This window comes from Solea senegalensis, linkage group LG15, assembly GCF_019176455.1.
Source record: "Solea senegalensis isolate Sse05_10M linkage group LG15, IFAPA_SoseM_1, whole genome shotgun sequence".
In the NCBI taxonomy this organism is placed as follows: Eukaryota; Metazoa; Chordata; class Actinopteri; order Pleuronectiformes; family Soleidae; genus Solea; species Solea senegalensis.
The window spans coordinates 2059659-2120979 of NC_058035.1; the positions used below are offsets into that span (position 1 = coordinate 2059659).

At 40.7% G+C, this 61321-nt stretch overlaps 5 protein-coding genes and 1 long non-coding RNA gene across 6 annotated transcripts; 2 read left to right on the top strand and 4 right to left on the bottom strand.

The window, feature by feature from the left end:
- Positions 1–16039: 16039 nt before the first annotated feature.
- LOC122782313 lies at positions 16040–17457 on the bottom strand. Its single transcript, XR_006361907.1, has 3 exons — positions 17244–17457; positions 16929–17082; positions 16040–16292 (listed from the first exon to the last, which is right to left on the bottom strand). It is a non-coding gene; the product is annotated as an uncharacterized LOC122782313 (long non-coding RNA).
- Positions 17458–21065: 3608 nt separating this feature from the next.
- Positions 21066–22838, top strand: LOC122782310 (fin bud initiation factor-like). The gene has a single exon (XM_044046650.1). It carries the CDS (start codon positions 21531–21533, stop codon positions 22155–22157), a length of 627 nt encoding a protein of 208 aa, XP_043902585.1. The 5' UTR covers positions 21066–21530; the 3' UTR covers positions 22158–22838.
- A 1500-nt stretch (positions 22839–24338) lies between these two features.
- lg15h2orf76 (linkage group 15 C2orf76 homolog) lies at positions 24339–27084 on the bottom strand. The gene is made up of 5 exons (XM_044046652.1): positions 26803–27084; positions 26672–26722; positions 26177–26214; positions 24799–24880; positions 24339–24725 (listed from the first exon to the last, which is right to left on the bottom strand). Exons 1-5 carry the CDS (start codon positions 27041–27043, stop codon positions 24649–24651), a joined length of 489 nt encoding a protein of 162 aa, XP_043902587.1. The 5' UTR covers positions 27044–27084; the 3' UTR covers positions 24339–24648.
- A 1338-nt stretch (positions 27085–28422) lies between these two features.
- On the bottom strand, positions 28423–33278 carry aprt (adenine phosphoribosyltransferase). Its single transcript, XM_044046651.1, has 5 exons — positions 33145–33278; positions 32032–32135; positions 31101–31234; positions 30645–30723; positions 28423–28880 (listed from the first exon to the last, which is right to left on the bottom strand). The coding sequence occupies exons 1-5, from the start codon at positions 33243–33245 to the stop codon at positions 28741–28743; spliced, it is 558 nt and encodes a 185-aa protein (XP_043902586.1). The 5' UTR covers positions 33246–33278; the 3' UTR covers positions 28423–28740.
- A 160-nt stretch (positions 33279–33438) lies between these two features.
- LOC122782309 (transmembrane 9 superfamily member 2-like) lies at positions 33439–51926 on the bottom strand. Its single transcript, XM_044046649.1, has 17 exons — positions 51605–51926; positions 44897–44964; positions 44644–44737; positions 43101–43228; positions 41471–41600; positions 41020–41144; positions 40808–40919; positions 40270–40349; positions 40024–40132; positions 39230–39362; positions 38868–38987; positions 37971–38028; positions 36971–37130; positions 36545–36696; positions 35957–36068; positions 35247–35418; positions 33439–35053 (listed from the first exon to the last, which is right to left on the bottom strand). Exons 1-17 carry the CDS (start codon positions 51752–51754, stop codon positions 34986–34988), a joined length of 1971 nt encoding a protein of 656 aa, XP_043902584.1. The 5' UTR covers positions 51755–51926; the 3' UTR covers positions 33439–34985.
- Positions 51927–60156: 8230 nt separating this feature from the next.
- LOC122782287 (ubiquitin-conjugating enzyme E2 G1-like) lies at positions 60157–60663 on the top strand. The gene has a single exon (XM_044046584.1). It carries the CDS (start codon positions 60157–60159, stop codon positions 60661–60663), a length of 507 nt encoding a protein of 168 aa, XP_043902519.1.
- The last annotated feature ends 658 nt before the right edge of the window (positions 60664–61321 follow it).

The window sequence follows — 61321 nt, forward strand, 5'->3', positions numbered from 1 at the left end:
TTAACACGACCGTGGAGGCAGTGAAGTGAAGTGAAGCTTGGGTTTCTCCCTGTGTTTGAGCTCTAGGAAAAGAAGAAGAGGAGACGCTGATTATTTTAAGAGACAACGGTGACATCCATCAAATTAGAAAGCAGCCAAAACAATCAAATAATGCACCGGGTAAATGATGTCATACTGCAAAATCTACGGCTCGCTGTCCGGGCGCGGGGCCAATTCACGGCGAGAGAGAAAACGGCGAGAAGGGCTTCGAACGACAGCGAGTCATCGATACACGACAGCGACTGGGTTTTCTTTGAGGGAGGGGGTGAATTTGAATTCATTTCTTTATTTATTTACTTTAGAGAAGAGGAGAAGTGAAGCGTTGGCTGGCTGCCACTCATCTGGGCACCTTCTCTAAGCAGGGCAGAAAATCAAACACGCCAGGAAAAAAGAATTAAAGGAAAGAGAGAGACAGAAAGAAAGAAAGAAAGAAGGAGGAAAAATGATTTTTTTTTGATTTTTTCTTCTTCTTCTTATAAATAGCTCGGGCTTGCCAGAAGGCAGAGGAAATGAGAGCAAGTGAGCGCTGGAAAAGAAGGACTTGAGATTGACACGGGGCTTAAAATGGAGAGGGGGCGGAAAAAGAAGGGGACCCACTGCGCGAAAAACGTCTCCAACCAAAGCAGGGATTAGTGTTCCAACCTCCTCCACGGCCAAGATCCGCCAGCACAACTAATCACCTTCACAGCTCCTCTCTCCCTCCTTTCATCCCCCTCTTCTCCTTCTTCTCCTTCTCCTTCTCCTTCCCCTCCGCTCTCCCCTGCTCTTTAAAGTATCATCTCGCTCCTCTCATCATCATTATGGCTAAAATTAAAGCAGAGTGTGTTCTGCCAAGCACGATTAGCCGGCGCAGCCTCACAGCGTGCACTTATAGGTGCTTTCTTTGAGTATGTTTTTCTTTTCCTTCCTTCCTTTCTTTCTTTCTTGTCTTTTTCAAGAAAAATGTAAGTCACCAGTCTGCTGCACAGATGCAAGGTACATTAAAGGACGCGGGGAAAACACGGTGACCTTTTTGACCCCCAACAACACACACACACACACCTTCTCCTTAAATTTGAACTTCAACGATTAATCAATTAATCGAGCAATTATTCAGATTTTATATAGGAAATAAAAGCATTTTCTTTCATTTCATCCTCTTAAGCATGAATATCTATAATCATCATTATAATAATAGTGAAAATAAGAATATGATGGTAAACTTTATTGACGTAGTACAATGTCTCAAATAAGGTCAAATTCACCTAAGTAGTAAAACTGAGGCGCTCGACGTAAAAGTAAACGCGTGTAAATAAAAAACAGCAAAGGCGATAAAACTCGTAAAAACTAGAGTGGAGTGAGAATAATCTCTGTGTCAATAAACTCAGTAGTTTTAGTTTCTCAAAAGTAAACAAGTCACATGAGGGCGACGACATTTCTGAGGCTAGTGAAGCAGATTATGATTTTTACGTAGACCGTTTTTATCCGTTTTACGTACAAAACGTCGATTCGATCGATTAGTTAAGAATCAACAGATTATGGGATTAATAAAAAAGTGATTGTTGATTGTCGACCTTCACATATTTCACTTATTTAAAAAAACAGCAAAAATGAAGGACGTTGTGGTTTCTTTTGTCACTATTTTCCGCATTTTCGCGACAAACCAAGTAATCGATTAATTGAGAAAGTGAATAAAAACTTTATTAACTTTTTTTCACGATTTTCTGCATTGTATGGATAAAACAACAAAACGATAACTTGTTAATCGTCAGATTATGAGAATAATCATGAACTGCAGTCGGACAAGTTTATATCAAAAGTTTCACCTTTTTTATTTAAAAAAACAGAAAAACTGAAAACAGATGATGTTTTGACTTTCGTCGCCATTTTCTGCTTTTTACAGACAAAGCGAGAAATGATGGTAATAGTCATTATTTTGCTCACTAAGGTGAAAACAGAGGGTGTTTTAACTCCTTTTGTTAAACAACCAACATCAACTATTTTTACTTATCAATTTTTCTTTTCCTCTTTGACTTCTCCACAACACGATTGAATTGAGAAAAATCCAGACGGATTAACGCGTTTTGTAAATAATTTAATTTTCTTTTTCTTTGAACATCTTTAGATTCTCTTTAAGACTCGAGACATTCGGGAAATGTCACCACGACTGTGATCTTTTTTTTCTGATGAATTACAAAACACATTAATCAATTATGAAAATATTATGATGTAATTATAGTTTAATGTGTTGGCTTCTCTCTCTCTCTCTCTCTCTCTCTCGCACTCTTTTGTCTTAAATCAGTCGATCGATCAGATCAATGACAGCAGTGGATTACGGCAATTTCAAGCCAAATTCCACAAGTTAATCTTCGCGATTCATCTTCTCACCCTTTCATTTCCTCTCTCCCGTCCCCGTCCGTCCTGACAAGGCTCCTCACAAAGATGGCAGCAGAACGACGGGGCATAAACGTAAACAAGTCAAATTGATCACACAGAAGATGAAGCCTGAGGGGGAGGAGGGTGAGGAGGGGTGACGACGGGCAGCAGCAATTAAGCTCCTTTCTCTCCCTTCTTTCTCTCTTCTTTTTTTCTTCCTGAGCTCAATCTGTCTTTTCGTCTTGTGTAAGAAGACGGAGGTGGTGACGGTGGAGGTGTTTGGGTGAGGGAGGGGGAGGGGGGGTGAAAGAAAAAGAGCCACTTCATAAGCAGATGCCTGGCGTACGACTGCAGGCGGGGGAGCGTGCGAATTCATTCTCCTCCGCCGTAAACACACGGCGACGCCTCTGTATACGTTCAGGCGCAAAAAAACCAACAAAAAAAAACGTAATTAGTCAGAGAAGCAAACGTTTGCATATTCTGTGCACAAATAATGTGCGACAAAAACACAAAGAGAGAGCAAGTGTGTGTGTGTGTGTGGAGAGAATTCTCTCTCTCTCTCTTGAATATTCATTTTTTACAGAAATAACGGTTTGCTGATGAGGCCGAGGCGTGTGATAATCAATTAGCTAAATGTTCGACAGAAACCCTGGCAAACGTCGACAGAGAGAAATAAAGAGGGAGGGGTTTAAAAAGAAAGGCTGAAATAATAAAGAAATATGCAAATGTGAAGTGAAATGACGAGTTCTGAATATCTAAAACCACATTAGCCCGGATATAATCTCACAAAGAATGAAATAAGAGAGGAAGCAGGATGTGGATTTATAATCTATTTGAGTGCAGTGAGTGTTTAAAGTGGTTTTTATAGTAAGGAAGCGCTTGTTTTACGTACAGTTAAGCTAAAGCACCTACTGTTGCCGCGGCAATGTGCCTGTCAGGGTGATTTTAGGCTATTTTCTTTTGTTACTATGAAAAACTAAGGACTGCTGTTGACCTCTGACCTCTGTTTTTTCTTAGGACTCTGCATTGACTCCCATTCATTGGTACAGACTACACAAGACCTATAATCGGACCCTTGTTTCGCACTAATTTTAACCACAAGTCAAATCTTAGTCCTAAACTTAACCAGTTCTTCAGAATTGAGGTCTTCCCTCCTCATTAGGACCAGGTTTTGGTCTCCATGAGGCCTACTGGTCCTGACATCCTGAAGGTCAGTGTTTGTGACAAGAATACACACACATGTTAGTACAGTTCTCTAAAGGCTGGGTCATATTTTCTGAATACGTTCGTAGAACGTAAAATTGTAAAATCTTTTTCTGTGTCGCGGTTAAACCCACACACGCTTCCAGATCGAGTCCATGCTCGTTATATCGCTGTGTTTGCCGATGTCTGTCACTTTAAAGCTTTAAAGTGACTACATGTACAAATTATTGATTATTTTCTCTAATGAATTATTTGAACGTCAACAACACAGATCACATTTTCTACCAGAAGCTTCAGGCCACGCTTTTGGAAGTTCTTTTATCCAACCAAGAGTCTGTCATGACCTCTGACCTTTCTGTTAGAGAAGCTCAGGTCTGCCACGCCCCCTTACACACACACACACACACACCAGGATCAGTGCTGTAACCTGATTTAAAAAAAATAAAAAGTCACTTGTCAGGCAAAACTATCACACCCAACTGAAAGGGGGCGTTTGTGTGCTTACAGCAGCAGAGCACAGGTGGGCGGAAACAAGAAGCATTCTTTCCGAAAGACTTCCAAGCAACCTGGTTTCCTGCACAGTAGAATTTTGCTTCCGTTTGTCACTTCCTGTGTGCAGCGCGGGAATGTCACCGGGCAACATGTGATCGATTGTCGACCCCCCCGCGTCAAATTTTTGTTGAATTGTCGGCGTGCTTTTTTTGTTTTTCTTTTAAAGCAGTAGCGCGGAGGGTGGAAAATATTCAACATTGTACTGCTAAATGTTAGGCTCAAATACATGGCTGTAATGTCCAATATTCATCAACACCAAAGCAGTGACCAACAACTAAACAGTCACGCTGATCTTATCACATATAAAACCAAACTGCAGTGAGAGTAAAATAGATGATAGAGATGCGCGGATGAGCTGTAATGTCATTCACACCCACACACAAATGTTTTTTTCAACAATTAATACCCATACCCGCCAGCCACCCGAACATCATTCATTGTAGTAGCAGTCTGCTAAACATAATATGCTGTTGTGGAACAGCTGTGCAGATCCTCTAGGTCAACTCAACCTATGTTAACCTATGTATTATTTATTTATCATCATCATCATCATCTACCGCTTTATCCTCCACCAGAGGGTCGCGGGGGGTGCTGTGTCAATCTCAGCTACATCATGTGTTTGGACTGTGGGAGGAAGCCGGAGAACACGGGGAGAACATGCAAATTCCATGCAGAAAGGCCCTTGTTCCAACCGGGGTTCGAACGTGGGTCTTCTCGCTGCAAGGCAAGAGTGCTCACCACTACGCCACCGTCCTTGGAATATTTGATTATATTGAGGAGTTACATACTACTGCTTTAAGTTTATATTGAGGTGTTACGTACTAGTGCTTTAAGTTTATGTCGAGGAGTTACGTACTACTACTTTAAGATTATATTGACGAGTTAATGACTAGCAAGCTTTGGGTGCTTATGTGTCAAGGAGTTACGCACTTTCACTACTTTAAGTTTATATTGACGGAAATAATGCATCATCACTGCTTTTAAGATTGTATTGAGAGTTACCGCATCACTACTCTTTAAGTTTATATTACCCAGTTACTTCTATCACCGTTTCAAGATTATATTGAGGTGTGTTACGCATCAGTGTTTTAAGTTTATGTCGAGGAGTTACGACTACTACTTTAAGTTTATATTGACGAAGCTACGCATCGCTACTTTAAGTTTATATTGACGAAGTTACGCACTACCGCTTTAAGATTATATTGAGGAGTTAATGCGATTCTCACCGCTTTTAAGATTATATTGAGGAGTTACGTACTACTGCTTTAAGATTATATTGAGGAGTTACGTACTACTGCTTTAAGCTTATATTGAGGAGTTACACAATTCTATTTTAAGATTATATTAAGGAGTTACGTACTACTCCTTTAAGATTATGTTGAGGAGTTACATAATACTATTTTAAGATCATATTGAGGAGTTACGTACTACTGTTTTAAGTTTATATTGAGGTGTTACGTACTACCGCTTTAAGTTTATATTGAGACGTTACGTAATACTACTTTAAGATTATATTGAGGAGTTACGTACTAATGTTTTAAGTTTATATTGAGGTGTTACGTACTACCGCTTTAAGTTTATATTGAGACGTTACGTAATACTACTTTAAGATTATATTGAGGAGTTACGTACTAATGTTTTAAGATTATATTGAGGAGTTACGTACTACAGCTTTAAGCTTATATTGAGGTGTTATGTGCTACTGTTTTATGATTATATTGAGGAGTTACGTACTAGCAGTTACGTAACTGCTTGAAAATTTGACTGAATTGGGAAGACTGGATTATTGATTTTTAGATCAGATTATTCTCTGACAGTCAAAGTCATTTCCTGTGAAACTGCACTGGTCTAATTGTACAACATGTCCAAACTAATTGAATTGTTCCACAGCGCGATTATATCGCGCTTTACAGTCGCACACGAAACCAATTACTGTACATGTAATTAGGCCTCGTGTCCATTAGTAACCAGTAACAAATACCAGGATTAACCACGAGGAAATGGTCAGAGCAATAAATAAAATTAAAAATACATTTTCTTCTTCTGGATTTTCCTCTGTCACAGCAGGACTCGTCGCCCTCTACTGGACAGAGCAGGACTTTTCTGTTGGGAAACAAAGACGCAGTTCTCAGACGAGGATAAAGAGAATTAAGGTATGTTTTCTGAGGAGGGTTAAAGGGACAGTGCCTAACTTGCTCTGTGGTTGTGTGTGTGTGGATGTTGGCACAGCGGGGGTTGAGTGGGTGAAACATCTGTCATCCTGTCATCACTGCTGTTACATCAAACTATAAATGGGCCATTTTTTTTGTTGTCTTTTTTAACTCCACTATAGCAGTGGCTATGCTAATGCTATTACCTTACATAATTATATGAACTTAGACTTCCTTAGTTTCCTCCTCAATCCAACCAGGAGTTAAGTATATTTCAAATGAACACTAGGGGGCAACATTGTAGTAGTGGGGAAATACAAAAATGACACATGCACCATTTTCGATTAACTTATTTATTCTCATTTACTTAAATAATTTAGTATTATTATACCTATATATGAACTATTGTTTTTATTAATGTTTTTTTTCTTTCAAAGGGAAATAAACCAATAATAAAAACTTAAACCACTTTTATTTTATTTTTTCATTTTTTTGCAGCCATAACCCACATGGAGCTCTTGAGTGGGAAAGTGGGATTTTCACCAGGGGGCGACTCTGCTGGTAGTAAAAAGAAAGTACTAAGTCTCCTCTTTTCTTTTTCTTCTAATTCTGTAAATTCTGTGACTCATCAAACGCCCAGAGGAGCATCCACACATTTAAAACAGTGTTTTCAGCTGCAGGTCAGTCACTTTTTATTAAAAATTCAATATTATATCAAACATTGAGGTGTAAAGTTCACATTAAGTTCAGCGCTCTACATGTTTTTATTTTGTCCACGCATGAAAATTGAAAATCTCTTTGTGTACGACTGATTTTTACTGTGACACAAATAAGACAGAATAGGAATTTGGTGAGGTTGCCCAGAGTTTCCAAAACTGGACTCCAAATTTAAACGCGCTGTGACAAATGGGATTTATTCTTAAAATGCAGGCAAAATAAAATAAAATGAAATGAAAAAAGATACAGATAGACAGACAGACAGCAGCATTTTCAAACACCAGGACAGTGTGGATGGAATTTCTGCGTTTTTGACAAATAAAAAAAAATATCTTGACTCAGCATCACTGAGATTTTCTCTCCCGTGGCACCGTGTTTTTTTTGCCATGTTTTTGGGAAGCTGTGGCGTCGGGGACGCTTTTATTGTGAAAAAAACCCCACAACAAACTTCCACCACACACACACACTTTCCCACTGCCTTTGTGTGTGTGTGTGTGTGTGTGTGCGTGTGTGACAACTTGGCTGCTTTGCAGGAGCTGAGCTTTGAACTGTGGACTGACAGCATGAGTGGGGGGAGACGGAGTGAGTGGGGAGAGGAGGGAGAGAAGGGAGAGAGAGTTCCAGACGCAAATGTAAATTATTGTTCCTCACACTTTTAACCCACAGCAGCTCCAAAACACCACCTCCTCTTTCTCACTGTGGACACTGATGAGCTCCTGTGGAAGGAAACAGTGGTTGTTCCAGTAAAGAGTAGAAGTATCTGTAGAAGTGCTGCTGATGGTGGGTGGGGGGGCAGAATTCTGACATGATGTTGCCCTCTTCTGGCAGGCGTGTGCAACTGCAGCTCACCTCCAGCAACTCACAGCCCATGTTTTTGAGAGCTGAGATGATTATTATGATTATTAATCAATTACTAAATTAATTGTCAATTGAGTATCAAAATTAAAACAGGTTTTTTGATTTTTTTGTGAATATTTTCATATATTTTTGTCCCACATAACAACAAGATAAAGTTAGTTTGGAGACGGACAGATTGACATTTTACAACATATTATGAAACAAACAACCAGACAATGATCTACAGATGAATCAGAGTATTGTTTTAATTATTTTATGCAAATTTGAGACATAGGGATTGACTCCAAATGCTTGACATCTGTTCAAAAGTTCAAATTATGTCACAGTGTCACTAAAGAGTCATAGATTTGTATTTGTTTATAAACTGAGGTTTTTAATATATAAGTTAAAATCAAGTGAACTCAGTTTGACCCTGTTTGTTTGTAAAGAATATAAACTTTAAACCTTAAACCTTTACTAATACTAATTAGTCTAATTACGACATTTGCAGTACAGTAATATTGTACAAATGCACATGATATTTACGTATTAACGATGTCTTCAGTTGAGAATATTTAAAAACTCTGAAGAAATGAGTTTTGATTCCAAACTGTCGTCACAACTCAAAAACACCGGCTTTCAGTTGATGCACAAATGTTTCTGTGTGTGTATTTTCATGCTTTTGTCGTTTTGTGAGATTTAATTTTCTGTGTTATCTTTGTTTTCTTTGAGCACACTTTAAAAGTGCTATATATAAATAACTATTAATAATAGTAATAGTATTTTTTTAGGATCATGTGACTCACTCAAGGCCATTCACACACTTTAAAACTAAGAATTATTGCTCAGACCAAGATTATAATATCACACAACAAGTTTTGCTACAGATAATGATATTTTTGGATGGATAATTATGTAAATGGGACAAATCCTAGCATTAAAGTAAAGCTGAATGATTCATTGATCAGTAAACTAAATACTAAATTAATCGCCAGCTATCTTTATAATGGATTTGAGTGTTTTAAAGCAAGTTTTCTGGTCTTAAATGTGAAGATTTTCCGATTTCTTTGTGTTCAAAACACGTTTGAGATCAACCTTTTTCCCACATTTTCTGACAAACAAGTCGTTGATGAATCGTGAAAATAACCGTTAGATGAAAATAATCGACATACGTCAGCGGCTCGTCACGTTCACTTTCTGAGTAGGAAAACAAATGACGCTGACGGTGTTTTGGGTTGACGACTGAGACTGAGACGCGTCTCCTGCTGCTGCTGCTGCAGCTCGCTGTCGTCAGGCAAAGCTCCCGAGTCATTTCCCCTCGCTGCATCATCCTCCTCCTCCTCCTCCTCCTGTGAATCAATAGCTCTCTGTCGCAGCATATCATTAGACATAAGTATTATAATTACTTGTGTTATTAATTTTGCCTTAATACCGGGGATAATATGATATGTAATTCCACCCTGTTGAGGGAAAGGAAAATTAGATGATCACAAATGCATCTCTTATGAAAATCAATATTGAAATGGATATTCCAATAATGCCAAACCACTGCACACTGGCCCACACACACACACACACACAGATACTGCCAACCTTATACATGTATATATATTTTTATTTTTTTTCCCCTCATGCATATAAACCAATCATTTTCTGCTCTCATCTGGAAAAATAAAAATATATATATAAATATGTGTGACATATTTCACACGGGCGCTCTCTGCATACGAGGCAAAACAATATGGATTTGTGTTGCCTCGCAAACAATTTTAATAAAAAGCCATCGATCGGGGATGGAGTGGTTAGCCAGTGGGCGCAGAGCACCAGACCCCCGGTGGGTCCGGATCGTTAATGTCCTCGAACTGCCGGCTCCACTGGTGCAACATATGTTCAATAAGGTTCTGGCACCGCTCTGGAGCTCCGGGGGCGTTTGATTCTGATACAGTCGCGTTCCTAAAAAAAGCTGCTGTGACGGAAACAACGGGACACATGTGTATGACATATGTATGTGAATACATGACACGCGTGGTTTCAGAGGACGGTTTCTACCACGTCTACGACTCAAACCGGTGAATTTACTGATTAAAAATGTAGAAATAAACCAGATTATTTGTGTAACGCTGACTATACTTCCAATTCCGTGCTTCCTGTTCTTTAATACCCCTTTATTGGTCACCAATGCCAATAGCCGGATCACCAAATCAGCAATTTTCCAACAATTTCTTTCTTTTCTTGATTATCGATTATATAATCATCATCTTTCACTGTTTTATTTTGATGACTGTGTGATTTTTTTTGCCTCTGTTTCCACCTTTGAACAGTTTTACATCAGCGAGAACGAGACAAATGTTTTCACGTTGTTGAAAAGATTATGATGATGATGAAATAATCAAAAAAAGAAAAGAGGGAAATCAGTAGTTTGGTATCTAAATGTGAATTTACAGCAAAATATTCCACAACGTCATTGGTAGTTAAGTTTTATACCAGCAGAGAACCAGTAAAAAACAAAAGCGCTAAATCCGTGCCGCGTAAAATATCTGTTTCTAAACAAACAGCTCATGTGGCCACTCGGGTGTGTAGGTGCAAACAGGAAGTGGATTTAAGTTCAGTTCACTTTAGGTCTTCTGATGGTACAAAAAGAATGAAAAACAACAATAAACGTAGACGCATAACGCACAACCAACATTTTACGTACAACGAGTACAAGTAGTAAAACAGCTGTGGTGTAAAATACAGGAAGGGTTTGCAGTGTTTTCAAACTTCTCCGTTTTCTGGACACGAAAATGTCTTTTTTAAAGAAAAAATAGAGAAGTTTGGATGTTACCGAAGTTAATGAGCAGAAAAAACAAATGTGAAGCGAGGTTTGGTGTCCGTGTTAAGAAGGCAGTGGAGTTAGCTTAGCAGAGGCTAATCAAACACTCACACAATGCTTGTTTGTTTATTTAACTTAAGTTATACTATCTGACTTTGCTGCGACTTTATCGTACGTGAAGGAAATAGATGTCACGCGTTCTCTGAAACATTACACGTAACCCAAACGTTAGAAAACAACGACGTCACCACTGCCGTATCCAGCGGTGACAACGTTCATCCTGATCTGTTCAAATATCATGTCAACTTGTTTTAAAAGAGACTGAACCACGTTACATTTAAATTGACGCCAAATCCGGATCAAACTTAGTTTTGACAGAGACATGATTTTGTTTTGTTTTTTTTACAGTTTTGCTGTTTATAAGATAAGGATTTCTTTAAAATTTGATCCCTTTTCTGTGACATCATGAATGAGTAGATGCTGAGCAATATCCAGTTATGATTTATAATCGACATGTTTTTGTTGTTTGTCGAGATTTACAAATGAAAACTAACAGTTAAGCAAAAGCGACACACACACTGTCAGGTGTGACATCAACACACACACACACACACACATACGTCCTCTTGACAGAACAAAGAAATATATATGTATATATATATGTATATATATATGTATATATGTATATATATATATACATATATATATATATATACAGAAGTGTAAAAAAAACACCTCACAGTGTGCAGCCACAGAATCTATGTCGCCGCAGCAGCACAAACGCGCGCTTATAACATTTTCTGCAGTGTAGGTATCAAAGCCCTGGCACAGTGTTACACTTTTAATTACCTGCTGCTTTTATTCTCGTGCTTATGATTTCAATTCCTCTCTGGCAAACGCCGCTGTAATGATATTCAAAATGCCTGCTGGCTTCTTCTGCGACTGTGAGAAAAAAGTGTGTGAATATCCCTGAGTTTATGGGCTTATTTGTCCTGCAGTCACTTTGTAAAATCTTTATTCTGCCGAACATATCTTTTTTCTTTCTTTCTTTCTTTCTTTCTTTTTTTGTATACATATATATATATATATATATATATATATGCAGGCATGCACTTGGAAGGAATAACCCAATAATAAAGATGTAGGGGTGTGTGTACTTGTGGGGGATCAATGCAGGCCATATTAGGCTGCACTACTGAGACCGACTTCAATAATAAAAGAATTGATCCTTTAAAAGTGAAGCTTATTCTGGGCATGGTAACGAAGGAGGACGGTCCATTCCAATACTGGCCGGGACCAGATGGAGAATCACACACACACACACACACACATGCTGAAAGTTCACATTGTATTTCAAAACCCATATGAGATTCAATCACACAATTACTGAGGGATTCTTGTTGGAATACATGCATTATGGAGGAGCATGTCCAATAATAACAGAGCATATGGTATAACATATTCAACTGGCTCTGCATCAGCTTTTTCTCTCTCTCTATCTCTATCTCACTCTCCAAGTGCTAAAGTTGGTGAGAAAAAAAGAAAGAAAAGAAAAGTGTGTTGAGAAGAGACAGTAGTTAAAAGAGGTGGCACTTTATTATTATTATCATCATTATTATTATTATTATTATTATTGTTATTCATGGGATTAACAATAGTGACACTTTCTCTGTTGTTTTTAGTTAAATAATAAAGTGATAGTTCAGGGTTTTTTTAAACCTTTTAACACCTTAGCTTCAAAATGTCTGGCTGGACTTTTAGACTTATTTTAACCATAGAAGGGCCAGAAAATTGTCCATTTCTCCAGAATAACTTTCAATATCTGGCAAAGTGTTTCACTTGGAATAAAACACTGTAGTTGTACACGGACACCAGATTTTGCGTCTGAAATTTAAAATTTGAACAGTATAAAACATGATTTGCTGGCTTTCTGCAACAGCGCAAGTGAAATTACAGTAATATCCACACGTTGGCGTTGATGCACGACTTAGCTTTCAGAAACTACTGGAATTATTCCAACGGCACAAACCACTGCGTAATTGCACTAATTCATAGTGCGCTTGGATCGCAAACGTGTCGCCTGTTAAAGGGTTTTAAAGTGTGACCGTATGAGGTCGACACATAAACTGTACGGTACGGTTTGGAACGGTCCTGGGTCAGGTTTACATTTTGACTCAGAACAGTAGGAGTGTACTCTCCTGCACCTTTTTTAAAAATCAACAGGAACTTTGGTTTCCTGTTAGGAAAGGTTGACGAACAGCAAGGTAAAGTAGTAAACATATTCTTAAGGAATCATAGTCTTAATCTGACTTTTGGTGAGTGGCTAAAATCAGTTTGATCCCCACTGACGGCCACGTTTCAACAGGGGTTTGTGTCTCAGTTTGGGGGCGGTACTTTTGTGGGATTAATGGTAGACATGTCATCAACGCCTTTGGCTTCAGTCCAATCTGCTTTTAATCTGCGGTTGTTATCAAAATACCTAGAGCAGCGTCGTCCATTAGTCACCATCGGACACATCAGATCCCGCAACCGCCGTCTCTGCACGCCGCAGATGACGCTAACATAAGCACCTGCGGTAATCAAGCGCTCGGGTTGGGGGGGTGGATAGAACAAGCACACTTCACCGTGTGCCTAACAAGCGCACTTCACACACTAATCAGCTCGAGTGGACACGTATTGCGTCCACATCCGTGTGTTTGGATTTTCGAGCCGTGGCTGAGAAAATGATCCAGATAGTATCAATAAGCTATAAGGTTATCAAAGTATGTGGAGATATAGTGTAGAGGGGGAGGACGATTCCTGCGGTGACTATTGATAAAAAATGAAGTGCCGGATGCAAAGTGAGGGTCTGAAGTAATCTACACACACACACACACACACACACAGACACACAAAGGTTTGTGTAGGTATCCTCCTTCAAGGCAAGTCAAGTCGTTTCATTTATACAGCCCAACATCACAAACACAGTTAGCCTCTAAGGGCTTTATTTACACTCTGTACAGTAAAGTACTTCCTCCATCTTTATACTCTCACATCAAGTGAGGAAAAACTCCATTTAACAGGAGATAAAAACCTGGTCTCTCACTCACAATGGACAGATGTACAAAGAATATAAATCACAGAAATGTAAAATATAGGAGAGCAGGAATTATAACAGAAACAAATAGACTTCCATTCATTTAAAACAGCCTAAATAAAGTGAATAAAGAGCAAATACAAGAAAACAATCCACAGCTCTACGTGAAAAGAGATTTTCTAGATTACGTACAACGTAAATTTCATCATCTGCTCCTCTTCTGTGTGAGATTTATCTGCCTCCCATAAATACGTAATCGTCAAAATGCATAAACGGAAATTAACTTAAAGGGTTAACGTTATGTTAAAATCTGTTAAAAACACTGAACACATAATCTGGTAATAACACACACACACACACACCTGCGGTTGTAAGAAAAATCCATGAACTCTTGTCATAAAAAGCAGTGAAGTCTGTAATCCACAGCTAAGACTTCACACCTATAGTATCCCCGTATACAGTATCTACACACACACACACACACACACACACAAGGTAAAACAAATCTGTCAGTTTAGAAGCTATAATGTAAATTCAGGGAGAGAATCAGCATAAACATGAGCATAAACACAGTCAAACTCCTCGTCTCAGACACGCTGCACTGTTACAATAAAGTCAACACAAATACATACAACACTAGTTAATATTTCACATTTTACAACACAGGATTCTTTTGCTGCTGTGCGTTTAAGTTACGAATATGAACCACATGAATTATTATTATATTACATTAAAATTAATAGTAAATTAGTTCATTAGAGATTTCATTACTGCTGTGGTGTTTTTTAATGTGTATTGTTATTATATTGTGCAAATAAATGTGAATACATGCAAATTATAAAGAAAACATACACAAGTACAGTGAGGGCTATAGAAAGAAAATATCCCTATTTTGTGAGTACTATGCATTACTTTTCAAAAGAAAAGGAAAATATAGCGTGTCAAACCAGCTAGCTGAGCTAATCATGGCATAATAATGCATTGATAGCTAGCTAGCTAGACTTCACAAGTCTGGTAATGTGATGGTTAATGTTAGCATTTAGCATGGTTGATAGATTGATAGATAGATAGATAGATAGATAGATAGATAGATAGATAGATAGACAGACAGACAGACAGATGTATCTAAGATGCTAGCATTTTAGATATGTTCGCTACCCAGCGAGCTAATCTGAATATAATGAGTAAGGACAAATGGAAAGAAAGAAAGAAAGAAAGAAAGAAAGAAACAGGGCATTTATAATGTAATGTGTGTTCTTTTATAACATACACATGCACATTTTTGCTCCATAAAAATATAAAAGATGATAATTTTTCAAAAAAAACAACAAAATCTGACCCCAAACAAATAGAAATAAGGTTATAGCTGTATAGTGGCTAAATTGCCCACTATCTAGCCAGGAACCATGTCCTTTTATAATCTGGATTAACTGTGCAGTAATACAAAGATTATATATATTAAAATGTGCTTAAAAATTTAGCACAAACCATAAATGAATGTGTCTCCAACACATTTTCGCTGTCAAGTATTTTATCTTTCAGATACATGCAAAAAAAAACACACACAGAAGAAATAGAACAAGAGGGACATCGGGTGAGGAGAGAGAGAGAGAGGGAGAGAGACATAGAGGGAGAGGGAGAGTGAGGGAGCAGGACCCACACGGTGAAGTTCCAGCCAATTGCGTTCCAGAGAAGTGACCACGGCCAGTGATAAACAAAGCATCATAGATCATTCCTCCCTCAAACGGAGCCCAGCACTGGAGGCAGAGGACGGTCAGAGAGGGAGAGACAGAGGAGGAGAGGGAGGGATGGAGAGAAGCAGCAGAAGACGACAGAAAGAAAGCTCACCACCTTTATGCATCTGCCCCTTCTTCCATCCTCTGCTGCTATATTTTCATGCCCTCCTTTTTTTGTTTTTTTGTCATTTGCAAACCGGAGCGCCGTGAAAACTGCGACAGAAAAGAGGGATGGAAGAAAGAGAACTGCTGCTGCTTCTTTCTTTCTCTCTTTCTTTCTCTTTCTCCCATCACTGCCACTATGCAGATAAAAGCTAAAACACCCCCAAATAAAAAATCCTTCATCCTTCTCAACTGTTCCCATGTTCATACAGGAGGAGTAAGAGAGCACTTACCCACACGAGAGTCAGTGTTCACTCTCAACAAACTCAGATAATTCCAGCAGAGGAGGAGAGAGAGGAGCAGAGCAGCTTGTGCTGCCTCTTTTGTTTGTGAGAAGCAGGTGGATGACAAAAACATCAATCTCTGCAGGCACACTGAAAGAAAGAAAGAAAGAAAGAAAGAAAGAAAGAGAGGGATAATAATAAAAAAAAAGTTTAGGAGTGCTCTAACCCAGCTACATTTACTTATGTAAAATACATAAGTAAACAAATAATTGTGCAAGGAGGGTGAGATCTAGCACTTCTCTCAGCATTTTTTGTCAATTTTTAATATGTTACATTATGAGCCATGCAAAGGAAAATTTGAAGGGAAAGGTAGGATGGAAGGAAGAAAAGAATGAGATGGTACAAGAAGGAGCTGAGAAGGAGGAAAGACTGGAGAAGGAAACAAGGAGAGAATGAGTCGAGGAGACAAGATAAGAACCAAGATTGTAATGCAACGTAATGGACACAAACCGTGTTTACACTCCATAGAAATAATTTGAAGAAGACAGTTTGAAATCGAGTTTGAGCTGCCTAAGTGTTCAGACTTGATTTGGATTGCATTTCAAACCACCTCCAAATGTGGTGTGAATTAAAAAACGAACAAACATGTCAAATCAAGTCTATTTTTTACTGTTCAGACATTTAAAAAACAATCTATACCAAGCAAATGCTCTTCCTGGTTATGGATGAATATACAATTTATCATCATCATAGTACATTTTCAAAGAGGTAACATAATTAAACAGCCATTACAATGTACAGGTAAACAAATGACATACGATATTACCAGCAGCAGCTCCTCTTAGCACGGTGTCATTGACGTCTGAAGCGCAGACAGTTAAATCACCTATCGCTCTGACGAAAGGGCTAACTCTTTGTTAGCTGACTAGCTTCATAACAAACTGCCCATGAGGAAGTATTTGAGCTGTCAGCGTCTGCTCTGACCAGTCTGTCTTCATTCATCTATTAATTACAGCTCACAGAGGAAAGTTCAAAGTCAACGTATCCGAGAGCAAGTCATGTTACCTGTAAAGCTTTTGTCGGTCCGTCAACACAAACGCTGGGTGGGTCTATGTTTGCATGTGTGAACCGAAGACAGCGAGAAAGTGGGTGAAAGGTCAACCAGGAATCTGAGCTGCGTGGCACAGCCAAAGCTTCTCCTCTCTCCTCAGTGCAAAGGCTAAAATTAGGAAAATAGTTATTACATATGTATTTAACTTATTTTTGTGTTATTATTATGTTATTGCAATAATTGTAATACTATTATTATCACCAAACACATGTACTTCAGAGTCAACACTAAACACCTTAATGAGCCATCTGTGAAAACAAAAGTCATACCTTCAGTCCAAATGATGCCAACACACACCTGAGGTGAGATTTTTAACTGCTTCCTAGTGCAATTATTAACCAGAAAAACAGCACCACCCAAATTATAACATGATAGACCTGAGTCTCAAAGGGTAAGTGACAACGCCAGCTCAGTCACCTTTGCAACCGCTGTACATTAGAGTAGATGTGTCAATGACAGTATCACTGATACTGTAGTTTTGTAGCTGTATTTGTGTTGCAGATTGCAGAATATTTATATATATATATATCAAAATTAAATATGTTAAAAGTGGTATAACATATATATGTATATACATACATATATACACATATAACATATAACATATGTAATGTGATATTGTGGACTGAACTCAGCATATATACACCATATATATTGTATACATTTTAATCAGTTAATATTTGTTATTCTTTGTTCAATTGTTGACAGGGATTAGGTTTGGTGAGGAGGCAAAAAGTCAGGTTGACATTACACGGTGCGCTTTATCAGCTTTTACAGTCATGCAATCAGACGTGCAGTACATAAAATCATGCAGATGGTGGTCAGGAGCTCCACAATGTATACATCAAACAAAATACATAGGTCAATATTAAGATTAAAATTATTTGAATGTGTTTTGATGGTGAAATGTTGACTGATGATTTGTTTTCTGTTTGAGTTTCCCATGAACATCCATTAAATATATATATACATATACATATGTATATATATATGTATACTCTTGTAATTGTTTTGTACGCATGTTGACCCTACATGTATAAGGTCCTGAATGAGGGTAACAGGATAAACATATAAAACAGATGCTGCCAAAAAGCTGAATAGTAGGGACTATTTAGTTACCAATTATTAACCAGGCACATAGTGTCACCCAGTGTATAATAGTGCTGAACAATTAATCGAAATTTTATCAAAATCGCTATATAGCCTACTGCAATTTCTTAAATTGCAGGAGGCGCAATCAAAATATAATTTTAGATTAATTATTGTCTTGATCTATACACATCTTATTCTACAGACTGAAGATAATATATTTGCTTTGCACAGATATGCACAAATATCACACAGTAATCATTATAGGTTTCCCGAATGAAAATGAGAATATTTATCAGATTAATCGGAATTAGGTACTGTATTTATTCAAAATCGTTCAGCCCTAGTGTATAACATGGTTGACATGAGTCTCAAAGGGTGAGTGATTTGCACTAATTTGCTCTTGTAATGATTTGTCTTGTGAATTGGGTCCCTACAGTTTGCGATCATCAAGTGGTCCTTATATAAAAGGTTTGGGAAACACATCTGGCTCCAGATGTCCTGACATGACTTGTGTTGATGTGGACTCTCATGATATAAACTCAAAGACCTTTATTGTACTTGGTCAGTATGGTCAGGGTTCTTGGTCAGTCTGTCTGCATGTGAACTGTACCAGGAATCCTCTCTGTATACAAATTTAAGTTGTGGTATATTCATATGGATTTGATTGGTGGACAGCTAAGGTTCACCAAGTCAATTCTTTTTTGATTTGATGTTTTGATTTTGATTTTTTTTTTGTTTTCTCATTAACTGTGGAAAAAGAGAAGAGTGAGGAGGGGTTGCATGTCACTGTCCATTGCAATTTAGTTCTTGCACTCAGCAATTTAGTCGACATCTAAAACCTAGATTCATTCGAGACGAGCAGTGATGCATTTTTGTGCAATGTGAGTCAGACTGATGCAAACTGCAGACTTTGGCTTATGTAACACAATCATTCACCTCCGGACATTTTAGTTATACAATAAATCTGAAGATAAACCTGTTTTAACTGTTTTCTTACCAGTAAAAATGGTTCTGATCAAGATTAATTTATGTAGGTCACAAACCTGAATAATCACTAATGTAATGGAAAACTGAGAGCAGGACTCTGCAGAGGTAGCTGATGGGGTAATGTCTGCTGTTTCCACTGGAAAGATATGCACACACTGAGCATAATTGTGGGTTTAAAATACTGTTAGTGTGTTAGTTCTTAAAATACAGGTTTGCATTTAAAAGCACATTGAGATTCACCTTGAAGCACTTTCTACGAATAGGTTCAACCAAGGTTTTTCAGTTCACATTATTCAACAGGTGATGGTCACATGTATTTTTGTTCCCTTTGAAATAAACTTGGCTTGTAATTTGATAGCAGGAGGTGACTAAAAACAGGTGGTCCATTTAAAGGTAGCTCGTAATTCAGTGTGCTACCAGCAACAAAGGCCAGACATGCACTCTACAGTGTGACTTCTGCTATTTGACAATGACCTTTTTTATACGGTTTCATATAATGCAGACCAATAAGATAAATAAACAAATCAAACCTTTGTAATACAAACTACTTTTTTTTAATTGGCAACAATTAAACTGATGGTCTTGTGGCCAAAAGTAATAACTCTTCAACACTCACTGAGCATGCTATTAAGAAAACCTGTAAATCTGCTTAGTCATTAATCAGGCATTCATGTGGTAGCAGTGCATTGTCGACGCAGGTTGGGAGCTTCACTTACTGTTCATTTCTTAGGCTGCATGTGGCCATTAAAAAACACATGATTTTGGTTTGACTGTGTGTTTTCTCTCCAACAATTACAATTACAACAATTACAACAACTTTTCTTATCTGTTCTTATCTTAACTCATAACTCAACAGAACAATTACTTACAAACAGGAATCCTATCTAAAAACAATACTTTAGAACACTCTGACAATGTTTCTCTCCAACAATTACAATTTAACACTATCTTTCTCTTTTGTACAAATTACAGATACAATTACTTACAACTATTTACAACTACTAACAACTATTTGCAATGGTTTTATCCTCAAAATATGGTACAAAAGTCAGAATTGCATTGCCTCTATCGATCCATCTATCTGTCTGTGTTTTATTTGTTTCCTTATTTATTTCTTTTTTATGAACTAACCAATATCGATTCTGTACAGCCAGGAGGAATACTTCCTCTCTGTCACCCTACGGTGACTGGATTTGTGCTGCTTCTCGGAGGGAGGAGGTGCAGCAGGTAGACTACTGCTCTGCTCCATGCATGTACTCTGTTCTGTGCTTGAACCAGCAGCAGCAGAGATACTCTGGCTACTACTAGCAGCAGAGCTAACTTTTGCCTCGCCAGAATCACTTTGGGACGCGACATGTTGTCCTCTCATCTCTGTGTCTGGCTGTAGGTTGTACAAATGAAATATCCTCACTTAGATCAATAACTCCATAAACCCCAATATACGGTAAAGATAGTGGAAACACTGCAGAACCACAGTATGATCCATCTACTCGTTTGTTTTTCTGTGATGTAAAGGTCAATAGAAAATTGATTCAATAAGCACTAGCTTATAGAGAGATACAGCGCCACCTATGGAGGCAGAGTCAGATGTACACGGCCAATAAATCAATTTTCTCCTCTGCTCACATAACTATGCGTTGTACTAGAATAGTATTACAACACCAAATGGAAGAATACTTACCAGCCCCAGAAGTGTGGTAACACTTTCTTCCATGGGACACATGGTAGGCCGAGGGGAGTAAATGGGTGGAAATTACTTGACGAAGTTCAAAAAAGAAATGTTCTATTTTATAAAACATACATGGAATGACAAAATAGAAATGTATTTGGCTTTGTGTGTGTGTGTATGTGTGTGTGTGTATGTGGGTTGGGGGTCCTGGGGTCCCAAATGTCTAGCAGCCTCTTGATAAGCTAACTTAAAATGAATTTGTAAGACAAAGTAGGTTCTCCTCTTTCCCCCAGGTGTGTGTGTGTGTGTGTGTGTGAGAGAGAGGCGGCTGGCTCTCCAGGCAGGGCGGCCAGCGTGGTCCAGACTGAATGCAGCCTTTAAAGTGACGGAGGGGCTGTAATTTGAGAGGAGCACTGAGGTATTATTAGCCAAAAACTCAACCGCGGCCCTTGAGGCATCCAGATGTTGCGTTTGAGGCACCGAGTGAAGTCAGGAATATAGTCTTCAACTGTTGAGCACGCTGACACAGCCGGTCTCTCCTCTCTTTATCACTAACCAGTGATGGGAGCAGATTAAAAAACAGAGGTTAGGTCGCTGAAAACTTGTTTGAAAAGCAGGAAGACGATATCGTGAAGGACCGAACAACAAAGCCACAACTAACTGCGCAGTTTGGACGTTAAAATCCGGTTGAAATGTTCGGGTTTCTACACCAGGCTGGAATTAAATAGTGTTTTGTGTGACACTCGAGTTGAGTTAAACTCTAATCTTTCATCTTTTTTTGTGTGAGTTTGTGGTCAATTGAAACACCATGGCTTTGCTTCACTTGCTCCTAAGTGCCGGGATGTTGTCGTTGGTATCGAGGTGTGGAAGTTATTACAGCGGACCTTTACACCCGGAGATGTCTAACGGCACTTTCCATCATTATTTCGTGCCGGACGGAAACTACGAGGAAAATGACGATCCGGAGAAATGCCAGGTGCTCTTCAAAATGACGGACGAGCGAAAGTGCGGTGCCGACGAGGACCAGGAAGCCCTCATAAAGGACGACTTCACTATCATCAAGCGACAGATCGAGGACTCGGCTCGGGTGCTGGAGGGGATCGGGAAGAGCATCTCCTACGACCTGGACGGAGAGGACAGCTACGGGAAATATTTGCGCAGGGAGACGGCTCAGATTAGCGAGGCATTCACAAACTCGGAGAAGTCTCTGCTGGAACTGGAGGTGAAATTCAAGCAGAGCCAGGAGAGTGAGCTGAGAGAGGAGCACAGGCTCAACGACGACTTTCTCAGCATGGTAGTGCACACGCGGGACGTCCTGAAGGAGACGCTGGACATCTCCCTGGGCCTGAAGGACAAACACGAGCTGCTGTCCCTGATCATCCGCAGCCACGGCACCAGACTGAGCAGACTGAAGAACGAGTACATGAAGATATGAGAAAAACAAGTTCCCATAGAAGTGTCATATAGCAGGCAACAGTTTACCTTTACTGGTTCATTGTTTTCGAATAAGTTATTGAACGGTTCCTGGAAGCAAAGGGTGGATTTCTCATTACAGGGATAGTTATTTGAACTAAAAAAGTTTCATTTATTTTATAGCTAGTTCAAGTAACTATGAACTGACCCCTAGGTCAATGCACTCCTCAATCCAGTGTCCATAGATCAACACTAACATCGAATAGTTTCTCCAAAATGTGCCATAGCTTACGTCCCCAGAAAAATGTAAATTAATCCTTTACTTTTTTATTTACGCTGTTCAATGACAGATAATTGTAACCAAAAACATAACCTTGTTGGTGGAGGTAACTAGAAAAAGCATGTGCAGTACAAGGACAACAGTACAAACCTCCACCTATGTTTTTCAGTTACAGTGTCAATACACTCCCATAATCCACAACGTTAAGAATCTTGAATCCAGATCTGGATCACCACCAAAATCAAATAACACATTATATGATAATGTACATCCCCCCAATATTTCATTTTTGAGCTACACACAAACAAGCAAACAGACAAGTCCGGGCAAAAACATTACTTTCTTGACATAGGTACTAAAAATTGCATGGTTCTTTCCAGGAAACTTCTTAGATCATTTGGAAATAAAGTTAACATTTTATGGCTGTATAGACATACTATACTATGACATTTTTGTCAGAATTTGAGCGACATACTATACTATGACATTTTTGTCTGATTTTGGACGACATACTGAAGTATGACATTTTTGTCTCATTTTGGACGACATAATATACTAAGACTTTTGTCTCATTTTGTCTCATTATAGTAATGACATACTATACTATAACGTTTTTGAGTGATTTGGACAACATACTATATTATGACTTTTTGTCTCATGTTGGACGACATACTATACTATGACTTTTTTGAGTGATTTTGGACAACATACTATACTATGACTTTTTTGAGTGATTTTGGACGACATACTATACTATGACTTTTTGTCTCATTTTGGACGACATACTAAACTATGACTTTTTTGATGCATTTTGGACGACATACTATACTATGACTTTGTCTCATTTTGGGCGGCATACTATGCTATGACTTTTTTGACTAATTTTGGACAACATACTATACTAAGACATTTTTGTCTAATTTTAGACAACATACTATACTATGACTTTTGTGTCTCATTTTGGACGACATACTAGTCTATGACATTTTTGTCTAATTTTGGACGACATACTATACTATGACTTTTTGTCTCATTTTGGACGACATACTATGACTTTTGTCTCATTTTGGAGCTGACATACTATACTATGACATTTTATCTCCTTTTGGGCGTATATATACTATATTTTCTCATTTCAGGCGACATACTATACTATGAAGCATTTCTCCTTTTGGGCTGACATACTATACTATGACTTTTTGTCTCATTTGGGCCGGCGTTCTATACTAAGCTTTTTGAGGAGATTTTGGGCGACATACTATACTATGACATTTTGACTAATTTTGGGCGACATACTATACTATGACTTTTTTGACTGATTTTGGACGACATACTATACTAGGACATTTTTGTCTCCTTTTGGACGACATACTATACTATGACTTTTGTGTCTCATTTTGGACGACATACTAGACTATGACTTTTTTGTCTCATTTTGGACGACATACTATACTATGACTTTTTTGAGTGATTTTGGATGACAAACTATGCTATGACATTTTTGTCTCATTTTGGACTCATCAGAATTATCCTTTTTTAATTTGGACTATTTATGGATGTTTAACAACACACAAGAACCAAGGGTACAAGACACAAGGACACAAGACACAAGGACACAAGACACAAGGACATCCACTAATCCACCTTGAGGATGGATTACTTTCATGCATCTCAGGAATGGAACCTCATTAAACCACTTCCTAATATGATATCTGTGACATTTAAACCTGTTCTGAGCTGGATGTGAGTGGATCATTCAAGACCTTCATAACATGGATGGATTGATGGACACATGCCTGTGACTTCATCAAAGTGAACACATTTACTGTCTAATATCCACACAAACGCTCCTGTAGTAAATGACCAAAGTCATGCCAATAAAAAATAAAACTGGACACTAAATAGAACTCTGTTAATACAAACTTAAAAAGGCAACATAGAAAACTCATTTATTCAGCATATTTTAACAATGAAAAACAATATTATGGTCACAATTATTCTAAGAGAAAAATAGAAAGACAACTGCTTTCCAGTGTGGCTCAAATTTTAAACTAAAACTTTACAGTATAAACATGACACTCTAGTCCTTTAAGCCTGTCCTCAGCTCTCATTCAGAATCATTTTAAAGCCTTAACATTCACCGTTGGCATCAGAATCAATCCCACTGGTGATTTTTACTCCTCAGGAAAAGACAAAAGATGTGTACGGTACTTCCTGGACTGATGCTCTGTGTTCACCAGGCAGTTTTGGGATTTGCTTTGAAGAGCGTGTAGTCTTCTTCTCTGAAAAAGGCCACTTCAGTTTCATTTGCTGAAATGATGAAATACCAACGTTAACATTGTGATGAAATACAAACACTGCAGTTCATCAATATTAAACTTACCAACACCAGCAGCTCTAAGGGTTTGGCCATCTTGCAGAATGAGGTCTTCATCATTTTCTAAGTTCATTACCAGCTCATTGGTCTGCAAGAAGAACATTTGTTTCCACTTAGAAATGTTGGATTTCAATGTCTAAATATAAGAAGCATTCAGCCGCTGCTGCTGCTGCTGCTGCTGCTCATTCAAGTTTCTTTTTCAGAAGATTGTTTTCCATGTCTCACGACGTCTCAGACGCCGCGCTGCAACCTCAGAAGCACTTCAGCCTCTTCTAGATGGCGTCACTTTTAACGTTAGTTAGCTTAAACTAGCTTCCGTAGCCGGGCGCTAGCTGACGTTAGCTAACATTTTCTGCTTCTCCAGTTACAGCAGACTGGACCGGACACCAGCTAAATTAGCTCTCCACTCCCGCCGTACACTAACAACGTCCTGTTTTAAATTCAGCGTGAAAATAAGAACCAACAACTGGAAACTTTTTTACATACAGTTGTTTGATTGGCCATATTTTGCCAAAGTATAAACAAATAAGTTTTACATCTTAACTTTCAGAATCAGTGCCTTCGCCCTAAGACGAGCTTTACTTCAGTTAAACACACGATCTCTGACTTTTAGATTGTAATATTAAAGGAACATTTAGTCGACCGTGTTTTCTGTAGCTTTCCACTTTCCAAATGTAACATAGACGTTAGAAAGTATTAATTAACATGAACAGGATTTTACCAGAAATCATCGCGTTTAACTTCAACTGTGAAAATCAGTCATTGTTACAGGAAACAAAGATACCAGACATTTTATGAGTATTTTAAGAGTATTCAATTATAAAGTATTAAAAAAAGAATAGTTGAATCATGTTGTAATCCATTAATTATCATCAATAACAATAATAACTGATGATGTTTACTATTTGTAGTAAGATGTCTTTGTTGTGTTGTTTATGTAGTGATTATTATGGTATGTCGTGGTTCCAGGATGGACTCTTGGTGGTAACAATTGTACAGCTGTGACGACATCATCCGTGAACTTTGAACTCTTGTGTTGAACTGAATTCCAATTCCTTTAAATGTGTTTAGTTTCCACTGAGAATGAATGAAGAGACCTGTGTCACGCCCAGGGGTGGACTGACCATCTGGCATACCGGGCCTCGTCCCCAATGTGGGCCGTTGACCCAATGTGGGCCGGTCGGCTGTGTTTTTTTTCTTTATTATTGTTAGAACTGCTATCAAGGAATAGGATTCTCCTTTGTAGGGTGCATGAGGGGAGAGTCTGCTGATAATGTAGTGGGCTGGTCTGGACACAAAGGGCTGAATTTTTGTCCCTGTCCACCCCTGGTCACGCCATACCTTTATGAACCAGACAGACAGACAGACAGACAGACAGACATACCTTTGCTCCATGTGCTTGGTGAATGATTTTCATCGTGTCTGAAAACACATGAACATGATCAGATGCAGAGCAGGTGATTTTCCTTTTATAATTCACAGGTGAAACTGAAAACGCAGTGATGAGGAAGGAGAAGGAGACTGAAGTCAGCAGACCATAATGTTACTGAAGATAAACCTGAAACGTTGATCGGTGTTCGTCAGACCTGGACATGATGTTCTCAAATGTCTTGTTTTGTCCACAAACCAAAAAGATTCACTTTTAATGAATTCTTTGTTCTCCAGAGCAAAGAGATGAAGAAAATTCTCACATTTAAGAAGCTTAAACTATCAAAAGTCTTGTTTTAATTATGATAAAAACTATCAAAATAGTTAGTCATTTAGTAATGGAATAATCATTGATTCATCGATGAATGGTTTCAGCTCTAAACATGAACAAATGAACTAGAATGAGACTTAAATTTATAATCAATACATGCAGGAAGTGACGCATACATACCATACGTGTATGTTCTGAAGGGCAGAAGAACTCCCGGTCTTCTTGCAATCTCTGGAAAAAAAAGCAGGATTTTAAGTAGCATTAAAACCGTAAATGCGCGTAATGACGTCATAATGGCGCTGTTTCCTCACCGTCTCTGACGAGCTGCATGAAATCCTGCAGAGTCTGGTCCAAACTCACCCCGCGAAAAACCACTGGTCGGAAGTTCCGGTGTTCGAACGATCTGATGAGACGGACAGTGACCACAGTTTCTGCTGCTGCTGCTGCTGATGATGATGATGATGATGCTGCTGCTGCTGCTGCTGATGATGCTGCTGCTGATGATGATGATGATGATGACGCTACTGCTGGAGACACGGCACGATCATCCATGACTGTTTCTGCGCTCGTGAACGGATATCCTGTTGCTGTTCTTCTTCAGGTGTTGTTTCCGGTGCGCACTGCTGCCTCCTGGCGTTTGGAGTTTAGACTTCATCTCGCGTCACCACAGTCAGTGCAGTTCGAATCCCACCTCCCCCAAATGTCACGTCGTGAATACTTTGCTTTGATGTGTGTTTATACTTCCGGCTGTTGTGGGACGTGTCTAACACTAATGTGTAAGTCAGGCAGCTCAGTGTGTGAATGAATGAGGTGAGTGAGTGAGTGAGTGAGTGCGTGCACATTGTAATGCAATTTATTTGATTTAATTTATTAGTATTCTAGTTTATTATTTGTGTTTTAGTTTGGGCACGTTAGAGTGGGACCTGAGGCTACATAGGTAAGGGACCAGCATGCACCTGGGTGGAATGATGGTTTCTGCATGGGACTTTCTTTGTTCTTTGTTTGTTGTTGTTGTTGTTGTTTTGGTTAAATAAACCACCTTTTTTGTTGACTTTTGTGGACCTCATGAGTACACCACAACCCATGGTGCATCAGTGGCCTTTTGATTGGGATCATTTGAAGTTTGATTTGATTTTCATTTGTTTGACAAACGGCTACTACAGTATTCATAAGTATTATTAGAAGTACATTCAAGTAGAAGTATTTCCGTTTGGGGCTATTGTGCTATCAAAGAAAAAAGTTACTCTGACGCTCAGTTAATGTCTTTTCTAATCTACTGATGTAAATACAACAAAACAAAATCAGGTAGTCTTATTTAAATATTACACTACAATATTTCCTAATCAATGAAGCTGCTGCAAAGACAATAATCATGACACCATCATCCATATCATTGACTGTATAAACTTGGAACTTGATACAGTTGTTGTGTATCTGCTCCTGGTCTGTCTCTCTCTCTCTCTCTCTGTCTCTCTGTCTCGCTCTCTCTTCTGTCTCTACCTCATCTCCCTCTTGTCCTTTCTGTCCCCCACCTCTCCTCTGTCCCCCATTTTCCTTTCACCCTAACCGGTGGAGGCAGATGACTGAGCCTGGTTCTGTCAGATTTCATCTTCTCTCCACTGCCCCCTAGTGTTTGCTCATTGTCTCCTTGATGTTGTCTATGTACATACCTGAGATCATGTATGTTATGATTTGGCACTGTACAAATACAATTGAATTGAATTTTACATACAAATAAACACTTGAGGCAGGAAGTGACCGTGTGAAGTTTGAAAGGTTGAAAACTGAAGGACTCAAGGTCATCTTACAGTACATGACTGAAAATACAATGAAAATACAAATACAATAAAATGACAAATATCAAGAACTAGAGAAAAATCTCCCACTGATGCACTGATGTTGAGTAGAAAGTCAAAATCATTTGACACAAATAATTCTGTAAACTTTATTTATTCGATGACATTTTTGTAATTGAGGTCGACATGTCAATGCATATCATTTTAGATTTAAAAAATATTTGACTTAACTCCACAAATACTTACTGTTATTATTTACAGCAAATGACCACATGCTGTTCTAGACCAGAGCTACTAAAACATCAGTGTTTCATCACTGCACATTCTATTCAGATTATATTAAATATGAATTTATCGGTTGAAATTTTTCATATTGTGCATCACTACGTATCATTTTGGCCGAATGACACTTGTTGTTAGATGTGCGTCAGCAGTGTGTCGCTTCCTCGCGCCTCAGTACTGAAGCAGAGAAAACACACCGTGTGGTTTGAGCTTGTCTCTACCGTTCAGCTCTTTGAGCTCTACGAGCACCAGGCAGTCCAGAACCTGGGCCTGCTGCTTCTTCACCAGCTCCACGGCCGCGGACATGGTCCCTGCAGCAAACATGAAGGAAACATCACACGTGACATCACTGATGCGACAAACATGAGAGCTGGTTAATATTGGCGTCAGTGACATTTGTTCATAGCTTACTAACTAGCTAATAGTTTGTTAACTAGCAACTTGTCATGGAACTCGAACTTCACACACACACACAGAACGAATCGTGGCAATAAATACAGCTTACGTCTTATAAAATAAATACCTTTTGTAATATCGTTTATTCTAAAGTTAGTTCTATAAAACAAAATACACGTTTAATGTCATAATACATCAGCAGTGACAGGAAGTGGCCCCATGCGTTATTTGGCTTCAGGGGCCCATTCAAATATCTGAATGTATAACATAGTGAAAAAAGAAACAGTAGGTTCGCGGCGGTATGTCCCCACACGACCACGAGTACGTCCCCCCAGGTTCACGGCAGTGCGTCCCCCACAGTGCGTCCCCGCAGAGTTCACGGCCCGTCCCACGGATGCCCGACCGAGGTTCACGTCCCGGCGCGTCGCCCGACCACGAGGTTCAGCGTCCCGACCACGAGGTTCACGCGGCGTACGCAGGTTCACGTCCCCGACACGAGGTTAGCGCCAAGGTATGTCCCGACGAGGTTCCGCCGAGGCACGTCCCGACCACGGGTTCACGGCCGTCGTCGACACCCCACGGCCGACCCGTGTCCCCACCGAGGTTCCGCGGCGACGTCCCCACGGTATGTCCCCACGAGGTTCGCAGCGACGCGAGGCGTATCCCGCGAGGTTCGGGAATGCGTCCCGACACGGAGTTCACGGCGAGTACGCCGACGAGGTTCACGGCGGTGCGTCCCGACCACGGTTCCGCGAGGTACGTCCCGACCGCGAGGTTCCGCGGCGAGTATGTCCCCACGAGGTTCCGCGCAGTACACGAGTCGCCCGACGAGGTATGTCCCCACAAGAGTGCGTCCCGCGAGGTTCCGCGGCGGGCGTCCCACCGCGGGTTCGCGGCGGTCGTCCCTACGTATGTCCCGACGACCGAGGTTCACGGCGAGCACCACGAGGTTCACGTATGTCCCCCCCACGGGTTCACCGCGAGGTTCCGCGAGGGTATGTCCCGACCGCGAGGTTCGCGGCCGAGTGTGCGTCCCGACCGCGAGGTTCCGCGGCGTCGTCCCGACACGAGGTTCACGGCGGTCGTCCCCAGGTTCACGTGCGCCCCGCGAGGTATGTCCCCACCACGAGGTTCATGGCGAGGTATGTCCCATGTCCGACACGCGACGGTTCCCGGCGGCGAGTGCGTCCCGACGCGAGTTTCGCGCCAGGTCACAGGTTCACGGCCGAGAGGCCCCCGCGTTCGTGAGAGGCAGTTCGTCCCCGTAAAATGTGTAGGTTCACGGCCGAGGTATGTCCCCGACACGAGGTTCGTCCCCGAAACGAGGTTCGTAGTTGAGGTACGTCCCCTGTAAAAATGTGACATGTCTTCACACTGTCTCACATCATCCCACCGCAGCACCATACAGCCACGTGTGTGGAACAGGAGGATCTGAACAGAAAGAACCACTGAAGGACCACATCCAGCCACTGTGGGTGTGGTCTGGTAGACTGGGAGATGCCAATCTCACACTAAATCTTGCCAAGTGTGATTTTGGCGACCTGTGTGAGAAGAACAAGTGAAGCCTGTACGCTCTAGAGTCGAGGCTATTCTCTCATTTCCTGATGCATCTTCTGAACGGGGATCGCATGTTTTTTTTCAAAGAAATTGAATCACGTGATAAGAGAAGCAGAAAATACCTCCAGTAGCTAGAAGGTCATCAATGAGCAGAACTTTCTGTCCTTCTGCCACAGCATCCTCCTGGACCTCCACCTCTGCCTGGATGTTTAGAAAACTGTGGTCAGTACAGAACAAACACTGACAGAGATCCTGAAAGAAGACATATTTATTATTTTGGGGTGGAGCAGTTTGGTTCATGTCACGGTTTTAAGTTTGGTTTTTACACTCTAAAAACACCATGTGTCAAATCTGATTTTTTGGTGCATCCTCTCACTCTGAGGCTCCTCCTGCGTCTTCGTGACATTTTTGCATCTGACGGAAAAAAAACTTCACTGTGTTTCCGGCGCTTAGGCTACGCTGCGCGTCATAAAACAAACAATATCCATTATGACCTTTGACCTGTGAGCCATGCTGCACTGAAGAGTAAAAGCTTCAGTTTAAGGAACATCCTCAGCGTGCATGTGCGTGTTCCATACCTTGCCATACTCCAGATCATACGCCACAGACACAGTAGCTCCTGGCAGTTTGCCTTTCTTTCTGATCAGAACGAAGCCGACGCCGAGCCTCTGGGCAAGCAGAGGTCCAAACAGAAAGCCACGAGCGTCTAAACCTGCGCATGCACCACACACACACACATTATACTATTACATCGTCTAAATCAGGGGTTCTCAAACTTTCTTACTACACCATGTGTCATAAAGATTACATGTTTTGTTTGTCTCAGGGCTCTTTAGATCACTGAAATAAACACCTGTGATAATCAGTTTGACAGGTTTTCCCCACTTTATTAAAGGGGACATATTATGCAAAATCAACTTTTTAACCATTTTAATACGGGTTAAGGCGGGTTTAGCAGGGTTATTGAACTGCTATGGTGCTTCATCCTTATGGTATTTTCACCAAAGCATGTCACTGACATGCTCTTTAGGACACCAGGGAACTATTTTAATTGGGGAAATAGGGTATAATATGTCTCCTTTAAGCCGATGAACATTTTCAAGCAATATGGGAAAGAAAAAAGATCTTTCTGCTTCTGCAAAGTGTGACATTTTCGCGCCTTCGCCGTGAAAACAGTATAAATTTCACGCCAACGTAAGCGTGATATTGAACTGCTCAGAGATGTGTGGCTGATTCAGAGCACACATTAACAGGTGTTTGAAGCTGCTGCTGCTGCTGAATGAAGACTCATTTTCACTGACTTCCTGCACAGACATACAAGCAGAAACTCTCCAAAAACTCACAAGTCCAGTGAATAAGGGTCCCATGAGCTGTTAATGTGGTCATGCCACGTGTGACGCTGCAGAACGCCATCACAGGAAGAGGCGTGAGCAAAAGTCCGACACAAGAATGGAACTGTTCCAAATCCTGGGCTAACCCTTTAAACGTGGCCTTGCCTCGTTTTCTCACCTATGATCAGATCCACCTGCTCGTGCTTCTTCCTCACGTGTTCTTCAAACAGGTCAATGACTGCAGTCAGAGCTGCCGGGTCCTTCAAGATGGGACAGATGTCTCTGCAGGACACAAACACACACACACACGCACACACTAACAACATTAACACAACAACATTAACTGAAACACAACATTAACGTTAACACAACATTAACGGAAACACAACAACATTAACTAAAACACAACAACATTAACACAACAACATAAACGTTAACACAACATTAACTGAAACACAACAACATTAATGGAAACACAACTCCATTAACGGAAACACACACCATTAACTGAAAACACATTAACTGAAACACAACAACGAAACACAACAAATTAACTGAAACACAACACCATTGGCGAAACACAAAACAACAATATTAACGCACAAAACATTAGCGAACACAACAACTTAAACACAACAATTAGCGAAAACATTAAAACACAACAACAAACGAACACGCAACATTAAACACAACAGCATTAGCGAACACAACATTAACGAAACACAACAACGTTATTAACACATAACAAACATTAACAAACACAACAACCTTAACAACAAACATTAACGCAACATTAACAATACATTAACGGAAACACAACATTAACGCAGTTAACAACATTAACGTTAGCGGAAACACAACAACATTAACTTTAACGGAAACAACAACAACGGGAAACACAACAACATTACGCATTAACGAAAAACACAAACAACATTAACGTTAACGAAATTACAAACACAACAACATTAACGTTAACACAACATTAACGGAAACACAACAACATTAACTGAAACACAACAACAACATTAAGTCATTTTAACGGATGTACAGTTCGGCACGTCATGAAGTTTCCATGTCTGTGGAGGAAACTCTTTCTTAATGTGGAGTGTTTGTCGGCACGTGGAGCTGCCCACTCACACACTCTCACACACACACACACACACACACACAGAGAGAGAGGAGGTCACAGTGACCACGTTACCGCATGTTTCTAACGACACTACGGAACACCAACAGGTTCATACTTCATCTGCGCAACAACGTGCGTGTTTACCACGCGGGGTCTCACCTGAATAAGACGCCTGTCTTTGGGAAGTCTGGAAAAGCTCGCACGCGCCTGTGAACCAGCTGGAGTTTGTTCTCTGACTCTGTTGTTGTTGATGTCGCCATTTTGTTCTTCTGCTGCTTCTTTCAGCTTTTATGGCGGTAATGCATCAAACAACGGTTTGGTGCATTACCGCCACCATCTGGTATGGAGTGTGGATCGAACTGTTGACACAAGTGAACTATTACTTAAAAATAAAATAATAATAAAAAGTATATACACACATACACACACAATACAGTACAGACCAAACTCTGGTACAGTGACATGATTTTTTATTTATTTATTTTTCCTTAAAATAAAACAGATATTTCTGAAAGCTTTATTCACAAAACGTGTCAAACCTCCCTATCTCACAAGATGAAGTCTTTTTTTTTCATCTTGAATCTGCATCACTATCAAAATGTGATCATTTCTTCTTTGGGCCATAAACGCACACACACAGTGAGTTTAATCGAAATCTGACCTTTACTTTTCTGAGTTTCTGAGAACTTTAGCAGGAAGTAATAATTGCAGGAGTTTGGACTGTGGCTTTTTTTTGGTTGGATGAGAACGACGTCACTGACGAGGATTCTTCATGTTCTCGCCTCTGCACGTAAAGCTCAGCAGAAGATTCATCTCTTCATCCAGAAAGATATGTAATCATCTTCCATCCACTGTCACTGTCACCCAATTTAAATTCAAGTTGGAGACGACAAGCGACAAGACACAGATCACAGTGTTGGAGCTTCTTCAAATACGTACTGAACAGAAATCATGTAATTCAAATGAAAACATGAGCTCCATTCACACCTGAGAGCTCTGGTCACAGGTGGACAGTGAAGTACAAAGTCTCCAGTGACCACATGAGTGACCACATGAGTGACCACATGAGTGACCACATGAGTGACCACATGTCCGTTACCAGAGGACAAAACATAGCACTTTAGAGCCACAATGACTGATTATTCTGTTAGAGTGTTTCAGTTTAATATAATTATCAGCAGTTTGTTAAATGTTAATCTTTTCTGGGGGTTTTTTTGCTCCATTTCACAAAGAAATAATTCAAATCGTTTTTGTTTGAGGACGTCATTATTTCCAGGTGACATTTTTAAATGGAGAATATAAGCAACATATGAACTGATATGTTATTAATAAACCTCCACCACGGGTGCTCAGCTCCACAGTTTAAATTCACCAAACAAACAAAGACTGTTAATGTTGGACCGCTCACAGAGAGACAAAGTGAAAATCATCACATGAACGATGGAGCAGTTCCATTTAGCTTCTCCGCTCTAAACAGATGAGTTAACGACTGCTCCTGCAGTGAAAAGGGCTTGTACTCTGCTCACGCTGCTGTAACATGAAGATCATTTAGAATGATCTTTTTAGTGAACATTTTTAAGAATCTTAAAATTAGAACAGAACCTTCATCAAAGTCATTTCAGCGTTTTACATTTAAGGCAACTATCCTGCTGTGCGGTCCTCACGCTGCTGTAACATGAAATAAGATTCAAACCAGATCTGAAGAGACATTCAGGATGTATTTGTGTGACTCATGGCGTCTGTCCGTGTGTCAGACTGTGGCTCTGTGATGATGCTTCTCACTCAGATTAATGCACATGTACAAAACAACAACCCGGTGTCAGCGACGCTCAAACACCGAGCAAAGAAAAGCGAGGCTGGTCACGTGTCCGAGGCGACAAAGTGCAGGAGGAGGAGAGTGTTCAGTTCATTTAGTCAATACTGAAGGTTCCAAAGCATGATGGGAGGAAAACCTAAACAAAACACCCAGTCAAATACAGTCGGTCGCATCTTTGGATCCTTCAGTCCACTTTGACCACGCTGTAGATCTTAGTCACAAACCAGAAACAGGCGAAGAAGCCGATTGTACCTGAAAACACAGGGAACACACCTTTACAAGGGGCTCTCATCACCGTTAACCTCTACACTCTCGTCACTTCATCGTAGAGTCCAGCTGAATGACCTTTGACCTCCACACTCAGTCCAGCTGAATGTGAAGGATTTCCTCTCAACACATTCCTCACTGGTAGAGCTTTGTCACACACAGTCAACAGTAAACATACCAGTGAATAAGAAGAAGATGAGCGCCATGATCATGGTGTAACCAAAGTACAAGATGGTGCTGGCCAGTCCAGTGATTTGCAGCTTAGAGAAGAAGTAATGAACGGCATAAACCAGGAAATAGACCGCGGTGAAGCCGCTGGTCAGGAACGAACGCCACTGCCAATGATAATCCTGAGGAGAGGAGACACAGAAGAGTTTAAACATCCCAGCTGAACATGAACGTCACCGCTGAACGTCACAGCTGAACATCACAGCTGAACGTGAACGTCACAGCTGAACATCACAGCTGAACATGAACGTCACAGCTGAACATGAACATCACAGCTGAAAGTGAACACAGCTGAAAGTGAACGCCACAGCGGAACGCCACAGCTGAACGGGAACGCCACAAGGAACATGAACATCACAGCTGAACGCGAACGCCACAGAACATGAACATCACATGAAGGTGAACGCCACAGCTGAACGTGAAACGCCACAGCTGAACGTCACAGCTGAAGATGAACGTCACAGCTGAACATGAACATCACAGCTGAAGGTGAACGTCACAGCTGAACGTGAACGTCACAGCTGAACATGAACATCACAGCTGAAGGTGAACGTCACAGCTGAACGTAAACGTCACAGCTGAACGTCACAGCTGAAGATGAACGTCACTGAAGTAACTGAAGTGTTGATGCTGCATGTTCATTTCCACAGAACTGTTTACCTCAGCACAGAGGTGGAAGTAGCACAGCAAGATGGTCGCCTCAGAGCATGTGATGACCAGGATAATAAAGACCAGGAAGAGGAAGCCAAACATGTAGTACATCTGATGGGACCTGCGGGACAGGAAGACACACAGTCATGTGTCCTAAAGTGGACTGGATGGACACGAGACGACATGTTGTTAAGATCTAGTTCTAAAGTGAAATCATTTATTTAAAGACACAGTCTACCGTAGTCTTGTTTATATTCTTTTTATTATTATTATCATTATCATTATTAATAATAATGATAATGATAATAATAACAACAATAATTATATTTGTAAATCATTTAGAGAACATTTCACAATGATGCACTGTTTTGTGTTGGTCTCCATAGAAACCACAATAACATACACTTACATTTGTGGTTGGACGCACACGTCAGTCCCATCACAGGACAGTTTGAAATTATACTAACAGCAATAATGATGATGAAAAAAGAACCTATTAAACCTCGAGCCGTGTCTAATTCTGATAAGATTGAAGCTGTGTAATCAATCGTGACTTCCTGTGAGTAAACACGGCCGGATCTTCTCCTTCATCCTCACCAGATGGAGTTAAGTATGAAGAAGAGCTGAATAAATATACATCCAAAAGGCAGAATTCCTCCCATGATGATTCCAGGGAACGGTCTTGTGTAGAAAGACTGCTCCGGGATCTGACGAGGAATCTGATTTGTCCTCACTGGGTGCTCGATGCCCTTAGACAAATAAATCACAGCAGTCAATCAGTCACAGAGGTCCATCTTCAGCCACCATCAGCACACATGTGAAGATACTACACTAAGAGACACAAATAGATCCCATGTTTTCAGTGAGACAATACTTGTTTGTCTGAAACTGAATCTTGTGTCTTGACATCACCCAGACATTACAATTCTACATGTGGTTCCTTTGTATCTTCACTGATCACATGTCATGACACAGTGTCTGTAGGTAGAATGGATGAACAGTGTGTATGCAGTATGTACTTACTGCTCTCTTAAAGCCAAAGTACGCTCCTATAAAGGTGAGGGGCACCGAGATGCAGAACCAGAGAGCCAAAATGGCAACCAAGGTGCCAAAGGGCATGGCCGCTGAAGAGCCCTCCCCCCACAGGATCAAGTTCATCACAAAGAAGTCTGCAAACACCACCCTACACAGAGAAGACACAGAGAGGGAACAGACTCTTAGTACCATCCCAAAACTTCAGAGGACATTACATTCACTTACTTTCATTTCCTGGACACTTACTCTAACCATAACTACTACTGTTCTAACCATTGACTTGTACTAGAGCTGAAGATCTTTGGGTTCAGGCTTCATTTCCATCACTTTACACGGGCTGAGCTGTGTGTGCGTGTGCACATGTGAATAATGTTCAGGCTTTTAAAAAGCTGTCAATCACAATCTTCTCATCGGGCTCAGGGCCGTATTCTGTCTGATTACAAACACGCACACACACACACACACTGTGACCTAATGACGTCAGTGATTAGGTCACAGCTGTAGATCATCAGCACTATTCAAACGTGAGAAGTAATGAATTTAGATGTTTGCTAATGACATCAGGTCCCGTGATCATCACGACTAGTGTATCAGTTCTTTCAGGATCCGGCTCAGTCCAAAACTGAGACCTGATGTCGGGGAAAGTGTCCATGCATGTTGAGGTGTTTGTGATGAAATAGCAAAAATCGTTTTTCATATATTGTAAAATAAAAGGCTATCACATAGCAGGTAGCTACATATCTGCAACATATCTTATATTTTCCATCAAATAAAATCTGTCAAAATGAAAGTAGAGCTGGTTAAAATGACAATAGGTGAACAGGATTATGATTTCCAGTCTGAGACAGAGATTCCTGTCTCTCCAATTACACTTCATTTCTGGTCCGACTGATCAACGATGAACGATGTAACAGGTTTGTCTCGTAGAAAACGACAGTGATTGGGCAGAAATGAGTGATGAGTGATGAGTGATGTGTCACAGTCTTACCCAGGACAGAGGAAGGCTGTCAGCAGAACGTTGGTCTTCCACTTCTCTCCTCCAAACGCTGCAAAATAACCAAAGAGAAGGGAAGAGAGACATGCTCCCTATATCACATCCACACGAGTTTTCAGTTTATTTATTCATTTTCAGATTCACTGTTTCACAGCCTTCTGTCCAGGGAATAAAAATCAGCAATTTTACATTACTACACAAAGCAGTTGTTGATCCACTGCGCTCCCTTTAATAAGTCAATATTTCTTATTCTGTGACGAGTGTGTTTGAAAGTCTTTGTTTTACTGAAGTAACAAAATGATAAAACAAGGCAGCAACTGGTGAACTGTAGATCAGTTCAAAATGTCTAAAATCTCATCCTGCTTTTAGTGACAGCACTGCTGAATGCAAACCTTTTCTTTCTCGGCAAAAGCTCGGTTCGGGTGGTTTTGTGATGGCTTTTCATCACCATCCATTTTGTATTTATTTCTCTTTGTACACACTTTCTCCACCAAATCAAGGGGCGCTTCATATGTAGAGAAAGACGGCAGCGACAAGGCAGCGTTTAGGGCGAGAAACCGAGAGGAAAATGGGATCGTTTAAATAAAATGCAGAAGAATCATAATCGAAATTGTCATTTTTCAACGATTCATCGTGCAGCCCTAGTAGAAGTGTGACGTACAGGTCAGTGTCCACAGCAGACACTTCTATTAGCTGAGTCTTTTTTACTGACAGCACACCTATCTCATGCGTCAGTACCTGTTTATTTGATTATCCATAAAGGAAAAACACGCCTCTATTTCTTAAGGCGCAGGCCCAGCAGAATCAAGTCCATGTGGAGATTCAGCCCGTACACTTAGTCAGCACAGACTTGATTAAAATGATGACACACTTCCCTGTTTCCTCACTCACATTTGTAGAGGCGTGCGGCCACATATCCCGCAGGAGTTCCCAGAAGAACCCAGAGAACAACAGCACAGGTCATCAGAGCTCCACGGTTCGCCGGAGAAAGGAACCCAAGACAGGCAAAGACTGAGGAGAAGTAATAGTGTAATTGTTGTGTAAAGCCTCACTCGTAATGACTAATATATTCTAGTACTAATATTCACATTAAAGAGCTTAACATGTTCATTTCCTCAACTACTGACCAACATGTAATCTAGTTTTAATTGCTTTATTTAAATATTTGTATTAAAGACAACAACCTTTTAGACAGCGTCATCATGTGGTGGTCCTACTCTAGCATTCGGGATTATTTTCTTTTTCTGACTTACAGAGGGTGACAAAGGTCATAATGAAGATCTGGGTCCCAGAGCCGAGGAAAACTGACAGCAGCATCCCCTTCCTGGGAGGGCGGAAAACATCTCCGTGGACCAGCTTCCATCCAAACTCCTCCTGAGCATCCTCCTGAACACACACACACACACACACACACACAGAGGAAGTGAGCAGATCAAAGCTACAGCCACACTACTGCTTATGTGGAAAACAATGTCTCAAGATGGATGTTTGTGTAACTAACGCACATACAAACTTAGAAAACACTTTATTATGTGAGTTGTACACTCTGCATGTGTGTGTCACATGTACATGTACACACACTGTGTATATGTATACAAACATGTAGATATGTAAGAGGATAGTGTGGACAGCAGGTGTAACAGGAGCACAGTAGTGTGGGTGGACCTCAACAGCCTTGTTTCATATGTTAGTTAATATAGCAACAGTAAACGCATCATTGAACCAGCCACAGAAAACACAGTGTTGCCACCAGAGGACTGAACTGAATTCTATTTGGAAAGAATTAGGTTAATGAATAAACAATATACTGTAGATCAGTGTGTGTGTGTGTGTGTGTGTGTGTGTGTGCGCAGTGAATACAGTTACATGGACTCAAGAAAGTTTCTCAGAGAGTATTTCTGGTTTATTACAGAACGTCAGTATGTGGACATGGAAACGTAAACAACGTCTGTGTGTTTCCCTGTCTTTCCTCATTCTGTCTGTATTTCAGAGACTGTGAGTTGACACGTCGTGGTTCACTGTGCAGCCCTAACCGCCAGGTACTCACCACTGAGTCCATCTGATTGTATCTGGCTATGTCTTTATGCAGAGTCCTCAACATGATCATGGCTACCATTCCTGACAGGAACAACACAATCACCAGCGAGTTCATGATGCTGCAGGAAGAGAGGAAATCCAAACCCATCACTTGTGATATTCACATACTCATGTTCAACATGTTCATGATATTACATTCACTTTGCAGCCAAATGTGTTTATATTGAAGAATAGAGGTCAGAGTGTGTGTTTGTACCTGAACCACTGGATGTTGGTGTGAGGCATTGACTCCAGGATGTAGTCCCATCTGGATGCCCAGCGGATTTTTTTGTCTTCCTGCACAGACACACAGACAAATAATATGTGCTTTCACTGGATTCTTTCTCATCTAACAGGGTGTTTATTTTCACCCTAGTATCACATGAGGTGTGAGTGCACAAATGCACCAGAAAGACAAAAGCTCAACCAAGGAGCTCAGTGACAACGGTGCTGTGTTTACCACGGTCCCTTTTTCAAACAATCTTTCATTTGATATGAATGTTGACATAAAGAGTGCCGAGTGCTGTCACAAATTGTATAAAACTAAGGTTTTATACAAATATTAATGCTTAAAGCACAGAAATGATGCATCACTGCCAAAAATGAAACAGACAAAGTGATGAGCTTGATCTTCCGGGTCTTGTGCGCTCACCAGAGATAGAAACTAGTGTGCATTGCAAAACAAATCCAGGTGAATTCACGTGTGTTAATAACAGGTCCAGAGACTTTGATGAGCAACATATTATTGTACTGACCACAAAATTGACAGAGTAAGTGTATGGGATCTTATACACTCCTTCATATTTGTTTTTCAGGAACTTTGGTCCTCCAGAGCAGTCAGGAGTGTCATCACTGGGGTTCTCATAGCTGGACACAAAGGAAAAGATTTACACATCCAGTCACTAACATCTGAAACACAGCTCCATCAGTATCCACTCATTCATCAGCTGAAAATGTCAGTCATTACCTTTTGGGTTCAATCTTGGCAGCAACCAACCGGGCTCCGAGTTGTTCATTCTCAACAATGTGGTAACTGATGGTAATGTCCACATGATTAAAGATGTAGAAAGCATCCTGTTCCTTAAAGTTAGACTGAACAACAAAAGAACAACACAAAAGAGTTTAAAATACAGATACACAGATCAATGTCCCTTTTATGTACAGCTCCTAATAGCTCAACATGCTGTAGACCCGACATGACAGAGAAGTGTAATACCTCCAGACCTGAGGATGGAGTTGTTGTGGTGTGGAGGATACAGAGGATACCAAACGTGTCAGTATCCGACTGGTGTTAGTTTTTTATATCAGATCAAGTCACAAGAACTACAGGGTTTTATTTTGTTTGTCTTGTATGTCTACTTCACAATCTATCATGCAAACTAAGAGACATTGTGTGTGTGTGTGTGTGTGTTACTAACATTGACCACGCAGGCGTCTTTGGATCGACCTGCTTCTGTGACATAACAGCCTATCGGGAAACCAGGATTACAGAACTTCTGTCCATCTTCAACATCATAGCACCAGGTGACCGGCATGTTGTCCACAATCCTACACACACACACACACACACACACACAAAAGAAAAGCATGTAAAAAAAAGTATAGGATTGGTCAATATGGGAAAAAAATCTTGTGATATACTTTCAATGTGTGACAATACACCATAAATACACTCTAAATTAAAATATGTGTATTACATGATCTTAAAATACACATATTACTTCTACTACTACTACTTCTTGCACCTTCACACATAGTTGATCTACTTGCACCTTCACACATAGTTGATCTACTTGCACCTTCACACATAGTTGATCTACTTGCACCTTCACACATAGTTGATCTACTTGATCTCTAGTTGGTTGATTTTACTCTTAAGAGCATTGGCTGGCTGGTCTTCCTGCATGCGCCATACAACCTCTGCAACTCATCCAGAATGCAGCAGCTCGACTGGTCTTCAACTTACCAAAATTCTCCCACACTACACCGCTCCTCCGCTCCCTTCACTGGCTTCCTGTAGCTGCTCGCATCCACTTCAAGACTCTAGTGCTTGCGTTCCATGCTACAAACGGATCCGATCCAGCCTACATCCAGGACATGATCAAAACCTACACCCCAGCCCGCCCACTCCGCTCTGCATCGACAAACCGGCTCGCTGCCCCCTCACTGAGAGGATCGCAGAGGCACTCGCAGAACTCAAGACTGTTCACTGTCCTCGCTCCCAAATGGTGGAACGATCTCCCCATCGACATCCGGACAGCTGAAAGCCTCCACATCTTCCGACGCCAACTAAAAACACATTTCTTCCGACTCTACCTCGACTAAGACGACAAAAAAAAAAACTTGTACATCGCACTTATGACTAGCACTTCATAGTTTGTTCTACTTGAAGCTCTTACTTACTTCTAGCTCTTATTTGTACCCAAATGTTTAAATTCACTTTTGTAAGTCGCTTTGGATAAAAGCGACTGCTAAATGACATGTGATGTAATGCATTTTTTTCAACTGTTTTTTGAAAAGTGATATATAAACAAATTATTATTATTATTATTATTATTATTATTATATTAAACTGTTAGTATAATCAACCCAGACCAAGAGCTGTAGATTTTATTCAGACATGTGAATCTAAATCTCAGAATGAAATGAAGCACGACTGACAATGTCGTTCTACGTTTGTGTAGCAATTTAGTCAATCCACAAAATGGCGGCCTCCAAAAGTACAGAAGTGTACATGTACTGTTTACATGTGAAGAGCTTATTCTGAGGCTCCAGAAACCTATGTTTTATTTTAGAACGTAAGAAAATGTAAAAATATTTCATTCAATTCAAATTCAACTCAAACATATCGCTTTCTACCAATAAAAGCTCTGCCATGTTACACACTGGACCTTTTACAACAGTAATCAAATAGAAATAATTTAATGACAGCAATTATTGAATATAATTTGCTTCAAGGGTGATTTCAAAGATGTAATGTAAAGATGTAATATTTCACACTATTGTGGCGTGCCATGCATTATGTGTATGTCTGTGCATCTTACATACCAGTGATGCTGGTAGTTCAGCAACATGCCTTTCTTGAGGAAATCCAGTTTGTTTTTGTCTGATGGGTTGTTGGTGTCATACGTTTTGGTACACACCTTCTGACACACTGCAGGTTTCTTAAACTCAAACTGAAACACAAAGGTCCCACTGTTAGCATGCAAATACACTGTTTTAGCAACATTAATGCTATTTACAATGCATCTTTTGCCACGGGAACATTTTGCAAAAACACTTTTTAATTTGGGTCCAAACGGTGGTGTAATGGTTAGCACTCTCGCCTTGCAGCGAGAAGACCCGGGTTCGAGCCCCGGTTGGAACAAGGGCCTTTCTGCATGGAGTTTGCATGTTCTCCCCGTGTGTGCGTGGGTTCTTCGGCTTCCTCCCACAGTCCAAAAACATGCAATGTGGGGATTAAGTAAATTGGACACTCTAAATTGACCATAGGAGTGAGTGTGAGAGTGAATGGTTGTTTGTCTCTAGTTGTGTGTGGCCCTGTGATGGACTGGCGAACTGTCCAGGGTGTACCCCGCCTATCGCCCGATGTAGCTGAGATTGGCACGGCGACCCTCTGGTGGAGGATAAAGCGGTTAGATGATGACTGACTGACTTTTTAATTTGATATCGGAGTAGCTTTATCTACCACATCAAATTCAAATTTTTTTTGTCCATAAAAATCAAATGTAGTATAATATCGGTCTGTTAATGATTACTTTCATTATCAATTAGGGCAATATTTGCAGTAACATTATATGGCTAAAAATGTAGATGTTGTAAGAATTCTGTCAGACTGAGCGATAACAACCCTGACAATTCCAAAATACAATCTTTATTACTTCTTTATTGTACAAAAGATCATCCCTCTGTGCATGTTTTTCTCATGCACTGTTTATCATTGCCACACATGTGAATTCCCAGCCTGCCGAGGTCCTTGAGCACACCACAGACGTACCGCTCGGCTCAGATCTCTGCAGTGTGTGCGTCCATAGAGTCGTGAGTTATGATGTTTTACTTGTGTTACGCTCTGTTCATGTTTGTGTTTATCCACCACACACTCACACAAACACTGATAAACAGGTTGAACTGTATTAAAGGAAGTGATTGCTGTAGTGTGTCATACATTTATACTATTCTTTAAATGAAACTGGAGAAGCAGACAAACAAAACAATCATTTCTGTGAATTACTGCAACATCGACCTGCCATTCGTAGTTGGGTGAAACTGTGAAACTAGGATGTACTGTATATAAAAAAGATGCTGTGATGCTATAAATCGTTATCTTTGAGCACGACAAAATCCTGGCAAGTAAAATAACTTATTTATATGGTTTCTTGCATGAAGTGGATTTAGCTACTTTCAATCACTGATTTCAATGTGTCTCACTTAACTGCAAATTTACCTGAATGTGTTCATCTGAAACTTTACATTGCTTACTATTTATTACTAAATTCAATCAGCATATTAACAGATGTCGACAGCTACCATCATTCGTCTCAATTTTACACATGGTGAACACAGTCAACTGAATACATTCATTTATTTGTACCTTGTATGGCGAGGGTTCAATTCTCTCCCCAAAAAGGACCTGGCCCAAATTTTCTGATGGACGTTTCAATGTTTTCTCTGAGCAGAAGTCAAACCTGGACAACAAGGTGAACACCGTTCAGACCAGAACACTGTGCCTTGCACCCTAAATAATCATTTCTACATGCTACTACACAACAATAAGACAAACGCAGCTTGTACAGTCTGGAGAAATCGGACAGATATTTGTGAAATGGTCGATGAGTGATACTTACGCAGTATATTCATAAGGCAGAACAGACTCCACTGAATCCAGCCTGTTCACAAACAGCTCAATGGTTGACTAGAACAAATCAAACAAGACAGTGCTTTGTGAGGATTTTAACACAACCAGGATATGTTTTCATTTTCACACACACACACCTCAAAATCACAAGGCTCTAAAATGTCTTCTTTTGACCACAGATCAAAGGTTACAATTGCAGTGAAGAAACTATAAAATATCCACATTTAAGAAGCTGCAAAATCAGAGAGTTTGTTTTACTTATTTAAAAAAGAAAAACTCAAATAATGAAGAGATTGGCAATAAATATAGTAATATCTAAAATAAATGTGCTCAGTGTTTTCCAGCCTCTATAAATACATATTTCTTCACAATGACTGGTGACTGTGTATGACATAAAATGGCTGTGAAATAATTGCCAAACCATTATATGACGCATAAATTTGCTCTTGTGACAATTTATATTGTGAATAAGATCACGATAGTGTCATCTTCTCAAAGTGGGTTGGAAACATTTGTTATAATTGTTTTGAAACACTGTTTTACACTATAAACACTTAAACTAGCTCCAGCACACTTCCTACACAGTCCTACTTAATACAATCATAAACTTCAATACCATGGTTCTCAAACTGTGTGTACTACCAGTGGTACACAAGTCTCTTCTGGTGGTACTTGGAAGAAAATCAGACATACTGTTGTACTTTATATATCCTGGTATGTGATCAGAGTGGAGCTGAGGAAGTCTGACCAGAGTGTGTAGAAAATTAAACAATTAAAAAATAATTATTATAATTTGGCGATACCAGAAGAGAAGGATGAGGAATGAATCTGACTCCTGTGAAAAGTCCATCGTTGACATGGTGTTGCTAAGAGAGCTCAATATTTTCTCAGGTGTACTTCTAGAGCGTTTGCGAAACACTGCTTTAATACATACACAATGGTTTTTATTACAAGACAGTCAAGTTGCGATGAGTCACGTGACGCGATGCGAGGAGAAGCCACGGAGTAGGGTGCTCCGCACAGCATTGCTACATTAATCCTTTAAAATATTTACACCAGAGATATTATAGTCTAGCATACTTGTTTTTAACTGAAGGGGTGTGGAAAATGTCGAAACTGACCAAGTCTTCGGCCTGTGGAGATATTAAAAGACATCTACGGTCGCACGGAGCCGCTGCCGTCATGCAAGATCAAGACGAAGCTAACGAGCACGAGCAGCAACAAGCTATCGACATAGCTCAGGATATCAGTAACATTTACTCAACACTGACAAAGATTTCCGGAGATCTAGGGGAGCTGGCAGAAATACGTCGCACCACTGCATCGGTAGAGGCTAAACTCTCAACATTAATCACAAGGTTGGATGACGTGGAAAAGCGAGTGGAGCACTTGGAAATGACCGAGAAGGATTGGCAAGCTAACCCACCGGCTAGAAAGACGGATGTCGGACAGATATGGGACAAATTAGAAGACATGGAAAATCGCTCGAGACGCAACATTGTTCGCTTCGTCGGCTTTCCGGACGGCAGAGAGGGAGGAGACGCGGTGAGATTTTTGGAGGAGCTGTTGCCAAATTTGCTGGATATAGAGGGGAGACGAGAGATTGAACAGGCTCACCGGGACGCTACCCAGCGTCCCACGCCAGGTGATAGACCCAGACCAATACTGGCCAGGTTTTTGAGATTGTCAGACCGGGATGCGGTGTTGCGAGCAGCGAGAAACAAAGGCAAGCTGAGCTGGGGAAACTCTTCTGTTATGCTTTTCCCCGACTACTCCAGAGCCACCCAGATGAAGCGTGACAAATTCAGGGAGTGTATGAAAAAAACTACATCAGTTGGGGGCGAGTTTCAGGATGCTATTCCCGGCTAAGCTGAGAATTGAGACCAGCAAGGGTGACAAGGCGTTTGACTGTCCCCGGAAAGCCAAGGCTTTCATAGACGCTATGCAGTGAGTACTGATGGGTTGAGTTGTTTACATTCTCATCCTATGCATCCAAATGTTATTTTATAGACACTGGTGGAGTCTCTTTTTCATGGTAGCAGTGCCTGAGGGATCACAGCGAGTGGAGCCTCGCGGACCTGACACGGACCGCTGGACCTTCGTTGGAGGGTCTTCTGTGGGGGGTGAATTGTGCAGAGTTCAAGTTTAGCTACGCACTTTTTTGTATTGTTAGTTTTATGGGGATGTTCGGGTTTAGTTGCCACCACCACCACCACCATGTAAAGGTACTGTTTTTGTTAAATGGTTATGTGTTAGTAATGTGTATGCAGGCATGTCTCCACAAATAGATTTAACGCATCTCTCTACTTGGAATGTAAATGGGATGACACCCTGTCAAGAGAAAAAAGGTCATGACTATGCTTAAGAATAAGAAATATGACGTGGTTTTTCTTCAAGAAACTCATTTGTCAAGAGAGGAGTCTGAGAAACTCTGTGTAGGATGGGTTGGACATGTTTTTTATAGTATTGGCTCTAGCAAGAGCAAGGGTGTTGTCACTTTGGTAAGTAAATATCTTCAGTTTAAATGTCTTGAGCAAATTAAGGATGGTGTAGGTAGGATGATTATTGTTCTGGCTGAAATACAGTCGCAGAAGCTAATCTTGGCCAACATATACGCACCTAATTTGGATGATTAGAATTTTTTTATCAATCTTGAAAGAAAGTTACAAGCCATTGGGAACCATGCTGTTGTTCTGGGGAGGGATTTTAATCTTTTAATGGACCCAGCTCTTGACCACAGTGGGGCAGATTTGCGTAAAGTACCCAAGACGGCGGTGACATTGCAGAGAATTTGCAAGTCATTGGGATTAATAGATATCTGGAGGATCATGAACCCCTCCGGTAGGGATCACACATTTTTTTCACCCGTTCACAAAACCTATAGTCGAATAGATTTTTTTTTAATATCGAAGGCACTCACCTCATCTGCTATCGGTTGTGACGTAGAGAATATTCTTATTTCTGACCATGCTTGGGTTGGCCTGGACTTATTACCCCAGAGTGAGAGAAGAAAGTCTTACAGATGGCGTTTAAACCTGTCACTTCTACAGGATCCAGTAAATGTAGGGCGGATAAGAACAGAAATAAATAATTATTTGGAGATTCACTGGCAATCTGTATCATCTGCACGTGTCGCGTGGGAGGCCCTGAAGGCTGTGATTAGGGGACGTATTATCCAACACACATCATACCATAAGAAAATCAAAGCACGGGAGTTGCTAGATTTGGAAAGCATAATTAAACGGACTGAAACAGAGTTGAAGCAACGGATGACACGAGAAGGTATGAGGAAATTGACAAAGTTAAAATATCAGTATAATAACATAATATCTCAAAAGGTTTAATTTAATTTATTTCGGGCCAGACAAACATATTTTGAGTCTGGAGACAAGGCAGGAAAGTTGCTTGCCAATAGTATAAAGCAGAGGGAGTCGGCTTCCACTATCCCTGCTGTTAGGTCGACGGCTGGGGACCTGCTTACTGCAGCTGTAGATATTAATCAGGCCTTTATAGAATTTTATAGTAGTCTCTAATGTTCAACATCTACCTCTACTGAGGAAGAAGTTCATAAGTTTGTGGAACCATTAGGACTTCTTAAATTGACAGATGAACAGAGGGATTTGGATATTACTGTTGAAGAGATTAAAGAGGTGATTGGGGCTTTACCTTCAAGCAAAGCACCTGGGCCCGACGGCTTTACTGGGGAATTTTTTAAGAGCTTTGTGACAGAGCTAGCTTCACCCTTGCTGGAGGTGTATAAGGAGGGGGTTGGAGGGGGGCAGATTTCCACCAACTCTGAGACAGGCCCTTATTAGTCTAGTTCCTAAGAAGGGTAAGGATTTGGTTGAATGTAAGAATTACCGTCCTATCTCATTAATGCAAATAGACTTTACTGTGTAATTACATCATTGATCCATACTGATCAAGTGGGATTCATTCGTGGTCGTAGCTCCTCAGATAATATTAGACGCCTTATTGATGTTATGTGGTCGATGGCTGACGCCCATTCCCCAGTTGCAGCAATCTCTTTGGATGCTGAAAAGGCGTTTGACATTGTGGAATGGGGGTATCTATTCAAAATTTTGGAAGAGCTTGGATTTGGTGCTACGTTAATGAAATGGATTTGTGTGCTATATAATTCCCCAGAAGCAGCAGTGCAGACGAATGGGCTTGTCTCAGATTATTTTAGGTTGGGTAGAGGAACCAGGCAGGGCTCACCCCTTTCTCCCTTGCTCTTCTGCTTGACTATTGAGCCTCTTGCAGCAGCTATACGTGGGGCAACTGATTTCCCGGGTGTCACTATAGGTGGGATGGTGCATAAATTGATGCTTTATGCAGATGACATTTTACTACTGGTATCCGACCCAAGCAGATCTGTACCGTGTCTTATTTGAGAGATGAGAGATGGGCAACACTTAATTTGTCTTTGGCAGGTAAAGTTAATGTTTTGAAAATGAACTGTGTTCCCAAAATTAATTACCTTATCCACTCCCTCCCCTCAGAAATTCCTCATTGTTATTTTAAAAGGTTTGATATGCTTTGCTTTCAATTTAAGGCACCTGGCACATTGGTCTCTCCCTCCTGAAAGAGCCCCCATGGTACTGTATGGAACAAGCTGTGATGGTCCCTCTATCACCTTTGCAAGTCTTGTCTACTAAATTAAGTAAAAAAAGCTAAAACACATCCAATAATCTCTCATCTTATATTAATTTGGACTAGGGTTGCTCGAATATTTAAATTTGATCCCTTTCTGAATGTCTCTTCGAGTATCTGGTTAAATCCTAAATTACTGATGGGTAAATTTCCTATTTATTGGAAGGTATGGCGGGTGAATGGTGTGATCACATTGGGGGATCTGTATTGTGATGGTTCCTTGAAGTCCTTTGGGGATTTGGTGCGACAGTTCAGTATTCCTACATCTCACTTTTTTAGATACTTGCAACTTCGCCATATGTTGGTGGGGTTTTTTGGGTCGGTTGCATTGGTTCCCCAAGACGCAGAATTCCTAGATAAAATTAAAGGGTATGGAAAGGGGCATGAGGCAGCTACTTATTACTCTATGATGATTCAGACTCTTGGTGACGGGCCTATCTCGGCTCTCCAGAAGACATGGGAAAGGGACTTGAATTTGACATTTAGTGATGAAGATTGGAACAGAATTTGTAAAGGTGTTAAAGTAGTCTCAAGGGACGCAAGAGTACGTCTTATCCAATTCAAAATTATACATTGTTTTTATTGGACTCCATCCAGATTATTTAGAGTGGGATTATTACCCACATCTAATTGTTGGCGTTGCAAATCTGAGGAAGGTAATTTAGTTCATGTTTTATGGTCATGTGATAAGGTCCAACAATATTGGATCAATATCGATGATAATTTGTGTGAGATTACAGATATACAAATGACATTTAGCCCTAGGTTATTTATTTTGGGTGATCGTTCAGTTCTGACAGGACAGGATACACATATCAAAAGTTATATCCAAACCAGTATTATGATTGGTAGACAAATACTTGTCAGGAGATGGAAGACGGAGGGGGTCCCTTCCCTTCAAGAGTGGGCTCTGGAGTTGGCTCGAGTTGCAGCATTTGAAAAAATATCGTATAAACAATTGGGTAGAATGGATCTATATGAAGCAAAGTGGGGCAAATACTTAACATTTTTAAAGGGCTCCTGAAAGGGGTTATATGGTGGAGAGATGCAAGTTGTTTGTTGTTTTTTTTGTTTTTCTTGTTACAGAACAGTGCTGCTTACCTAGGTTTGTATTTTATAATAAGCTATTAGTGCTTATATGTTTTCTGAAAATTATTATTGTTGGTTTTGTTGTTATTATTTTATCATTACTACCTTACTACTATTTTTTTAATTGATTTATTTGTTTATTTATTAATCATATTTGTTTACATATATTTTATATTTATGTATGGATGGATGTGCGTATGTTTATATGTGTATGTATATATGTATGTTTGTGTATATATGTATTTTTTATTATTATTACTTATTTTTATTTATTTGTTTATTTTTTTGGTTGGTGAACCGTCACTTTAATGGAGCACTTATTTTGTGGTTTTGATTTGTAGTTATATGATTTTGTGTCTAATTTTGTTATAAATATTCTATGTTTTGTATACACTAATGCAGTGGTTGTAGCTGCGATAGATAAATAGGAAGGAGCACAGTGGTGGTGTTGATAACCAGGAAAGGAATTTGCATGGGTGGGTTGTTGTTACTGTATTGTTGTATTGTTGAAATGAGAAAAATAAAAAATGTTAATCATAAAAGAAAGTCAAGTTGCGATTAAAATCTCTATTTCGGGTGACACGCACCAAGAAATGTGCCAAGTGTCTCTCCTTCAGTGTCATCTCTGTTCTGTTTTACGTGGTTTAGCTGAACCAGTGACGTCAGAGTAAACACAAGCAGATTAACTACTACTACTTCTTCTTCTTCTTCTTCTTCTTCTTTCTCGTCAATGTTTGCTTTTGTCAAATAACAAACGCAGCTAGCCGTTGTCAGTGCGAGCTTGTTGTCTGCTTCGCTCTGCAGTTTGTTGTGGCTAACGCGCTAACTGGCGCAGACTAAGGCATTTCTGTAGCTTCCATGTCTTACTTTACAGAATGCAATATTACATCAGTCTGTCAGTTGCTTCGTTGGAGCACCTCCTGGTCGTCCAGGTGACCGGAGATGTCGTGTTTACCTTACAGTCAGGGACTTGGTCTTTCCCGGGCTCACAGAAACTGACGGGCGCCAGACCAGGGAGGTAGAAGCCGGCGGCTTGAGTCAGCAGCAACGCGGTTCCGAACAGCCACAGCACCATGTTCACTCCAGCCCACTCTTCACGACACATTTACACGGTTACACCTCTGTCCTGATAGCGGTCCACTGTGCAGCTGGCCAAGCTGACGCCACCCACAGCCACCAACATCCGGTTTTGCAAGGACCGGACTCGACACGTCACTGCCGGAAGTTCGGCTTCGTGAAGTGGAGGATTGTGGGAAACCACAAATCTAAAGTTACCCATCCCTCCTAAAACAAAAGGAAATACAAATTATGAACAACATACAGTATATCCCTGTAAAGAATCACAGAGAATATGTAGGACGGCAAGGGCCAAAGTTAAATAAATAAATACACCATTAAATAATTCATTAAATGCGTCATTAATTAAATAAATAAATACACCATTAAGTAATTAATTACATTTGTCATTACTTAATCAAAATACCAATTCATTACACATAAAAACATTATTATTTCACTATTTAATAAATTATTTCATGGTCCATGTTGCAGTGCATCATTAATTTATTTTATCCGTCAAACTCAAGTCAAGGCAAATCGATTCCACATAATAAATTGATGCAGAGCTAGTGAACAAGTTGCTATACACTGGGTGGCGCTATTCACCTCTATGTTGGTTTAGATACTCTAGCAAACAATATGAAACAGTATGTGAATTTTGTACTGAAGTACAGTAATTAAGTATTTGTACAACACTGGGTTAAATTATTACCAAAGAATACGCATTTCCACAAAAAGTTGAAGATGCAACCTTTATTTAACTCGGTGCCATATGTCAGTACATCTGAAGGTACCTTTTGTGATTTTACTCCCGCCCTCATAGATAACCTTGTTGATAGTACAGCGGCCTCACTGCGTACTACATTAGATCGTGTTGCCCCTCTGAAAAAGAAAGTGGTGAATCAGATGAGACGAGCACCATGGTTTAACTCCAATACTCGTGCTCTTAAACAGACGTTACGTCGATTAGAAAGAAAATGGCGTTCCAGTAACCTAGAGGAACTTCATATAGCCTGGAAAGATGGTTTTGTAGCTTACAAAAAAGCCCTACACAAAGCTAGAGTTGCCTATTATTCTTCTCTAATTGAAGAAAATAAGAATAATCATAGATTTCTTTTCAGCACTGTAGCCAGGCTGACACAGAGCCACAGCTCCACTGAACCATCTATTCCTTTAACACTGAGCAGTGATGACTTTATGAACTTTTTTGTGAATAAAATAACATCAATTAGAGAAAAAAATGGATAATCTCCTCCCTCATATTGGGACTGACTCATCTTCTAGCACAAAAGCTTTAGAAGCACCAGGTGCACAGTTAGACAGTTTCTCCACTATAGATCTCCCTGAGTTAACATCATTAGTTTCATCATCTAAGCCATCAACCTGTCAGTTAGATCCTATCCCCACCAAACTGTTTAAAGATGTGTTTCCTTTAATCAACAGCTCTATATTAACTCAAATTAATCTATCCTTATTAACTGGATATGTGCCCCAAACGTTTAAAGTAGCAGTTATTAAACCCCTTCTAAAAAAAGCGACCCTTGACCCAGATATTTTAGCTAATTACCGACCGATATCTAATCTTCCCTTTGTCTCTAAAATCTTAGAAAAGGCAGTTGCCAAATCAATTATGTGAATATCTGCGCATTAATGGCCTGTTTGAAGATTTTCAGTCAGGTTTTAGATTAAACCATAGCACAGAAACAGCACTAGTTAAAGTTAGTAACTCAGATAATGGTCTAGTTTCTTTACTTGTCCTGTTAGATCTTAGTGCTGCATTTGACACCATTGATCATGATATTCTACTGCAGAGATTGGAGCAGACTCTTGGTATCACAGGTGCTGCCCTCTGCTGGTTTAAATCATACTTATCTGATAGATTCCAGTTTGTTCACGTTAATGATAAAGCCTCACTACAAACACAAGTTAATTGTGGAGTTCCACAAGGCTCAGTGCTTGGGCCTATACTTTTTACCTTATATATGCTTCCTCTAGGGAACATTATTAGAAAGCATAACATACATTTTCATTGTTATGCAGATGACACACAGCTATATCTATCGATGAGGCCGGATGAAATAAATCAGGTTGTTCAACTCCAGGAATGTCTCAGAGACATTAAGTCCTGGATGACCTGTAACTTTCTACTTTTAAACTTTTATACTCGGCCCTAAACACCTCAGAGAAAAACTTTCTGATCACATTGTCACTTTAGATGACATCACCCTGGCTTCCAGTTCCACTGTGAGGAACCTTGGAGTTACTTTTGACCAGGAAATGTCTTTTGATTCACACATAAAACTAATTTCCAGAACAGCCTTCTTCCACCTGCGGAACATTATGAAAATTAGAAACATTCTGTCTTTACAGGATGCTGAAAAACTAGTTCATGCTTTTGTTAATCTAGATTAGATTACTGTAACTCCTTATTATCAGGATGTTCTAACAAGTCTGTTAGAATCCTTCAGTTAATTCAAAATGCTGCAGCACGAGTTCTGACAGGAACTAGAAAGAGAGACCATATAACTCCAGTGTTAGCTTCTCTACACTGGCTCCACCCACAGTTTAGAATTAAATTTAAAATCCTCCTCCTCACGTACAAAGCACTTAATGGTCAGGCCCCTTCATACCTGAAAGACCTAGTCTTACCCTATCACCCTAACAGACCACTTAGGTCACAAAATACAGGTTTACTTGTGGTTCCCAGAGTCTGTAAGAGTAGAATGGGAGGCAGAGTCTTCAGTTACCAGGCTCCTCCTCTCCTGTGGAACCAGCTTCCAATGATAGTTCGGGAGGCGGAGCCTCTCTCTGTATTTAAAGTTAGACTTAAAACTTTCCTTTTTGATAAAGCTTATAGTTAGAGCTGGTTCAGGGAAACCTGGACCATCTCTTAGTTATGCTGCTATAGAACTAAACTGCTGGGGGATTTTCCTGTGGTACACGCACATTCACTCTCTCACACTCAGGATTTGATTATGACTTTTTATATGTCATTAACCTTGTCTCTTTCTCTCCCTAGTTTGTGTCTTTCCTTCCTTCCCTCTCTCTCTCTCTGTATTCTCATCATGCAGGTTGCAGGATCAAGATCCAGTTTCCGAGGCTACGCTCATCGTCACCATTATTATTATTTTGTAATTAAAAAGTCGATATCAGTAACTGTATAAACTTGTAACCTGATACAGTTGTTGTGTATCTGCTGCTGGTCTCCCTTTCTCTCTTCTGTCTCTCCCTCATCTCCCTCTTGTCTTTTCTGTCCCCCACCTCTCCACTGTCCCCCATTTTTCCTTTCACCCCAACCGGTCGAGGCAGATGACCGAATTGAATTGAATTGAATAGAATGTTATTATAGATATATATATATATGTGTGTATATAGATGTATGAGATCAACCTTGTTGGTGTGAAAGCAGTGAACCTTTCAGAGGAACAAGACAAAGGACGAGTCCAGGGTCTTTTATTTAAGTATATGCCCCATGTCACATGTAAATTATACAGGACCCACTTTAAGGCCATGATCATTTCATATATGTCTCAGTGGCTTATATTCCCAAATGTATTTGCAATTACACAAATGAACACAAACCAAAACACACACATACACATACACATACACACACTCACCCCTGTAACAACCAACCAGTTCAAACAACTGCTGGTGTGAAGAGATAAGGTAAGTTGTTCCCAGGCAACTTCTGACTGAAAAGATGAGACATTTGTGTCACAGATTATAGCTGCAGTCACATCAATCGAACAATGAGCTGTTCTCTATATCCACCATCAAACTGACTGCCAAATAATGACCTATTCTATATATCTCTGAGGCTGCATGTCCAATAATGAGCTGTCATCTATAGCCACCAACAGACGGACTGCCAAATAATGATGAGCTGTTTCATTCGACATTCCAACAGACTGAATGCTAAAAGGTGAGCTATTCTACAAAGAAACTGCCTGCCAAATAATGAGCTATTCTATACATCTCTAAGAGACTGCCTGCCAAATAATGAGCGGTGATCTATATCCACCGACAGACTGAAACTTGAAAACAGTAGATAAGAAAAAGTAATGGCCTGATACTGAATACTTGCTGATTTCTAGTAGTCAACGTTGTGGACTATTGAAATAAAGTGATACCACATATCTGCACTGAGATGATATCATCAAAGTTGGTCACCATTTTCTGATGATGTCACATGCCATTGTCTAAAATTGTAGTGCATAGCTTTTACTTCACACGACTTCAAAGGCAGCTATTTAGTCAGTGTGTGTGTGTGTCAGGGTTAGCATTAACTACCATTAAGACGAGATCAGGAAGAAGAGGAGTAAACGCCAGAGAAGAACGTCTGTCGTTATTTAAAGAAATGGACAACTGCACAGAGTTTGGTGCAGAAAAGGACGGGAACATGATAATGCAGGAGAGCCCGTCCAGGAGCGAGATGTACGACCTCGACGTGGACTCGAGTGTCGAAAACCAGCTCATCGAGGACGAGGACTTCAAGACACTGGCAGCTCACAAGGCTGTGATGGAGCAAGAGACCGTCGAGGTTTCTGTGGCCAAGTTCAGCCAGTTAATCCAAGGGTTCCTGAAGAACAAGATCGACACGATGGAGTCGGAGTTGCAACAGAAGGAGGCGCTGCTTCAGAAGGAGAAGGAGAAAGTTCAGGCCGCAAAAATGGCCTTGATGAAAAAGGAGCGAGGATATCTGAGGGAGAAAGAGAGGCTGAGGAGAAGTATACAAGAGGGAGAAGAAGAGCTGAAGCAGAAGATGCGCGAACTGAGCGAGCTGAAGACGAGGAGAGTGGACGAGCAAGACGACACATCATCGCAGGACAGCGAGGACGAGGACGAGGACGAGGCTGAGGCTGAGGTAGACATAGAAGAGATTAGAGAGATCAAGAAGAGAAAGAGAAAGAAGAAATTTGTCTTCTTCTGAAAAACAGTTCTTCTGCTGCACAAAAAGAAAAAATATTTTTTTATATTGCTTTTTTTATTTTCTTCACAACAAAACAAATCAAAACAAGGTCACAGACCTCCGACCTTCAGCAAGACTTCAATGTTTTTCACATTTGATCCCCAATGGGGGATTGGATACTTTGCTAAAGGCCCTGGTGTACGGACCTGACACACACCATGTTCATGGCGCAAATTGCATCATCAACACAGGTTGTGAGTGCAGCCCAAATTTTGGAACTGCTTAGCAAAGAGTGTGTTGGGTGTGCGTGGACAGCGCATACGCAAACTGAATTTCCACCCCACCAGTAGGTGGAGTATTAAGCCCCGCTCAACAAGAAGAAGTAGTCACCAAGGATCGCCATCCAAGCCTCGACCTGGCGACCCTTGAACTGGCTGACACCCCGACTCCCCTGCCGGACGGACCTTTGAGCCATGAGCCACTCAAACCAGACGCGTCCGAGGGAGCATCGTTCTCTTCTTCTTTAGTAATGCGTCCTATTTCCTGCATCCAGACTTGTACCACCACCCGATGGTGAAGTGGGATACTACAGGACCCTGACAAGTATACCCGGGTCCGCGATATGCGACGCGCACTTCGGTGGCGTATGCACTGAAGTTGCCACGGGCTGAAGAGGTATTCCAGCGCATGACCCGTCAGGATTCAAAGTGTCAACCCTCAGGTTACAATCCAAGTTCCCCTTCCACTAGGCCACGGGTTTCCCGGTGTCTGATGCTGCACACACGTACAATTCTGTCTGACAGTTTTGCTCGTCATATAAGATAGGGATTTCATGACATTCTTTATGATTTTCTGTGACGTCATCAGTGGGCAGATTCTTACCAAAATGGAATGGTACATTCCTGGGTGATGACAAAATGGATCTGTCAAAACAATCTGATCATAAACGGTTATCTGTTTATTTTTACATACACTGTATGATGTGTTACATTAAAAAGGCTTGCAACACGACAGCAGAGATGAATATTTCATGTAAAGTTCCCAGACTTTATAAATCTGATCTGGAACCACGTGTGTGACATTAAAGTGGAACCAGTTTCAAACGGTGTTCTCTGTCAGTGTTTTACAGCGGCTGTTTTACTGTTAGCATGGATCTATAAATGTAAGGAACGTCTGTCTTTAAATCACATAACTGCCAAACATACAACATACATGCAAGTGATATTGGTATAAATATGTAACCCAAGTAAATTCTACTTGTGTTTTTCTCTTCTCCATCAGTGATAGAACCTGGTACCTCAGGTTTTTTGTTGTTTCAGCTCTGACGACGTTCCAACTGTTGTCCAACTGTAGATCAAAGTTCTTCTTTTCCTTTCGGCTGCTCCCTTCAGGGGTCGCCACAGCCAATCAACCTCCTCCATCTCACCCTGTTCTCTGCATCCCCCTCTCTCACACCAACTAACTTCATGTCCTCTTTCACTACATCCATAAACCTTCTCTTCTTCTTCCTCTAGACCTCCTGCCTGACAGTTCCAACCATCCAAAGTTAAAAAGACTTAAAAATCCTGTTCATCTTCAACATTAGCAAAGCAAATGTGTTGAACAGAGTAGTCTGGTGGATTTAGAGACAGCTCATTCACTGGTATTTCAGTGCAGTGACTGAAGGGCTGAACCATTCTGTTAACTCATCTGAACTAATGATTTACTTTCACCCAAAACAACTGCTTCACAAGTCACTCATTTGTGTTTGTGCCACGTCACTACAGATTCTGTGATGACTCCGCCCACTCTGTTGAAGAGGAGGAGCTATGAAGTCATGGAACGTGACAATTAAGTCGATTAGAACTAGAACTGTATATTGGAAACGTGACAGAAGATAAACCTCCGTGTACTGACTCTTGACTGCACTGTACTTGGATGACCTGGTGTTCTATGGGGTCCCGAGGCAGTTGCCTACCACGTTGCTACGGCTCTGTTCCCACACGACTCACTCTGTCATATTGTTTCTCGTCTCTTCAGACTCATCCTCTGAGTGAATCTTCGTCTCAAGACTCTTTACACAACGAAAAAGATTCAAAGATGCTGACTCACATCAGCCTGGCTCCATCACAACAACATCGATCTCTGTGTGTGTGTGTGTGTGTGTGTGATGCTGCTCCAGCATGACACAGCTTCCTTATTCACTTCCTGTCACCATCTTGTCTCCCAGGTTTGCCAGCGTGACGCCAACAGTGACACAGAGTTAAATACAAAAAACACCACAGATGGACAGCGTGACACCCATGAAGCAGGTGAATACATGAACATTCATGTTTACTCAGTTTCATCCTCTGGGAGACACAGACGAGGGTGCGGTGGTGGCGGCGGGTGACAGCGCGGCTTAAAGGGTCATTTTCACTTTTATTTATAACACATTATTCCCACGTGACACAGAATGAGTCAGATTGTCCCGGCCCGGTCTCCACATGAACTCATGTCTCAGCAGATTTAGTCAGGAATGGGTATTGTGTGTGTGTGTGTGTGTGTGTGTGTGTGAATTTGTGAGGTTAAAGGTTCGGGTTAAGTTTTTAGTTACGATGGTTAAGGTTAGGATAAGTAAGGGTCTGGGGCAGAGTTTCCCAAACAAATCACATTATAAATAGTGACAAAAGTAAAATTGTGCGACTCCTTTAAAGCCACATCTGTGACACCTCACATCATTTTGAATTGGTAACAAATCATCTCCAATAATGTTTGGTTAATGAGTTAAAACCCAGTGTTTGGAACCTAGTGTTCCAGTGAAGGTTTTTTTGTCATAAACACTGACCTTGTCAGGACCTGTCGTCCTCATGGAGACCAAAACCTGGTCCTAATGAGGCAGACCCTCACTTCTGAGGAACTGGTTAGGAAGTTTAGGACTAAGATTTGAATTGTGGCTAAGGTTGAGGTTAGTCATTAACTGGCTAGTGATAAGACTTCAGTGCAGTGTCCTCAGACGAATAGCTGCACAAACCCATGTGTGTGCGATGTTTCCATCATGGATTAAAATGTTTGCTCGACGTGCCACATGAGAGTAATGGAGAGATATTTGTGCTGTGGGTGAGGCGTGATGACGATGAACACATGCAGATAAACAACTCACTAAATCAACAGTTTAAACCTTCATGTTCCCTCTGTGAAGTCAATTAGGAAGTATCAATTTATTATTTAGCCACTAGGGGTCTCATTGAACTTTTTTGACAATTCTACAGCCATAAATCTAAATAAATTCTGACGGAGCTGAATATCATGATGCTCATAAGAGGGTTCACCTCAGTAAAGTTCTTCCACTATTGACAGCTGGTATGATTTTCCAGATACATCCAATGACATCTGACTTCAACCAGAACATACCATAACTAACAAACTCCTACAGCATGAAAGGCTAAGATGTCATCACACCATGATGTCATCGCAAATCAAAGCCATTGACTGTAAACATGTGTTGGTGCTATCAGAGAGGAAACTGGGCGATCTGGTTTGTGTCTAATTTCCTTATAAACTACAAGTACGATATAATGGAACAGTCTGCGTTGTTACTGCGTAAACAACTGGCAGAGCTCAACAAGAACCCGGTGGAGGGCTTTTCCGCGGGTCTTGTCAGTGGTGACAACTTCTACAAGTGGGAGGTGGTCGTCCTCGGCCCTCAGGACACCTTGTATGAAGGTGGAGTCTTCAAGGCCACGCTGACCTTCCCCCGGAACTATCCCCTGAGGCCTCCCAAGATGAAGTTCGTCACAGAAATCTGGCATCCGAACGTGGCGAAGAACGGCGAAGTCTGCATCTCCATCCTGCACGCGCCCGGCGAGGACAAATACGGCTATGAGAGGCCAGAGGAGCGCTGGCTGCCGATCCACACAGTGGAGACCATCATGATCAGCGTGATATCCATGTTGGCAGACCCCAATGGAGAGTCTCCGGCCAATGTGGATGCTGCTAAAGAGTGGAGGGACGACCCCGATGGAGTCTTTAAGAGGAACGTGGCCCGATGTGTGAGGATGAGTCAGGAGTCAGCGTTTGACTAAGGCCTCCATCCACGCGGAAAACATATATAATCATTCTTCTGTCGTTTTCTTTAAAGCTTGCAGCATCGTTTCAGAAAAATCGCTTCATCCACACAGAACCCCCCAAAACCACTCTAAACACTGTAGTACATATGCCAGGCCTTTACGTGGTGCTACAGCAGTAGACCAGACAAAACACAAGAAGAAGACGATGGAGATTAGCGAGAGCAAGAGAGGTGGGACTATGACATCATCAAGTAGCGCACTGGTAGTCAACACTGCGGAGCGCGGACAGTCCCTAAAGTCTCAGAGAAGAAAAAGAGCAACTTTAACTGTCCCACTGCCTTAGCTGCAGGTTGTCTTGGGGCAAACGCAACAGCTTCTCCTTTTTCGTCCTCTTCGTGTCTTCTTCTCATTCCCCTCGTTGTCCATCTTCTTCTCCTTCTTCTTCGTCTCTTTCTTCGTAACCCCCCCCCCCGGTCCTCCTTTGGCAATGGAGTCCGCATTAAAAAAGAAAGAATAGGAAAAGAAGGAAAGTCTGGGAGTATTTCTAACTCCAGAACAGAAGATGGCAGTAATGCAACATCATGGATGCAAACTGCCGTTAAAACCCCATAGAAGAAGAAGATGAACAGCTGTGGACAATCTCGAGGTTATAGAAGGGGATAAAGTTCACAAA

What these genes read in the sequence shown, in the direction of transcription:
- LOC122782310 (XM_044046650.1), top strand. Translation starts at nt 21,531, where the DNA reads ATGGCTTTGCTTCACTTGCTCCTAAGTGCCGGGATGTTGTCGTTGGTA.
- lg15h2orf76 (XM_044046652.1), bottom strand. Translation starts at nt 27,043, where the DNA reads ATGGATGATCGTGCCGTGTCTCCAGCAGTAGCGTCATCATCATCATCA. An exon ending in CTTCAGAACATACACGTATG is followed by an intron (nt 26,215 to 26,671) that starts GTATGTATGCGT and finishes ATGTGTTTTCAG; the next exon opens with ACACGATGAAAATCATTCAC. An exon ending in CCTTAGAGCTGCTGGTGTTG is followed by an intron (nt 24,726 to 24,798) that starts GTAAGTTTAATA and finishes TCATCATTTCAG; the next exon opens with CAAATGAAACTGAAGTGGCC.
- aprt (XM_044046651.1), bottom strand. Translation starts at nt 33,245, where the DNA reads ATGGCGACATCAACAACAACAGAGTCAGAGAACAAACTCCAGCTGGTT. An exon ending in ATGATCTGGAGTATGGCAAG is followed by an intron (nt 30,724 to 31,100) that starts GTATGGAACACG and finishes CTAAACATCCAG; the next exon opens with GCAGAGGTGGAGGTCCAGGA. An exon ending in TGACCTTCTAGCTACTGGAG is followed by an intron (nt 28,881 to 30,644) that starts GTATTTTCTGCT and finishes TGTTTGCTGCAG; the next exon opens with GGACCATGTCCGCGGCCGTG.
- LOC122782309 (XM_044046649.1), bottom strand. Translation starts at nt 51,754, where the DNA reads ATGTGTCGTGAAGAGTGGGCTGGAGTGAACATGGTGCTGTGGCTGTTC. An exon ending in GCCAAGATTGAACCCAAAAG is followed by an intron (nt 40,920 to 41,019) that starts GTAATGACTGAC and finishes CTTTGTGTCCAG; the next exon opens with CTATGAGAACCCCAGTGATG. An exon ending in CTTACTCTGTCAATTTTGTG is followed by an intron (nt 40,350 to 40,807) that starts GTCAGTACAATA and finishes GTGTCTGTGCAG; the next exon opens with GAAGACAAAAAAATCCGCTG.
- LOC122782287 (XM_044046584.1), top strand. Translation starts at nt 60,157, where the DNA reads ATGGAACAGTCTGCGTTGTTACTGCGTAAACAACTGGCAGAGCTCAAC.